This window comes from Apteryx rowi, unplaced genomic scaffold, assembly GCF_003343035.1.
Source record: "Apteryx rowi isolate R43461 unplaced genomic scaffold, aptRow1 scaffold_264, whole genome shotgun sequence".
Lineage (NCBI taxonomy): Eukaryota > Metazoa > Chordata > Aves > Apterygiformes > Apterygidae > Apteryx > Apteryx rowi.
The window spans coordinates 912,384-981,115 of record NW_020449019.1 but is presented as its reverse complement, the minus strand read 5'-3'; the positions used below and the strand labels follow the sequence as shown (position 1 = coordinate 981,115).

The window sequence follows — 68,732 nt, the reverse complement described above, 5'->3', positions numbered from 1 at the left end:
GACAGGAGTCACTGGTGGTAACCAGCCTCTGAGATCAACTATTTTCCTTCCTGTCTGGCAAGCCACGAGGTGGACGGGACAGGGGAAGGCAGAAGGAAGGATGGAAAGGAGGAGTCGTGGCGTAGGAGGGGGAGAAGGGAAGAGGTGTTGGGAGCAAAGGAGTAGCCAGACGGGGAATCGCTTCCCCTGCCAGCAAAGCTTGGGTCCAGGCAGATGGGGAGGAAACATGGGGGTTTGCTCCAGCTCGGGGGTGGCTCTCCTGTGGGGAGTGGGTCAGGATCAACCCTGCAGCAGGTTTAACCTTCACCGTGAGCGTGGGCCCTGGAGGGGAGGTGGAGGACAAATCCCCCATCCTGGGGAGGCCGTGGGAAGCTTCTATCCTTGGGCAGAGCAGGGGGTGAGTGGCAGGGGAGGGGGCAAGAGCAGCTAGCTCCTGGCTCCATACTCCTGCACAGCCCCTGTGGGGTCTCTTGTGGGACCACTGGGATGCCTGCGGTGTTGGAGCCAGGGATCGGACGCAGACTTTGTGAGATGAGCCCTGCCCTAGGAAAGCTCCCAAGAGCTGGGGAGCAGGACAGAGCGACCCGGAATGAATGGCTGTCGATCCCATCATCTTTGGGAGAGTCCAGGCAAAGGGCATGGCAGATGTATGTTGGACAGTGGTATAATGTATGTTGGACGATGGCCCTCAGGTGTCTGAAGACAGTTGAAGGAAGCTTTTGAGCCCAGCAGTATCTCTGTGCTCACGGCACAGCTGTGCTGTGCCACAGAGCAGGTCCTCCCCCTGCCCAGTATCCTCGCCGTCAGGGTGCTGCAGGGCTCGGGGTGTGCTGTGTTAATGTGTCTGGAGTGGTTGCATCTTGGCTTGTCTTCCCTGCTGGCTTGGAAGCAGGTGGAGGGCACTGTATGGGCTGGGATGACAGTCATTGCTGTGCATGGGTGGCAGCCTGTTATTATATGAATAAAAGGATTTTTAAGGTCACAAGTTTTTCAAGAGACAGAATAAAGCTGGGGGAATCCATGTGTTTTGCGGGAGTTCTTGGATCTGTTTGTGCACCAGGCTGCTTTGCCCACGTTTGAATGCAGTTGTCTGTCCAGCATGAACAGCGGTCGCATCCTGTGCGTACTTGCTTCAGGCTTTCTCTGCTGCCTTTGCTGATGCTGGGTCCATCCGAATGAAGCTAACTGGGAGCTCACGGGCTGATGCTCCCCCGCATGTGCATGTTGTCTACTGTCTCTGACCTCCACCCGTGTGTCCTGCATGACCTCATGTGCCTACCTGGGAGGTGCTCTGTGATCCCTCACTGTGAGGGTGGCATCTGCATGGTGGTCCCTCCTGCCCTGCTCCATGAGTGGTGTGTGACCTGTGCCATCCTCTGTGCAGAACCGGCCTTCTGTGCTGCCTCTTGGGATGGGTATGTCCTTTGTGGGTCACTAACGCAGCAGCTCAGAGATGAAGTTATGGTATGGAGAAGGGACTCGGGTAATGGTCTGAACATCCTTTGCCTCCCTTACTGAATTCACATTATGAAGACTTGGCTCACAATCTGGCCTTGGGATTTGAGGTCCAGCTCGGTAATGGTTGTACTAGAAGGTCTTCCATAGGCCAAATGTGGACATCCTTTGTGCTGGGAGGATGCAGACCCATCACCTTTATGGAGTGATGCCTACAGAGTGCTGGTCCTGACCTGGGAAGGTGTATGTTGGCCTTGTCCCTAGAATTGATGGCGGAAAAAGGAAATGCTGTCTTCTGACTTTCCAGGTAGGATGTGCTTCCCCACCTTGCCTCTCCCAGCTCAGAGAGATGAGAGCTGGAAAAGGGCTTAGATCATTGGCTGTATCTCTTATTGAAGGCATGATATAATTCTTCAGCGAGAGCACGTTGTAGGTAATAAGTGGGCCCTGCACTGTGTTGTAAGATATAGAGTTTTTCTCTTCTGAGTCATTGGATCAGGTTCATCCCAAGGGCCTGATCCTCAGCTTCGCAGCACCGTATCCTGCAGGCATAAGAACCCTGACTTCAGGAAGCAGCTCCACGCCTGCTCCCTGGCTGGATCAGAGCTAACCCCAGGTGACAGTGCTGAAAGACCATTTCTCTCCAACCCTTGGCTGATGGCCTCTGAAATCTCAAGCAGCTTGGCTTAAACTAACTTCAGGGCCCTCAGAAGTGAGAAATTGCTAGTGTACCTGCAAGGCACTCTCTGCGTTCCTGAAATGCCTTGGTGGCAGGTGTAGGAAAGGGTGCTGTGGATCCAGCTCTGCTGCTGGGATAAATCTGAGTGATTCCATTGAGTGCTGGATCATGGGTGCAACTGGGAGGAGTGTGGCCCTATGACTTTGAGATGCAGCTGACCCTAGCATAAGTTTACTTAGCACTTATGGTTTCTAGGGATGGTCCAGGCCTGAGCAAGGTTTGGATTTGTGCTGTGGTGTGATGGGATTGAGCATGTTCACTTCCAGCTTCCTTTGCCTGTGCTGTTCCTGGTCATCTCTTGGTTTCCTGGTGGTCGCCTGCTGTTTGAAGGCAGCCCTGGGCTAGCTCGTGACCACGACTTGTTGGATGTTTCATTTTTGCCTTTGCAATCCCACCTTGAGTTCTTGTCTCCACTCCAACTCTCGATAGAGATATCTGAGCCACATCTACCTCCCAGAGTCGTCTTCATGAGAGTCTTCCTCTGTGCCCAAAGAGGCAACACTGCTCCATCTATTCTGATCCCAGATGGTTCCCAGAGTCCTCAGGGTCCTGGGATCGCTGCTTCTCCTGTATTTTTGCTTGGGCCTGCCCTTGTGGCTTGTGCACTTCTTTCTCTCTCTCAGAGGCTTGATGAGAAAAACTATTTGTGGTCTGGATCCAGGTCCAAGGTCTGTCATTTCAATGTCTTGAAGGCTGTGCCTCTGGATGATCCTAAATGTTTGCAGTTACAGGTGTTCCCAGCTCTAATTCTCCACTGCTCCTGGGGGGCTGAGTTTCCCTTTGGTTTCCTCTGTGCTCTGTAGACTCTTCTGCTGCACCCACGTGTTGTTGATTAGAGGCATTGCTGGCTGGTCCTTGCTGTCCAGCATCTGCAGCTGGCTTAGAGCTAGAACATGGCTGCGAGGGGGCATTTGTGCCCAAGGAGCTCTGATTTCTCAAGGATGGCTCAAGACCCTCAGGCACAGGTGCTAAGAATGGAGCAAACCTTTGGGAAAAGGTGAAACAGCACTCTTCCTTCAGCTTTGCAGAAGTCTTTTTTTATGCACCAGAGGAAGATTTGAGCTCATGTCAAGAGAGAAAGAATTGTGCCCTCAAATGTTGCTTGGAGGTTGTGCGTGGTCTTGTCTCCTTTTGGCAGGTCTAGACCTCATCTGGGCTGCATATAGGCAAGGGATCTGAGGTGGCCTTGTGGCTCAGGGGTGGCAGCAGGCCCGGGGACAGCGAGAGTGAATGAGCACCAGGCTGAGCGCCTCTGCTTGGAGAGTTTGAATGCTGGGCTGGACCATTCTGCCCCACCGCTTTCCCCCCACTTGCAGTATTTCAGCATCCTTGCTCGAATAACAGCAGTGCGGTCTGTCCTGTAGGTGCTGGGGGCCCTCCACTCTCGCTGACCCTCTTCCTGGCTTAAATGGCTATGCTCTGATATGGCCCCCCGCCACGCAGAGCCCTGGGCCCTCTTTCTTGGGCCAGGCTGTCCTATGGCACTCGGATACCCCATCCTTCCTTGGCTGTGCTGAACTATATCTCCTGCCAGCTGGGACGTGGCACAATGGCGGTACCCGCCGACTTCACTTCTTTGTGCCAGGAGAGAGCTGCCGCTGGGTTCCCGCGCCCACTCCTGGCCCCGCCGCCCGTCTGGAGCCGGTGCCTGACCTTGGGCCGCCCGTCCGTGTGGCCCCTCTCGGAGCCTGGCTCTCTGTGCGGCGCTGCCAGAGACTTTTCCCCTAGTTCCTGTAACCTTTGCGAGCGAGTGGCTGAGGATCGCTGACTCCGGGGAGTGCTCGCCTTGCCCTCTGCTTTACCTTCTTCATCTCACTAATCTGATGACCGGAGGTATGCGAAGCATTTCAAATATGGCCTCGTTAGCTGGCTCCGGACAGAGCACGCAAGAAGCGTTTCTTCACACTCTTATTCCAGCCTGCTGTTTCTGTTCCCTCCTCCCACGGGGATCCCGCTGCGGTTTGCCCGGCTGCTGCAGTACGTGGGCCCGTCGGTTGGGAGCAGCGCGGCCGGTTGCCTGTGGGGCCCATCTTGCGTGCCTGGCTGCTGTGAAAGCCCGCAGGACGGATGCCTCCTTTGCAAGTGAGGTCTGGGGTGTGCTGGAGGCTGTAGGCAGATGCAGCCACGCGCACATGTCAGGTATTATGGTTGTTAGAGAGCATCATTTGTAGCGTGGGCGTGTGGCGAGTGTGTACTGATGATGGGGACTGGGACGTCCCTTCTGCCCACAGCCTTGGCATACGCCCAAGCCTCTTGCAGCCCTCGTTCCCAGTGCTGCGCTGCGGCGGAAAGGTCTGGAAGGACAGCACGGGGCAACGTGACTGCCGTCACACCCTCGCCAGTGGGGTGGCCTGGGGAGATGTCCTAGGGACAGCCACGGGAGGGGGGGGCCTGTCTGGAAGGCACCGTATCAGCCTCAGGTGGGACTGAGCGGTCACATCTCCAGCACAGCCCCGTTCCCCTGCCCAGCCTCCGGGCTCGGTGTGTGCCTGATGCGGTCACCAAGCTGAGACTTAAAGCGGAAAGTTTGGGCACACTGAGGAAGGGGTGTTCGTGGCGGCCCAGCGTCTGTCTGCGCGGGGCGCAGGGCTCGGTGGCACGGGGGAAGCAGTGACAGCGGGCGCCTGGGCTGCTGGCCGGCCCTGTGGGACGATCTGTCCCAGGCAGTTTATCTCCAGGTGGGAATAGGCTGGTGCGGCGCTGGGAGCAGGGGAAGGGCGGCCCGGAGATAAACAGCTGGCTCGGCGCTATCCAAGGAGACTGCGGAGCCAGGCACCCGGCTCCGGTCTGCTCTCCGGTGCTTTTATCGCGAGCTGTCCTACCAAGGGCACAGTCAACCCTGGAGCTGGGGCCGGAGCCGCCACGGTGCCCGGCATGCTGGGGGCTCGGTGCGACGTCCTCCCCCCCAGCCCCCACCTGCCACCGCGTCCTCTCCTGCCCAGTGGCTCTGCCTTTCGGCACCCCGGCGTGAATCGCTGAGCCGGCGTGCTCGGGCTCTGCTCTGGCCTCCTGCCATGGCGCTGCGTCCCTCCTGCCGCCTTGCCGTGCCGCGCTCCCGGCCCGGCGCCCGCGGCGGCCCTCGCGCTGGCGGCGGTGCCGCGCTGCCGCCTCGCCTGCTGCCTTCCCGAGCCATTAGCGCGCGCGAGGAGCCGCCGCTCGCGATTCCCCCCGCCAGCCGCCGCGGCCGCTCGAGCAGCGCGCTCGCGGCTGCAGGCTCCCTGACCTTGCGGATGAGCCCTTTGTGCGGAGCCGAGGCGAAATGCTTTCGCCCGTGGCCGCGGGCCTGCGGAAGAGCTGTTGGTGCTCCGCCGGTCGGGAGGGAGGAGGGGGCCGTGGGGCAGGGGAAACGCCTGGCGCGGGGCCCGGCAGCTGGGCAGCGAGACGCCCCCCGGGGGCAGCTGGGCGGGGGGGGCCGAGGGGCCCCGCGGGGAGCGTCGTCCAGCCGTAAAATCCAGGTGGGGTCTTGCTCGCTGGGGAGGTCCTGCGGAGGCCGGGTGTCGTGCGGAGGCCGGAGGTGCCGGTGGCGCGCCCTGGGGCACCACGACATGGGAGGAGATGCTGGCAAAAGCTGGCAGGACGAGGGGATTATTAAGGGCAGGAGGGATCAGCAGGACCAGGGCGGGGGCGTTTGTATCCTCCCCAGGCCCCCAAACCGTGCGGGGGCACCGGGAGGCTGAGAGGGGCGGCACAGGGGGCCGAGGGGTGGCGGGACGCTTGGGTGCCCCGGGAGGCTGGAGGGGAATCCCGAAGCAATTCCCCCAGCAGCTGCTGCTTTCCATTAAAGGCTGGAGGAGCGAGAGGGGCCGTGAATCTTTTCCGGATGCCGGTTCCCCGGTTTGGAGCCTGCTGATGCTAATGCTGCCGGGGCAGCCGTCAGCCCCCGTGGCCCGGCCGGGGGCTCCGCGGGGCGGTGAGTGCCGGGGTGCCTGGCAGCCCCTGCCGGCACCTCGGAGCTGTGCTTTGCCGCAGGAGGGAGGGAGGCAGTGGGAGTCTGTCAGCGCTTCCCAGCTCCGCTGAAGGAGCTATTTAAAGCTGGGGGAGGAAAAATAAAAATATAAGCCAAAGGGAGCGGGGAGGTTTGGGGAGCGCTGGCGCTCTGCTTGCCCCCGCAGCCCCCGCGCGCGCGAGACCACCGGGGCCCGCGGCAAGCTGCAGCGCCGGCAGGTCCACGGGGCGGCTGCGAGGGGTGGGAGAGCGTCGTCCCCGTGGGAGGGGGGCTGGCGCGGCCCCCCGCCGCCGCCGCGGCAGGTCTGGGAGYGAGGCACGAGGCGTTTGCGCTTTAATGCGTCAGGACAGCTTGCAAATTCCGGCACGGCGCGGTGAGGTGCTGGCGGTGGCCGAGCGTGCGCTGTCTCGCGTCTGAGCGGGGCCCGCTGACAGAACAAGTTAGACCGCGGGCCGCCGGCGGGGCACGCTGGCCTGTGGGGGGGCCGCGGCCGGGGCACGGGGCGGCTCGCGGGCTGCGGCCACGGCCCGCAGGGAAGGCGCCGTGCGGGGAGGGGGCCCGCCAGGCCGCCACTGCCATTTGGCGCCGTTGAGGGGCTCGGCGGGCTGGAGCGGGGGCCCAGGTGGCCCCCAGCCTGCTGGCCCTGTGCGCGGTGCGGCGGTACCGAGGGATTGGCCTGAGAGGGCAGGTCACCAAAGACCCGCTTACCTCCCCTCATGCCGAGCCTGGAGGTGATTCCCAGGCTTGAATCCCTTCCTGGCAGATTAGTTAAGAGCCTGGAGGCCGTTCAGGGGCCTACCTGGGCCGTCTGAATCTGCCCGCTGAGCCCCCCGGGGCAGGAGGGGAGAGCTGCCATCCCTTGCGCTTGGGGAAACCAAGGCACAGAATGGCCGCGCTGCTCGGAGGTGGCCCCGGTGCCGTCCCGGTTCAGTCGGCCCTCCCTGGGCCGCGGCTGGTGACATTGCTGCAGGCGAATGCGACGGTCGGGCCGCGTGTCTGCAGAGAGCACGCTCCCCCCCGGCTTCCCCGGCCATCGCGGGTCCCTCAGCGCTCGGGGCAGGGGCACGCAGGACCGTGTCCAGCCTGAACCCTTCCCAAAATCGCAGCACAGGCTGGCCTTTGGTGGTGGGGAGAGGCGCACGCCACCTTTAAGGCACTAGGCTGGGAACAGGCAACACGAATTCAGTTCCCCATCGCTGCCGAACGGGTAACATCTGCCTCCCGTTTCCTGCGTCGCTCCTGGTTTCCCCTCCTAACACAGAGCATGTGGCTTGCTGTGCTGCTCGGTAAGTGTTTGCAGAGCACCTAATCTTGGGGCGCTTTGGTCCCCAGCAGGACTTTTCTAGTGCAGCGTGTGATGCCAGACTGACACAATTTGGCTCGGGAAAGCTGTGTGTTCACACATGGGCGCTTCCAAAGCGAGCAGCTGGGTATGTGTGCGGAGGAGGAAGGAAGGAAGGGGAAAGCCAGCCGTCAGGGCGTTTCTATTGATGAGTTTGTTTTATCACGTAGGTGTCGAAATACTTTGCAAAGAGAGCAACTAAGCAATGTTTGGGCCTGGCCTTTAGCAGAGGCGTGATGGGAGGGAAGGGGCTGGATCCGGGCTGAGCAGTGGCCTGGGGAAAGCACAAAGCAGGGCCTGGGCTGTTTAAGGCGTAAAGGAGGGATAGCTGCACCCCGGAGGGGAAGAGGAGAGAAAGGAAAAGACATCTTCGCTGGAGCGTTGCGGGGAGGCCGTCTTCACAGAGCGGTGCCCGGCACGGTGCCGTGGGACAGATGTGCTCACGAGCGCGGCTGCGGTTGGGGAGCGCCTGGCAGGCAGGTTGCCCTGGGGCTCTCTGGGCGTCTCTCCCACGAGGAATGCAAGCTTGCAGTGGATGGCTTTTCCCCAAATCCTTTCTAAGAGGCAGTTTATCATCCTTTTTCTAAATATTTGAGGATATGAGCTCCCAACAGTTGAGATGAGAGCTGTAGAGGTTTCCTCCATCAGTTGCTGCGTCCAGATCTTCCTAAAGCTGCTTTAATTCCCTTCTTCCCGCCTTTAGATTTTGTTCCCCTAAATAAAGAGCCTTTAACAATGCTTATTAACCATCTTAATGGGAAAATTGGAGTCACCTTGAATAGTAAACCAGCAGTGCTGAGAGGCCTTAGCCTCTTTGCACGAATTTGCTGGGCTGTGGCTTTAGCATGTTGTCTCCCCTCCCTGCCGAACTTCCCGAGCCCAGTGCAGCGAGCGGTCTCTGCCTGGCACTGCCTGCTGCGGGAAGCCTGAGCTCTCAGCCCCTCTCCGAGGCGCTCAGCCCCGCAGAGGAACGGGCCTTTTTATTTGTGAAGGCGTTGGAGGATTAGCGAGAGGATTAGTAAATATGACCCCAGGTAAAATTAAGACAAAAAAAAAAAAAAAAAAAGCTGTTTTTTCCCCATGCTGATGCACCATGAAGATTAAAATGGGATGAATTCACACAGCCAGCAGTTAGTTTATTGTTGGAGGGGGTGCTTTTGACAGGGAGGGATGGAAGGAGATGAGAGCGTCGGGACCAGGAGGGTGAGGAGCGGGAGCGGATGCCGGGCTGGCAGATGGCTGGCTCTCCCACCTGCCACGCGGGTCCGTAGGTGTCGTGCGCTCCCCGCCAGAGCCCGGCGTGCACGGCGGGATGGGGCCAGGCCGGAGGCTCAGCTCCTTCCCAGTGAAGGGCGGCGCAGAGGAGGTTGACCATGCATGGCACAGGCCGATGCAGGTCAGGATCCCACACTGCCGCTCCAGCGAGTCCCCGCTGCGGGGCTGCCGGGTCCCCTGCCGGCAGCGGCAGCCTCCCGGGCGGCAGATGGGTTACCGCCCTGGGGTACTGCTGTCCTGCGAGCTCTGGGAGTGATCACCAAGCTTCCTGCGGTGTCTGGAGGGCGCTTGGCAGCACAGAGAGAGGCAGCGGATGGGCTTGGACCCATTTGGGCCATTGGAAAGTCTCCTGTTGCCTTGCCAGACTGTTAAATCCATCGCTTTGCAGCGTCCCGCGTGGGCTCAGCTGTGCCACGTCTGCTGCAACCCGCTCATGGGGGCATGTTTTATTTCAAGTAATACTTGGCTTTTCCCTCTCCTCCTGCTGCAAGAATAGACCTGCTGGGGGTGCAGGGAGCGGGCAGAGCCAGTGCTGTTGGGAGTGGGGCTGGAGGGTAGGAAAGCAGGGGGATTTTGAGGGCAGGGGGAGAGGTAGGGAAGCGGTTCAGCTGTCGTCCCTTCACCTGCACCCGTGCTCAATGTCTCAGTAATTGCAACCAGCCTAATCCTGGAAATAACTGACGCTCAGCTGCAAGGCCACGGCTTCAGCAGCTAATCTGAAAGGACGTTAACTCAACAGAGAAGGCTGGAAAACACTTAGAGCAGCCGGGAAGGCAGAGGCAAATAAGTCCCTCTCTTTGCAGCTCTTCCCTGCCCTTGCGAGGAACGGCCTCTGTTATCTGTGATATGTGGTCTTTTCCATTTTGAGCTCCTCTGATCCTCTATCCCGCAAACCGTCCTGAGATTCCCCACGGAGTAGCGATCTTTAAGGATTAGCTGGGGACCTGGAATTTCAGCTGCACATTGAATATTCATCAGATAAAGCTCTTCTCTTTTGGCTGGGCCCCTCTCCCTCGGTTTACTCCGGTGCTGGGCTGGAGGGTGTGCGTGTGGCTCCATGACAGGCTGCCTGCAGAGCCAGTGGGCCCGCATGTGCTGCAGGGAAAGGAGAGAGCTCCCAAAGGCCACCAGGGTTCCTGTGCCTTCCCTGGAGGTGATGCACGTCAGGGTGAAGCCCTGGACTGGGAGGTGGTAGCATGAGAAAACCCCTTTGGGAAATGCAGGGTTCGCCTCTCAGCCGTGGGGCGCCAGAGCCAGTGGCGTCACCCTGATGCCGGCCACGTGCTGGGGACGCTTGTCAGTGGTGGGGACTTGGGGTGGTGTGGTGCTTACACCCACCGGGGTGCAGGCAGGGGCGCTGGGCCATGGGGCCGCGGAGCAGCCGCGGCTGGGCAGGGGCTACGTGGCTCTGCACTGCTCTCCACGGCCAAGCTGCCTTCCTCCGCAGACTTCATTAGAGTCTCTCCTGATTTACGCCAGTGCGCGCGGAGAGGCGCCGGGGGCCGGGAGGCGCTTGGTTTCGCTCTGCTTCAGGCTTTAAATTTTGTCACCGCATAAATCTCTCGCAGCACATTGCTAATGAGAAGAGGGGGCTGGCGTGCCCTGCGCCGCCCCGGGGGGACTGGGTGCTCAGCACGCTGCTCCCGGGCACGAAATACAATCCGCCCGAGCCGCCTTGCCCAGGCTTGCCCCAGCACGGCTGCTGGTCGCAGCCCTTTGGAAGGTCGCGGGGGACTTCCAAGAAGAGAGATACCTGTCCTGCTCAGGACACGTCCTCTCCTGGAGTGGGGTGGCTGCTGGGAAGGGGCCGGCTTCCCTCGCTTGGAGCTTGTGCGTCTCTTTGGCTATGAAGAGGGAAGAAAGGAGGGGAAATGAAGGAGAAATCCCTGGGCTTTACTGACCTTCTGGAGGACCTAAAGACATGTGCTGTGAGGGAGGGATAGGGCTGTGCCTAGTATATTTTGGGATGAAACTGGAGGAGCCATCTCTGGGGAGACCGGCAGAGGATGGGAAGCTGTGACTGCTCTGAGCTGCGCCTGGAGCAGTAAAGGGGCCCGGGCTGCATCTCCAGAGCATCATTGTCTTCGTTTCTTCTTCTCCCATTGCACATATGCGTTTCTGGCTTGGGGCTGCCTGCTCACCCAGGGGCAATCTTCTGGGAGCTGAGACCTAGCTCCTGTGTTCACGGTGTGCTCCAGGAGTGAAACGGGGCTGTCCCCCACCTCGGGGAGGGGTCTGCATGTCCTGGTGGCATTTGCCCCTCCGAACGGGCTGAGCCAGGCTGGAGGGAGGACCCCAAGGACTTGTTTTGCAGACAGCGGATGGGTGGATATGCCTGTCCCAGTTCGGCCTGGAGCTGGTACTGTCTGGTCCTGTCTAGAAGCACTCAGTGGGCAAATGCTCTTGTCCCCAAAGGCACCACTGCAATGGGCTAGACAAGTTCCTGGGAAGCTGTCTCAGGCGGGAAAGAACAAGGAGAGAGGCAAGCGAGGGAGGCTGTGGCAAGGCAGGGGCATGGGGCTGAGTAGGTTGGGAGGCCCCGTGCACCCCTGGCCGCTCTCGTGGAGAGTCCTTCCCTTGCAAAGGTTGCGTTTCGTCAGTGTGCTTGTGTCACGGGTGCTGTGAGAGCAGACAGTCGCTCTCGGGGGGGGTGCAGACCCCCAGGAAACACCTTGCAGCAAGTACTGCCTCCTGCTAACTCTCCCATCCCACACTGAAAAGTCAAGCCATGCTGGGGAAATGTGCATCCAACATGCCAGCCCCTATCCATGGCGCTGGGCAGAACTGTGTCGGCTCCAGGGGCTGAGCACTGGCTCCAGGGGCTGAATGCCGGTTCTGGGCTGCAAGAGTGGCTATCGCTGCGGAGGTGGCGTGGGCATGTCCGGCAACCGCTTGCCTGGGAATTTTACAGGCTGTGGGGTTGGGTCAATGTGACGGTGCGTTGTTGAAGGCCAAGTGGCAGCCCACGGGTCAGATCCAGCCTGTGAGTCAGCTTTTTCTGGTGCTGGGGGCATCGTGCTGGCATGGGTTGTGCTCTTCACATTGGCCTCCGCGCCAGGAGGGTGGGAGCTGGTGGTGCCTGGGTTACTGCGGGTGCAACGTTGCTGCCCAAGGCGTTTGGTAGCCAGGCTACGTGGCTGCCCGGCTGGAGCGGCGGGGCCAATCTGCCTCAGGACAGGGCACGAGCCAGGCGCTGCTTGTGACACTGTGCTCCCCATTTCCCTGAGCCCCAGGATTGCTCTGTGGCAGTTTGCATTTCTGCTTTGGACTGTGCTATTTTCCTGCTACCTCTTCTCTCTCTGTCCCCCCATGCACACACTTATACCCGGGCTGCGGGGATGGCCGCGTGATGAGAGTAGCAGGAAGAGCTGAAACCTCCAAGCTCTGATTCCCTGTCTGATGCTAAGTGCACGGCCATGTCCCAGACCTTCCCTGCCTCAGTTTCCCTCTGGCAGCACAGCAGTAATGAGGCTGGCTGGCCATCCTCACCAGCCTTGCCTCCTGCTGCGTGCTTTCTGAGGGAGCACCAGGCTCTTGCAGGGGAGATAGAGGTGCTCAGAGGTATCACTAACCATCTCCTGCTGATCCCCCCATGGGTTCGGTTATCTCTGCCCTCACTGCTCTCCCTCAGGGCTGCCATAGGGATGCCCTGCCCCAGACAGGGAGGGTTGGGAGACCTCAGCCTGGACCCCCACAGCCGGAAGGCTGGTGCCTGGAGAGATGCTGGCTGTGTCCGTGGGCTGGGGCACCAGGACGGCCCGAAGCATCCCTTTAAGCATCACCCCGGGAGCTTTGGTGAGGCAGCATGCGCCGGCGAGTCCTCACCAGGCCAGTCCCGCTTGGCTCTGTGCTGCTCTTCCGGCTGTGTTTGCTGCGGCAGCCGGCGTGCCGGGCAGTCCTTGGCCGGGCGCTGGCGCTGCCTCCCAGCCCGCGGGGATGGGGAGCGCGGCGGGCTCTGCGCGGAGCATGCCGGGTAGGAGCGGCCTGGCGAGGGGCTGACAAGAACTAATGACCCTGCAGCCGTCGCCTGGCTAGGAACTGAATCCGCCAGGAGTTTCTCTTTCACGCCGTGGCCGGCACTCTAATTAGTGCTGGGGAGACCTGAGGACGCTGCAGAGAGGAGGAGAATTGCTCCCACCCCTGAAGGCTTTGGCTGCTGAGCTCATCAGGAGAGCGCATTGAGTCTGGGGTTTTGCATTGCGTGGAGGGGGGGGTATGGCCTTGCTGCACCCTCCCCTCTGCCATCCGCGGTGCAAATGGGGGGCTTTTACTCTGGTGAGGTGCAGAGATGCCCTTCAAACTGCTACCCATCCCCTTCGATGGGGGGGGGAGGGCCTTCGATGAGCCAGCTGTCATTAAACCCCTGCTACCTTTTCCCCCCACCAACCAGCCAGTGAGCTAATGTTGCCTCGGGTGAGGTCATGGGTGCTGGGTGAGCTTGCCCAGTGCTGCATCTGTGTGTGACAAGGTGCATGGGTGTCGTGGGTCCCCACTGTCCCCTTCGAGCTAAGCTGCTCCCATCAGAGGGGAAAGACACGTGGTCCCGGTCTCCGGAGGTGAGGCCCTTCTCTGCTGAGAGCGTTTCCCCCGCCTGTTTGCCAGCTGGGAGTGGAACAGGCGTTGCTGCAGAGAAGTGGAAAGTTAGAGAGGCTAAAGAGCAACTGTTTCCCCTCTCGCAGCCATGCTGCAGGAGAGGCCTCATCATTTGCCCGTTGTCTGTGGAGACCTCCAGGTACAAGGCAGCAGGAGGGACCCTGCTTTCGAATGCAAACAGCTTTAAAGAAGAGCCCGGCGTGTTCCCCAGCCCCATGGAAATGAAGGGCCCAAGCCCACTTTTTGCTTTGCAGGTCACCTTTAATCCTGCCGGTCAAGGCTGTCCTAGAGACCCATCTGTCGCCCTGCTTCTCAAGACAGCTCGTGGGATCAGAGCAGCTGAACCTTTCCCTGCTGCCCCGGGGGGAAATAAGAGGACGGGGGTAGGATTTTTTCCTGGTGCCAGGGCCGTGCGGTGTCCTGCAGCTTGGTGTCTGCGGGCCTGGCTCACTGGGGCCGTCTCACTCTTTTGCCTTGACCGTGTGGGCTGTACTGTGCCACCGTCTTGCAGCAGCACCTTCCCCGGTAACACGGTTGGGCTCCTTGCAGCATTTCCTTTATTCCTGTATTAATTGTGTGGAGCGCGTTGCGGGTGGCTGGGAGCGGTGGGGCCGGCAGCCGGGGAGCAGAGCCCTTTGTTCAGCCGAGTACGAGGCAAGTCCCACTCAGCCGCGGCCCCGCTGGCTGCTGTGCTCTCCCGCAGCAGGATAGGCATCGTAGAAGGGAGAGCGCTCTGCCCTGGGCCCTCTAGCTCACCTGGTGCCAGGGTGACTTTGCACCATCCGGCTTGTCGTGTCGGATGCAACCCTCCTCCTTGGAGATGCTCCCTTTCTTCTTGCGGAGCGCTCATTGTAAGGGGATAGATCTGGGTCCACTGAAAGAATCCCGTGCTGATCCATTGCCTGGCATCCACATCATGCCCTATGCCGTGGGGCTGGGCTCTTGAAGGTGTTCCGGCTCTGCCCCGTATCCCTCTGAAGCGGACTCTGCGTGTGCTGTGTCCTTGCAAGCTGCTGGCTGCCTGCAGCCCTTCTGGGACGTGGCGCTGCTGAAAGCCAGGCTTTGTGTCTTGATGACGAACAGAGGTGTCTCGTGTTAGGCACTGAGGTGGGAGATGCTGGCACAAACTCTTGGGGTACTCTCCTCTGCCTGCTTGCAGATCTTAGTTGTGTCCTGTCTCCAGGTGTAGGTGGCATTGATCGTTTGCTGTAATCTGTGAGGGGATTGGGCATCTCTTGCCCTAGTGCAGGCAGCTGCCCTCCAGCAATAATAGAAAGCTCCCCCTCGTACGGGAGGGAGGAATACAGCCCTCAAGGGATACTGGTTCCAGTCTTGCCAAGTCCAGTTTGGAGGGTGAAATCCTGATGTTTCCCTCCGATGCTTTTTCATCAGCTCTGCTCTTGTGCTGATTTGGCTCTGCAGCGCTGCTGCGTTCGGTGGCTGCGTTTCCGTGCTGAACCCCTGAATGCCGACACAAGGGCTGGGGTGTGGGAGGTGAGTGACGCTGCTTGGCTCTTGCTGCATCTCTGCCTGCCCAGCGGATGGGGCCGTAGTAACTTGCCAGGGCCTGGATGTGCCGGGGGGGGCTCTGCGAGGAGCAGGAGCCCTGCTCTGCTGGAGCAGGGATCAGCCTGTTCCTCCCCCACTTTTCCCGGCTTGGCTAGCAAGCAGATGTGGATCTCAACAGCTGGCCACATCCACCCCGCTGCTAGCCCATCTGCAGCAGGCAGGGCCCACTGAGCTCTGTGCGGCTGGGGCTGGGGAGGAGCCCGCGTGGAGAGGGGATGGAGGGGCTGCCTGCGGGCATGGCGGTGACAGTGCTTTTATAAGCCAGTCATGGCATCTGCCTCAAAGCTCGCCTGATGTCCGGGCTGGGCAGAACAAGCCGCCTCACCCTCCTCTCGAAATTGGTGAAGTCATCCTCTGGCCTTCCTTGTGGGGTCAGAGGCTGATTTGAGGGGGACTGGTTTCACGGGCACATGAAGGTGGTGGCGTGCCCTCTTCCTCTGGTGGCTTACTCAGTCTTGGCCTGTTCAGCACCTGGCGGTCCCCTGCCGTCCATTTGGCTTCATCCCTCACCCAAGGAGGTCACCGCTGATTCACCACTGTTGCTAGCTCCTGCGGTAGCCAGAGCTGCCGCCATGGGTTGAGTCAGCCTGTCTGCATTCACTTGGCCCTTCGGGGGCTGTCTTTCCTCAGCGCTCTCCGGTCCCATCCCGCTTCTTCTTTGCATTGATCCTGAGCCTGTCTTGAGAGGCCCCATCTTCAGAGTTCGGATCGGAGGCCTTCAAAGGGGAAAAACAGCCTCATTAGGCACAGTTTCTCCCTCGGGAACGGGGCGCTTCCCTGCCCTGACCCCGCTGCGTCAGCCCGGCTGTCTGCTGCAGCCGCCTGCTTTGTCGCCTCGGTGAAGGCTCTGCCAGGCAAGGAAGCGCCTTCCCCAGCCGCAGCCTTGTCCTGAAGCGCCACAGGCACCATGAATCATTTATGAGGCAGAAATGAAAGCAATTAAGGACAAACTTGGAAGTACCATCTCAAAGAAGGGCCCGCTGCTGCCCTTGGAGTTTGAGGTGCTGACAAGTAGTTTGGGGTCTGCATCTTGACCTACGTAAAGGATGATCTGATCAGAAATCTGCCGGGGACTGTGATTACAGTGCATTGAACCGTCTCTCGGTTTCTGGAGATAAGGTCGCCAGACATCTAGATGTGGGAGGAGAGGCAAAGCTGAGGTTCTGGCTCACAGGGCCGGTTGTACCCTTTGGGAGCTATATTCTGCCTTTCTCCATCTTGCTCGTGCTGGGACCGGCATCCAGGTGTTGAGTGCTGAGCGATGTCCTGATCCCACCCCAGAACTGGCTGCATGGTAGTGCTGGGTGACACAGATCTCATGGGCGAGAGCACGGGCAGGCACTTTATGGTGCAGCCATCGCTGATGCTGGACACACAAAAACCCTGTGCTTCTTCTGCATGTCCTGGTCCATGCCACAGCAGTAATTAAGCATCAGTGCTATTTCCAGGGTTGCAGAGGTGCTTTACCTGTGTCCATGCATGAATTTTGCCTGCAGCAGGGAGGGCCTGGGTCTCCAGTGCTCAGCTGAACCACAGAGATGGGGTGGGGACCTGGCTTTGCTCGGGTTTGGGAAGAAATTCTCCCCACAGCTGTTGAGACAAGGAGGAGAAAGAGGCTTGAATTTTGTCAGCAGAAGCTTTAGCTGATGAGAAAGTCAGTGCAGAGGTCTAAATGCAGCTTAATGGCTTTAAACAAAACTTCCTGACCACTTCAACTCCCTTTCCCTGCCATTGGGGATGCAGTAAGGTTTGACCTTAGGTATGTGACCGCTGGCACCGCTGTCAGAAGCAGAAGCGCTATGCAGAGGAAGGCCTACAGATGCAAAATACATTAAATTCCTGCAGCTTTGGGGCTGAGAATGCCCCAAACTCATGTCACTGGTGAGAACAGCCATCCCTACTCTGTGGTGAGGTTGATGCATGGCCTTCTTAACTCTGTCCTTCAGCTAGAGCAAAAGCCTTGGAGATGTCCCCGGTGTCTCTGGGTTGGGTGTTCACGGGATGGTTCCCTCCCTGCTCTAATCTGGAGTTGCTCCTCTAGCCCGGCTGCCATGAAGCATGTGGAGATGTCGGGCTTTGGCGTGGTGCATTCACTTCTCCCACCTGCTGCCCAGGTTGGGTTTTGAGCTGATCAGGCTGTGCCTCAGCCAGGGAGAGGTGGTATTTGGAACGAGAGCTGTGACTCGTAGGAAATCACGTGGCTCTGAGACCTGGGGCTTTACGGGAAGAGAGATTAGAAAAGAGAGGGAGAGGGGGTGAGCTGTGGAGGGGACTCCTGCCTGGGGCTGCAGCCTGCCGTGGGGAGCTCGGCCTCCCACTACTCGCTCCAAGCACACGCAGCTCCCTTCGCGGCTGGAGGAGTTTGGTCCCCGTTAAGCAGGAGTAAGGCCCTTGGGATTCGGCCCTGCTTCTTCCCTAAATCTCTCCCCGTGCACAAGCTGCTGGCTGATGCTTCCCGGCAGGCGCGGGGAGGCGCTTGGAGAGGTCGCGGGGCGAAGGGCAGGTGGGCAATCAGTCCTCCCTCCCGAAAGCAGATGGTCCCTCCGAAGCAAGCTGCCCCTTCCGCATCGATTACCCGGGCTGGATGTTTAACGATTGCTTTCCAGGGTTAATTAAACTCTCCTCGTCAGGGTTGCTGTGCCGTGGGGGAGGAGCGTTCCCTACCTGTGTTTGTGCTGCCTCCGACTGCAGCCCCGTCGGCCCCTGGGAGGGAGCGAGTCCGTGGCTGGAGCTGGGATTTGCTTCCAGGCCAACACTCACCCTTAATATAAATCTAGGAGCATGGCAGTTGTGCAGGGAGGATCTCCGTGATGGTCTGTTCTTCTCTCTAGGGCATCCGAAGCACAGCGTTTGTCAAGGTCAGCTACAGAGTCGAGAGTTAACCAGCTCACCATGCGGCCTTGAATATCAGAGAAGAGGCTGGCTGGTGCCTTCTCCCCCGTCTGTCGTTATTTTTTTTTGAAGCCAGCCTGGTCCCTCCTCCCGCTACCTTGTTCCCATACGTTTAGGCTGCAAACACGTCTCTATTTCCAATTATTTTTAAAGCCATCAAATATTTGGCAGCTGGACAGTCATTGTAAAGTAGCGTGTTTTGCAGAGCGGGTCACCAGCCATGCAATTGTTCGGAGTTTCTGATTCTTGCATATATAAATATGCCCTTTCATCGGAAGCTCTCAGTCGAAACCGCCATCTTTTGCCTCGTTGTCAAAATCGGCGAGGTTACGCATCGTTTGCTGACTCACAGCCTCCTGCTCTAATTACTCAGCTAAACTCCCTCCTCAGAGCGGGGAAGTGAATCCAGGCCCCTTATTTTCCCTTACCCTGCTCTAGCTGCCAGGCTGCGCTCCTCTGCTGGAGATGGGAGATGATGCCTCCTCCGGGCTGCCTCCCATCACTAGCTGGGTACAAAATCCCACCTTCCACCCTTGGCCTCTGCCCGTTGGATTAGACCAGCCAAGAGGTTGCCGCCAAGCCGCAGGCGATTTGTGGGTACATCCGCGCGGGCCCAGCTCTCGTGCAGGTGCGTAACCCGAGTTTCCAGCGGTGGTGGGAGGCCGTCACTCCCAATGCCGGTGTTTCTGGTCGCCCCGTACTGGTGGGCTGTAGCGCTCCTGCAGAGCTCTGGGCAGCCTCTGGAGCATTCTCATTTTCGGAGGTGCACGGCTGCCTCCTGCGGTTCCTGCCCGTGGGAAGGTTTCGGTGCGGGGCTGGAGGCGTTGCGAGGGCTGGCTGTTCCCGCAGGCAGCCTGCCTTCCTCCCGTGGCCCGGGTGTCGTGTTTCCCAGAGACCAGGCGGTATTGCTCTGCCGCCCGGGCAAGATGTTGTAGGGACTTTGGACTGAGCCCTGGCAGACCAGAGGGTCCCGCGTTTGCTGCCAGTAGGTGCGCGGGTCCTGGTGAAGCGGCCGGCTCCCTTTGCCCCGTCGGCAGAGGCCTCGCTGGCTTGCCATATGCCCCAGGCATCGCTTTGCTGAGGCACGCTCGCCCGTGTGCTGGCAGGAGCCGGCTCCTGCGTAGCAGCTGCTTAGCTTTCGCGCTGCCGAGCACCTGGCGCACTGGGACCCCGGCGAGGGGTGCGACCGTGGCTTGTGCCGGGGTAACCCGGCCGAGACCCTCGGGGTAAGCCTGGAGCCTGGTCTCCTTCCTCTGCAGCAGCACCAACTCAGACAAGCTGTGCCCTAAACCTGTTAGCTTATCCTCTTTTATCCCAGTCTGATATGATCATCCGCACTGTAAGCTTTCATCCAGGCCCAGCGTGATTTCCAGCGTTGGAGTGATTTGAACAGACGCCGCAATTACTGCAGGGTCAGTCTCACCCCACTCCTCCGCACTGGCTCGGGCTCTTCTGGAGGGGTCCTGTCCATGTGTAGGAGCCCAGAAACAAAGCTGCAGAGGAAGACACGGGCTCTGACATTTAATTAGTACTATTATTTTTTTAAATGTCCCCAATCCCAGGCTTGCCGATGTTATGTTGTGCCAGCATTGCCAACAGGGGAAGATCCTGCTTTCTGTGCGCTGCTCTGACACAGATCTCCATCCTTAGAGGGCTGCGCCTTCCCTCTTTCCAAGGGGGGAACCCACACCCACCCAATTCCCCCCTCTGAGCCCCCGTCCAGTCCCAGTAAGCCTGGCCAGATTTGTGCAGGGCCCGAGTTGGATTTAATGTGCTCTTTTTATCTTCCCATGTGTTCGGTGGTAATATTGCAGTGGAAACAATGCCCCTGCAAATCCATCTTGCTAGCAGAGGTGAAACCTAGCCTCGTAATCCAGTGGTAACGACAGCGTGCCGAGCCCAGTAATGCAGTAGTGCTTGCTTTGGAAGAACAGATATTTTATTTATTTATATACGTGAAAAAACATATATGTATTTGCACGGGCTTCTGTCTGTCACAGAATGGTACAACCACGCATCTTATCTTGTAAAGCCATATTTTGGCCCTTTTTTCAAAAGAAAGTGAATTTTAAGCACAGGAGACAGTGATGGTTTCTTTGGAGCTGTTACGATCTGCCATGTACAATAAATCCGTCTTAGTTTGTGGATTATTGGCCCAATAGACCGTAACAGCTCTGTCAGCCCCTCCTGGCATGCTGTGTCCAGCTAGCTCAATGCTGTGTGGGTTTTTCTTTTTTTTCCACAGAAATTTCCTAAGGATTTTTCCATGCCGTGTGCATGTACAGCAGCTGATATGGAAATCACAGGAGCTCAGTCGTATGCCCAGTTTTTTTTTTTTTTTTAATTTCCCCTCTCAAAATACCCAAAGGAACAAATCTACATTACGGAATCCAAGCCCCAAAAATATTTTAAAGCATAAAGGCACAGCCGTTGTTTTTTGGGAGAGCGGCGGGATAGCAAGCGACTGCGTTTGAAGTGCGCGGCGGTGTCTTAAGGGATAGTTTCGCTGCTGCTCTTGAGCAAGGTTTTCCTTGAACAAAACCCCCAGTCACAGCCTCAGCCCGGCACCCCTCCTGCCGGGAGAAGTTGTTCCGGGTTCACCGCGTGGCTGCGGCGTTTCCTGCCAGCGCGCTTGAGATCCAAGCCTAGAAAAATAGCATTTCTAAAGAAAGCGCCGCCGCGACGGCGCGCGATAGCCGCGCGGCCCGGCTGTCTCCGGCGCGCTGCGTGTCGCCAGGCCAAGCCCCCTCCCTGCGCCCGCCCTGGCCCAAGGCCGCCAGGCGGGCTGCCGCGGGGCTGATGTGCGGCTGCTCCCCCCAGGGCGGATTTCGGAGCAGGCTTCACAGCCCCTCAGGGCCCAACGGGCCGTGCTGTTTGCCGAGGGCCCCGGAGCGGGGAGCGGGCGCCGGGTGCGAGTGACCCTTCGGGTGCCCACTGCCCCCCTCCCGGCACCCAAAACCTTGACGCTCGCTGCCCTCCCTCCCCCTCGGCTCTCGGCCGCGGAGAGCAGATAAGCGCTGACCCGGAGGTCGCCCGCGCCAGGCGGCGCGGGGGCAAAGGTGGCCACACGGGGGGCAGGGCCCCCAGCTCCGCGGGCCTCCCTGCCCCGGCCCCTCTGCCCCGTGAGCAGCCTGGGCAGGCTGGAGGGGCACGCAGCCGAGGGGCGCGTGGCCGGAGGGGCGTGCGGGCTGGAGCGGGCCTTCTGGCACGGTGGCGCCGACCCCACTCGCGCCCTCCGCTGCGGAGAGGGCCACGTCTCGCCTTCCTCCCTGCTCTTTATCTCGGCCCTTCCTCCCTTTCCTCTCCTGATACCTATCGCCCTCCCTCTGTTCCTTCCCTCCGCCTGCGGCTTTGCTCTCCCCTTCCTGTGTTTGCCTGCGCCGGGAGGCCGGGCGGGCGCCAACGGCCGGGCCGCGGCGAGCCAGCCGGCCCCCGAGCCTTGGCTTCGCCTCCCGCCCGCGTGGGGAGAGCCCAGCGGCCAGGCCCCAGCGTGCGAAAGCGGCCGCCGGCTGCCGTCCACCCCGTCTGGCGGTGCCCGTCTCCCTGTGGCTCAGTGTGGAGCGCAGTTGGTGCGACTGGCCCCGCGTGCGGCCCGGTGCTGGGTCCCTCGGTCCCCGCGCGCCCGCGCTGTGGTTTGGCTGGTCTGCCGGCACTGCCGCAGGGCTGCGCCCGCTCGGTGGCTCTGCCCGCGGTGCAGGCAGGGGGCTGCCTGCCACTCCCCGCCTCGCTTCAGCGTGTGCCCAGTGCACGTGGCCCCGGCACCAGCGGGCCGCAAGGGCTGCCGGGGAGCGGGGGCTCGGGGGAGGCGGGCAGGGGGGTCTCCGGCACGGTGGTCAGCCAGGCAGCCAGTGCAGGAAGCGCTTTCATCTCCCCCGCTCTGCAGATGAATGCGTTGCCTCAAAGCTGGCTGCGGCGCTCCGAAGTCCAGCTGTGCTGGGCCGGCCCATCCATGCGGGCAGGCGCTCCCCCCGCCCCAGCCCCGGCCGCGGCCCCGCGCGGGCATTGTCGCCGGCCCTGCCGCCTGCCTGTGCCACGGCCTGCTCCCAAGGTCAGTGAGGGGGACGGGGACGGAGGAGAGCGAGGGTAAAATCGTTAGTGGTTTTGCAAGGGAGCAGCCACCCGGTCGCGGGGCTTTGTGCGACGGGAGCCGTGTGTCTCTCCGGCTCTGCCCCAGGCTCTGCGCAGGGACCACGGCCATGGAGGGCTAGAGCCACCGCAAGGGACAGGGCCAAGGAGCTGCGGGGGGGATGGTCCCCGTCTTTGTGCTTGAGGCCAAGCGTAGTCTAGGGGGGTGTTTAGGGCGTCTGGCTGGAGAGGGGTCCGGTGCCATGGTGGGGCAGGCGTGTAATTCGGAGTGGGCCTGGGGCGGGCTGAGAGCTCAGCGCTGTCGGTGGCAGTGACAACCCAGGCCGTGGCAGTAACGGTGACGGCCTGGGCTGGGCCGTCACGCGAGGGGTCTGGCGCAGGGCTGCTGGCCGGCGGTGTCTCTAAGGCCCCCTGCCCCTCCTGCTGAGGGAGCTGGTTGGAGCAGGTCCATAAGCCCATTAAGAGCTCAGCGAGCCTTACGCCTCAGGGGTCTGCAGGAGGGACTTGTACTAGTTTGACTTAAACCTCTTGAGTCAAAACAGGGCTGCCTGCTGCGTGGACACGAGGACGCGGGCAGGCGGTTGCATGCGACTGTGTTAGCACCTCTGGCTGGCGCCCCCCCTTGCCGGTGCCCGCCGTCAGTTGGAAATCCCAGCCGCGAGGCGCTAGTGGCATGCTTGTCCCTAATCCCTCGCAGATGCACGGTTGGATGGGCTTGCTGCAACCTTGGTGAGTTAGAGCTCAAATCCCAGCAAAGGCGGTTGAAGTGAAGCATCTTCACTAGCTCTGGGGGCACCATGGTGCATGTCTATAGGCGGTTACAGTGGCTCAGCTGACAGGTGGTAACGCGGGAGCCTGCCAGACCTTAGCCCATGCCTCATGCAGTCCGGGAGTTGGACCCAGGCTTCTCTGACCACTGTGTTAACTGCCAGGCTCTTTGTTCTGCCAAAAGAGAAGGTGAAGTCTGCAGCCCTGAGAACGTCATAGCTCAGTTTTTTGGCTTCAATACATCATTAAAATGCAGCATCAGGGGAAAAAAAAGTGTGTCCTGTTTTTCCCAATACCTCTTTCACTGCAAATCCTGAAGCAGCATTTTCCCCCTCCCTGTGCTGCAGTTCACCTTTACGTCATGTAGAAGAAAGGTGCTGGAAGGGCACGTGGGTCCATCCAAGGTGCCCTAGGATGGGGCAATGACCTCGATGGAGGAGAATCTGGGTGATATGACTGTGTTAATATGTAAAGCAGGAGGAGCTGCTTGGATCTGTAGGGGGAGAGGACCTTCCAGATAAAGGGAGGAGCAGTGGGATCTCACAGTGGTCCCACTGTTGTACTCTAACACATGGATGACCCATCAGAGAGTCCCCAGAGGTACCAGAATGATACAGGATAATAGGAGGTGCTGGGGAGCTTTCTCTACCCTTAGCCTGGATGTGCCATGTATCAAATGTGTCAAAAACTAACAAAGGAGGAAAAATATCAGGATGGGTCTTTGTGAAACCCTTGGGATGGAAATGCTCCTTCCACTCTTTTGTGTGCACAGCATTCTTCACAAAGCTTTCCTTACTCATGTCTTGGATTTACTGAGAAACTACCGGAAGATCGAGAAAGATATCACAGACATTCTCTAAACTGCCAGTGGCTCATCCTAACTGTGCTGTTTTTTTTTTTTTTTAATAGTTCCCACCCCTCCCCTAATTCAAGACTAAATTCCCTCAGTGCTCCTGCTCTCTGCGAGCTGGAGCTGCTGGGGCTGTCTGCCTGCCTTGCTGCGCTCTGCCCTGTGGCACATCTTCCCCAGGGCTTTGCTGCCACGGAGYGAGAGTCATCGGGGAGGTGAGGTGTGACAGCTTCTGCACTCCTGTCTCCTCGGCCCCATCCCCTTGTTCCCCTCGCTCCCGAGGCATGAGGAGTCTGTGACGTGGCTCTTCCCTGACACCATGTACCTGCTCAGTGAAGAAGACGGAGGAGGACGAAAGGAAGCAGCAGGCCAGGGAAGGCAGCAGATGGAGTAGGATGTCTGTCATGCAAGCCGAGAGCGGGCACTGAGGATGGCAGCATCTCGGCAGGAGCTGGAGCTCCCAGCCTAGCTTGTCCAGCCCTATCCATGGAAGGATTCAGAAACCCTCCAACACAGGTACCTTCTGCCCGTTGCTGCCTGATGCGAACTGCTCTGTTCCTCAGACCTTCACTTGTGTCCTCTGGAGCTCCCCTTGCAGGGAAAAGCGGGTGCTGGTAATTTGCCTTTTGTGCAGAAGATCCAGTGCTCTTTGCCTGGACCAGTCCCTCCTTGGTAGCCTGCCGTTCCTTGCCTTGCTCCTAGCTCTCCATAGGGATTCCTTTCCTTTCTGTAGCATAGCTATTCTGTACCATTCTGGTACCTCTAGGGACTCTCTGATGGGTGATCCATATGTTAGGAAGGACAACAGTGGGACCATGGGAGTCAGACTGGGCAGGAATGGAAGGATGTTGGCTCCCCTGCCTGCATTAGGAGCTGTTTTCAGCCTCTGTGGGCTGGGCTGTCTTGTCAATCTCCTCCTTTTTCTGCATCTCCCTTCCCAGCTCTCCTGCCTGCCTGGAGGAAGGTCTTTAAGTGGCACAAGGGGAAGAGCTTGCCTGTCTCCTAGAGTTGCAATAGTGTGGAGATGGCCAGCAGGGCTAGAGCCTGGCCAGAGAGGCTCTTCTAGGGCAGTGTCCCACCATGTCAGGTGCGTGTCCTCAGGCCTGGTGGGCTGCTTCTGAGAGCAGAACCTGATTTATCCCTCAGCAGCAGGGCTGATATGCTCCCAGCTGTGACCCTTTGGGTTGGTGCCCTGTCCTCTAGAGGGTGTGTTCCTCCCTCCTCTGGGGCTTCCAGTCACTGCGGCAGGAGGATCAATGTGGAGATGGGCTGCTCTGTGATTGAGTCATTGGTTGGCCACCTTGTCCCAGTGTGCTGAGCTCTTTTTAATATACCTTCATAAATCAGCTTCTGGCACTCCCAGCCACTCAGCTGCTTTTGCTCTGAGTTCCCTCCAACTTCTCTGCTTCACTGTGGTACGAGGTAACCCAGGATGGAGCACTGCATCCCCCATGGGTCATTGTCACTCCATGTGGGATGCATGAGCATACCATTACCAAACAAAATTACCTCTTTCCTGTTTGGCCTGTTTCTTTCCCATCACATTTCTGTCTTGTCTAGCCTGTTCTAAGGGTCTGGCTTGCTGGGTCAGCCCTACTCATCTTTTCTCAGACATTTGATTCAAGGAGTTTTGCTTCTGATGACTTGTCTCATAAGGTAACCAAAGAGCCCGTTGGAGTACATGGTGCGTGTGGATGTTTTGTTTCAGGAACGCATGGGATCATCCCCTTCTTAAGAGTGAAGAAACATGTTCTCTTGCAGGGGCCATCAGCCTAGCAGGCAGGTCCCTGGGAGGAGGCTGGGGGCTCTGAACCCCTCCTGGGTTGGCTGGGGAAGAGGTGAACAGCAATGCAGTATGTACTGGCTGTGATAACCACGTCCGACTGCCTCCTTGTTCCTCAGATGGCAGGGAAGCGAGAAAAGGCAGAACATTTATGGCTGCCTCTAGTTTGAGTTGTACACACTTGGAGTTTAGGGACAAAAAGGACCAGCTGGTTAGCTTGCCTGATTGCCTTTATAAGTGGATGAAGATCCCGAGATACCCTCATGCTGAGTAAGGTCACTCAGGCAGTGACTGGTGTGCTGCTGTAGCTCCTATCCTAGAGAGGCATCCCCTCGGGACCCGAAGTCTTTGCTTCCTTGGGAGTGTATTCCAGGGGTGGATTGTCTGTGCTGTTAAAAACGTCTGCCTTATTTTGCTTTTGTGTTTGTCTGGCCCCAGGTTCCAGCCACCCGCTTCTGTCAGGCCTTGCTCCTTCAGATAAAGAGCTGTTTAGGGTCTGGTGCTTTCTCTCCGTAAGGGTACTTACACTCTGTAATCAAGTCTCCTCAAATCCCATCTCCTGTTCAATAAGCTAACCACATCAAGCCCTTTCCATCTCTCACCTTGTGTTGTTTCCTTCATGCTAAGGGATCAGATCTACGGCTCTTCTATTTTGCAACCTCCTGTGAAACTGGGACTACTCCTGGTCTCCCTGATACCATACATAGAGCTTAACCCTCCCCCTTGGTTATTGTGCATCCCGCTGCTCTTTCTTCTGAGGATCCCCCCATCCTGATTCATTGAATGCCTTGATTCTGGTGGTGGCACCTTCCCTCCTCATTCGCTGGGCCCCAGCACTGCTTTCTGCCTGTATTAGGGCTGTTTCTTTGTGATCTGCCAGTTCTTAATCTGTCTCACTTGTGCCCTATTGCTATGGCACAATGGTGATTTTTTTTTAAACTAGGATGGCTTGTGGCTGTAGGCAAGACATCCAGTGAAAATCTATGTGTTATAGTGGTGCAATTGCTTTTTTCAGCCAAACCTGTAATCTTATCAAAGATAGCAATCGGGGGTTGTTGGTACAACCTCTCCCCACCTTGCCGCTGTATTGATGAAGGATGAGTTCTTGTCCCATTCTTCACTGGGAACTGTTTTCCCAATGACTCTTAACATCATCTTGCCCAGACTGCTGTTTTTCCATCCTGCTCCATCATGCTATATAGAAGGAAGAAATCCGTTCTCTTGGCTTAATTCTTGAATAAGCATCAAGAACCCAAAGAACTGTTAGAAATCCCCTCCAGAGGAGAGCTTGGCAGGAAGGAGGTGTATCACCTGTGCTCTTCTGGCCTCAGATGCGACAGCTCACCTCTGGCTTGCTGAGGGAGCTCAGTGTTCAAGCATCCGAGAGCGTGGCATGGATTTGGTGCAGGTTTCCTTCGAGGTCTTGAGCAGTCCCACAGCAATTGTGGCACTGGTGCTTGAGAGGGCCCAGCAGGGTGCCTGGAGATAGAGAGGGAAGGTTTTTCTGACTGGAGATACCACCTGGAGTTATACTGTGGAGGCAGAGTCTCTCCTCTGCCCAGAGCCACACTGAAGGCAGAATTTCCCATTCACGACATCACAGTAGGTCGCTGTCGAAACCAATGTCACAGCTGCGATGTCTCCGCTCTCCCTCCGCATCGTCTCTCCACAGCTGTCRCCAAACCCTAGATGCAGGCAGCCAGGAACAGGCTGTTCTCGCTCGTGAGCCTTTGCATTTCCAAGTGCCAGGATTTGTTGATCTCCAGGACGTGGTGCAAAACCTCTCTGTGCTCAGTTCTCCCAGAGGTAAGGAGCTGGTTGCTCTGTGGTCTCCAGCAGGTACGAAGGGATGAGGGCCTTACGAATATTATATTTCCTTGCTATTTATACTGTGATGCTCCAGCTAGCCCACTATGTCAGGCGCTGTACGGACATGTTTTTGTGGACTTCCCTTGCCTGCAGTGAGTGTGTAGGTGTCCAGACAGCTTTGGAGATCTGGGTCTACTACCAGCAAGGGTCCATGCTGTAGAGAAGCCAAAGGGGAGAAGGGGGACAGAGGGAGTCTCAGGAGACCTGAGGACCTGTGAAAACAGTGTCTGCAGCTCCCCAGAGTGAACAGAAGTGACAGAGGGTGTGCAGAAAACCATGGGTCCTGGAGGTGTTGGGAGCAAGTGTCCCCATCCTCTCTTCCTGACTGGACTTTGGAGGCAACGTTTCCTCTGCTGTTAGCACCAGACTGCTCATACGACGAGATCTCCCAGCCCATCCTTGTACACAGCATCTTCCAAAGGGGCCAAGCCCAGCTCATGCTGCTGGGGCAGAAGATGAGAGGCAGGGCCCTGAGCTTTGAGGTGCTGCGGCAGAGATGAGCAGGAACAGGGATGCATGGGGCTCGGCTACTGGCTCTGGACTGCCAGCAAACAAGACCTTCTTGCCAGAAGGCAGTAGCATAAGCTGCTCTCCCCTGTGTGTCTCTCCACAGGAAGACAGCAGATCTGGTGGTGTGCAGAGCAGGGCTCATCCTGTTTCCCTACAGTACCTGGTGGTGTACTGATTTTGTGGCAGTGGTGCTGCCCTGCTCTGGGGGCCGGTCTCTGGGGAGCCTCAGGTTTCTGTGCATGTATTTTTTGCATTCTAGGACCATCATAGAAGGTGATGATATGTTTAGTATAAGCAGAAACCTCAGCTCCTTATTTACCTTCTTAACAGAAGTCTGAGCCTACCTTCACAGCCTTTCCTGGCCCCAATTCTGATGGCATATTAGAGGGCAGCTCTTAAATGTACATATAATTGGTGGCAAGGGCACATATTCACTGCTTGAGTCAAGCATACACGTATGTGTTTTCTTCAATTGGGCTTTCCAGTTTTAGTCACTGCTGACTTCAGCAGGATCTTGCTCAGCCCCGTAAACTTGCCCTGATGAGGGATTGAGTGGGATGTTCTTGCTGCGTACAGCAGTGGGCTTGAAAGATCAATTTGTGTCTGAACTAGAGCGTCAGGGTTTGATCTGTATTATTCTAGATCTAAAAAATGTGATTGCTTTTTCCCGTTTTTTGTATTTCCTGAGAGCAGTCTAGTTTCTAGCTTATCTTCAGACAGCCTCGAGGGTATTCTCTAGGAGTTTGGGAGTTTAATCAGGCATTGCTGGGGCATGTGAACTCTGCATATAGTTGCTGTTCCCATGGAGGGGAGAGCTTCTTTCAGATATTTAGGTTGGCGTGCCTGTGCTGGGGGCTGGGCCTGGCTGGGAACAAGCTGCTCCTTTTCCTGGGGACGGAATTGGGAACGCTGGTGGTGAAGACCCACTTTGCCGGGGGCAGTTCTTGGACAAGGCACTGGCAGCAGTGACGGGCACGGCTGGCTTTCTGAGGGCTGCCCCCCTGCAGCAGGACTTGCACCAGGGAACAGCTGGATTTGGTTTTATTTGATGTTTTTGCAGCAGAGGGAGGGAGCTCCATTCCCTCCAGCCCTGGCTCAGCCACCTGCGTCCTTTTTCCCAGCCGCTGAATTTTTGTTGTAGCATCCTGGGTGGGGCCTGCCATCCCCCGCCAGCAATCCCAACCCAGTGCTGTGCCCATCGCCCTCCTCCTGCTCCTCCTGCCAGCCCCGGGCAGCTCCGTCCCCTGCAGCCCTGACCTAACTTCGCTGCTCTTTTTGTTTCGGGAGATTTTTAATTCCACTGCTAAGCGCGGACAATCAGGACCTCCGTGGAAATGACCGATAGGCGAGATGCTGGGCTCTGGTTTGCTGGTGAAATTGAGGGCTTTTGTTGCTGGCTGTTTAGCAGGCAGTATTTCTTTTTGGGCTGGATATATTCCTGGCAAGAAAAATGATGGATGCTCTGTTTCGTTTCCAGTGGCAGTGTTTCAGATTCCTTGCTCCAGGGCAGAAGCTGAGCTAACTCCGATTCCGGAACAGCTCTGGTACCTTGGCAGCTTAAAGGCCACGGGGTTGCTTGAATGACAAGTGGCACTGAGCACAGGGAAAGCTCGGGAGAATCGTTTTTGTGTGGCGTGCCCTCGATCTCTCGCAGGAAGCAGGGCGGGAGGACTGAAAGCCCACTGAGCGGGGAGGGAGCCTTTCATTGTCTTAGTGCTTTGCAGGCAGAACGTGTGGCGTTAGTAAGCGAGCCCAACGCACAAAGGAGCAGAGTGCCGTGCCTTCCCGGCGAGCGGGGAGTCTCTCCAAGTCTGCCTGTGGTGGCTGGGTAGACGGTGGGAAGCACAAAGTCTCAGGGTGTGATTGTAATTTTTCATTCCTAGGAGCTCTTATACTCTTCTTATCCCCTTTTGTGCCCTGGCCTCCCGTTATACCTGGCTTGGAGGGCCGAGTGTGGATGCCGGCAGCTGTGCTCTGAGAACAGCATCCTGTAACATCGGAAAGCCTGTGAGCATCGGGGAGCGCTGGACCTGCTGCCTCTGAGCCTGGTGCAGCGGGAAGCCACAGTGCTGGGGACAACACCTGAGGGATGGGTGCTAGGCTTGCGGGGGGCATGGGGCAGGTTTGCGACCATTAGGCTCTCCCAGCCTCTCTGTGCCTGTGTGAATGGACCTGAGGAGCTTGCGGGTCTGGAGGCAGAGCCCAGGGCTCGGTGCTCACGATGGAGCAGGGCCTGGCTGTCCTTGCCAGAGCTCTCCTGCTCCTTGTCTTGTGATGAGAAAGCACCTCTGGAGACGTCCCCGACTCTGGTCCCTGTCTGGGAGGGCACTGGCAGCTGGGCAGCAAGAGTTTTTACCCTGTGAAACCCTTCTGGTTCCACTGGGGTTGTTGGAGGCCTGGGGCAATTCCTCTGGATACCAAGTGAGACACTGATGCAGTGTGGGAGGACACCTGGGCGAGCTGCTTCCCTTGGCCACACGATGCCCTCGCTGCTGGCCAGGCTGGCCCCGTCTGTACTGCAAGCTCAGGTTGTACCCAGAGAAGCTGCAGGGCTGGGAAGAGGCTGATCTGTGTTTCCTGAGCATTGTCAGGTGCAGGGAGCACTGCTGCCCCATCACAAAGTAGGGCCGGTATCCTTCGCCCCAGCTCTGGCCATTCAATCTTCCTCCTCTTTCTTTCCTTTCTTTCTGTATTCCTTATGCAAGTGAGGCCAAGTAAAATGCAGTGCTGACCAAAGATAACAACCACAAGCAGATCCAGACAATGGATAAGCCCCCGGCGAGGGCAAGGGCAACCCAAATCCTCCCGGAGGAAGACAGGATTATTTTGCGTCCTATTAGACATCTGTCAATAGCTGCCATTTCTGGACCCTGACGCCTTTCCAATCGCGCAGCCACCTTCCTAATGTTAAAGCAACTCCTTCCTCAGCAGCCCTCTGCACATGGAAAAGGGGCTGTGTTTGGGAGCCAGTGCTTTCGGGGATGTGGGGGTGATTGCATGTGTTAATCCTGCAAGTGCAGAAGCAGTGTGGGCCCAGCCCTCAGGGGTTTTTCTGGTGCACAGCCTAGGTGTGAGTGGCTGAGATGTTACTGAGTCCTTTTGGATGCTAATGTCCTCTCCTGCCTGCAAAGGGGTAACTAGTTGGTCATCTAGGTCCTYGCTGCACCCTTGCTTTCATGGTTCCTTCTGACCTGCTCCCTTGTGCTCAGTCATTACCTCTGGGCACCAAGTCTTTAGCCCTGGCCTGCCTGTCTTTGAGCCACCAACCGTGTCACTAAGGACCACGAGGTTTGTTGCCACGCATTAATGACAAAATGCAAATCTGCTGAATCGGCCCAGGTGCTCTCAAGTGTTCGTTCCTGCTGCTGGCTGCTTTTCTTGCTAGACTGTCTGACAGCAATGGCGAGACAGCTACCAAAGGTGCCATGAATAAAACACCCATGAATTCCCGGCCCTTCCCATTGCCAACTTTTCTGGGATCCCAGGGATCCCACTGGTTTATGGTGGGTTGTTGCGTGGCCGCTTAATGTGTTGTGGAATGAGCCAGTTTTGAGAAAGGTGGGAATGAGAGGGGATTTCTCTGTGCCAGGGTGGCTCCTGGAGGTGGCACTGGTGGATTTGGGCCTCTTAATCTACAAATGTTCCCATGCTGGTGTGCCTAAACTTTTTTTTTTTTTTTTTAATTAACTTCTAGGAGCTCTTCTGCTGCTGATCAGTCTCACTGTGACCTGGTTATCAGTTATACCCCAAGTAATTTATGCTTTAATCGGCCCATCTGTTAACTGTAGTGATTCACACGTCTTAGCTTGGCCTCGTAGGTCTGCAGGGCTGCGTGTGCATCTCCCCTGGCTGCGCGGGTCCCTTGGAACACTCTGCTGCAGCTCTCGTGGGTCCTTCGGGACGCTTGGGGCGGCCCAGCAGCCCCGGAGCCTGCCATGCAGGGAAGTGCAGTGGGAGTGCTCTCTGCAGCACTCCTGGCTTCCAGGAAAACTGGATACCTTTACAAAAAGCTCTTTCAGTTCCCTCCTGTGTTCACTTCCAGTTGGAGGAGTTCAAGTGGTTTCCTTTGTGACACTTTCTGCCCAAAATCCAGTTTTCCTCACCTCTTGAGTGAGGGGAGTACTTGGAAATGGGCAAATTGACGTCAGACTGTGTGTTGGTGCAGTGAACTGAACTGCTGGGATCCACCTCTGTGCAGTACTCACAGATGGCTGGCTGTGGGGCAAGAAGTGGCTGGAGCATCCTTCAGGCAGGGTGCATGGTCCATTCAGTCTGGTCTCTCAGATCTTGCAGCCCTGAAATATCATCAGTCGCTTCCCTTGGTGGTGTGTGTAGAGAGACACCAGGGACTGGCTGGGCTAGAGAGGCTCAGCTGTTCCCTCTGTGCTGGAAAAAATCCCTCCAAGAAGGTTTGGGAAGGCTTTGCAGAGGGAAGGTGGTTCTGCTGGGGCTGGACTAGGACTGATGTCTCATCTTCAGGGCTTTCCCCACAAACCACACGCTGGCTTGCAAAGTCTCTGGAAAGGACAGCACCTTGCTGACTTACTTTGCATTTCCCAGGTTTACATGTTTGTTCTTAGCCACAGATTCAAAGTCGTATCTCCTCCACTGACCCCAGGAGGAGGACAGCATTAGGAAGGCGATGCCAGGCTAGGAGAGGTGGGCGAGAATGGAAATGTTCCCCAGCGGAGAGCCGTGCCACAGCGCGTGAATGTCAGATGCTGCTTGGCTGTGAGATCGGCTCTTGCAAACACAGATCTGTTCAATCCCATTTGGAGGGAGGTGGGGGGGGGGAGAAAAAAGAAAGAAAGAAAGGGGGGAGGACTTTCTGAGTCTCAATCTGGTAGGTTTTAGTTACAGTCGTTTTAGGATTTGGGCAGCGAATGGCACAGCTTTGGCAAGGGGGGTGGATGAGCCGTGGAATGAAAGCACTGGGGGAGGTGAGGCTGCCAAGCCTCTGTTATACCCCGAATGGAGGGGGGGCTCGCGGGTGGGGGCACAGCCCCCTGGCTTGCCCTGGGGCTGGAGGAGGCTGAGCGAGACCAGGCTCTCCTTCGCCTGGGTCTCTGGGCAGCAGCTGCATGAGCGAAGAAGGGGGAGGAGGTGCCTGGAGTTGTCCACAGGGCAAATGGAGTCCTGAAATACTCGGATGGACGTTTCAAATCGCGTTATCTCCATAACCGCCCTGGTCTGGCCGTTCCAAGTGGCAGCGGAGATAAGTGGATTTCGAGGGAGCGCCTGGTCGTCTGACATTTAAGACTCTCTAATCCATAACTACCACCCCTCAAAGGCAGGATGGAGCCATGTTTCCAAGCTGGGCGGCATGGCGTAGCCCACAGGCATGCGTGGGCTGCCTGAGCGGATGGGGATACCTGCAGGGGTGGCTCACCTGTCTCGGTGCTGTGGCTCAGCTGGGGCAGGTTAGTGTCCCTGTGTGCATGGGGACCAGCTTGGGACCAGCAGCTCCCTGGAGTCCCACCGTTGCTGGGGCAGCTGGGTTGAGGTGCCACAGGGAGGAGACTGGACCAGAGTGGTGCGGGTGCTGGAGAGGCTGTAACAGCCCTGCTCAAGGATGAATCTCCCTGTTTCCCTTCTGACCATGGAGGTGATGGTGGTGTTGGTGACATCCGCCTCTGTTCAGCACGTGCTATCGTAACCTCTTTGGAAGGCCAGGGGACTTTGCTGTCGATGCCATCCTTGCTTGGTTGTGCTTGCCTGAGTTGGGAGATGGGAGCGGTGCATGGATGTGCGGTTGCAGCCTGGTTAGCCTGTGGGTTGGGAAGCGCAGGAGGGTGTTCAGCTGAGCTCTGTGTGCAGCAGCAGCTGTTGTGCAGATAGCAGGCATGGTTACGCGGGGAAACTCTGCCAGCTGCAAACAGAGGCCTTGGTCTGGACCCCTGGCCTGGGGAGCCTACCTTTCTGGTGGGGAGGTGTTGTCACCTTCTGCCTGCTCAGCAGGGCATCTGTGAGAAGTCAGTGTGGACTCACTGTGCCATCCCTGGTGGATGCACCGAGCTGTGGTTAATGTGGCAGGGTGGTGACTGCCCACTGAGGTCACCTATATTTCTGGCACTGGCTGGCTAGGCTGTGCGCATCAGGAGCAGTTCTTGCAAGACATCACCAGAGAAGAGTGGCTTTCTGCAGAGGAGGCTGGTGAAAGCCACTCTGTGCACCATGATGATTTGCCATCTGCTTTCAGGGCTAATTCCAGATGCTGGATTTAATCTTCCATAGCCTTTTTAATTCAGGAGTTGGCTTCTTAATGTCCCTCAGTGCCACCTCAGTAGCAGAGATGAGCAGAGCGGCTGCCACGACCAGCCCTTCGAAGGACATTCTGGAGGACTGGAGATGAACTGTCTCCATGAAAGATGTCCATTTGGCGACCTGTGAGACCTCCGCCTAGTTAACCTGCAAATGCCTGGTGTGAGGCTTAGTATTTGCAACACAGCCCAACAAAACCCAAACCTCTGTGTCCTCTCTTGATGTCTTGGGAAAATGGAATGGGTGATGGTAACTTTCTTGGTGCTTCTGGAAGCTGATCTTCTGCCTGGACCAGTTGTTGGGAAGATGAATGTGAAAAGCAGAGCTTGTGGGGGAATCTAAGCTGTTGGGTTGACAGCGCTGACGACTTGCAAACAAAGTGGGTGAAGGATGTCCTTGTCTTTGTCTAATGGTACCTCTTCACATTTAGCAGGCACCATGTTCTGGCTGAATGGATGTCCTGCAGGAGCACTCAAGCCTTGGGAGATGTCGGTTTGATTTCTCCCTTCCTCCCTTGGTTCACCTTGTTGCACTGTGTCTTTGGCAGAAAAAGCAGCCCAATGGTGACTGTGGCAGCGGTCTCTGCTCTCCCGGCAGTCTCTATGTCTGACTGTTGCCTGGTTGAGTCCCCTGCAGCTAAAGACTTAGTGGCGGTTCCCTGTGATGCCAGACTGTCAGTCTCACTTGAATGCGTCTGGAGAGGTCCAGGAGCCTTTTGGTCTATCGCCTTCTGCCGAACCTCTTGTTGATTGGGCTGTGATTAGAAGTCACTGCTAGCTTTCAGTTGACCTCTGTCACCTGGCGAGGGGAGCAGCAGAGCAATGTCGTCATTCTGGCGCTGATTCTGCTGTGGAAGCTGGGTATTTGGGAGCTGAGTTGGGTGCTGCTGCGCTGAGATTGGAGCTGCCTGAATCTCGCTCTGGTTCTGCTTGTTCTCGTGAGCCTTTCCTTCCTTGTTTTGCTTCTGGACCTTCTGACTAGCAATGGTGCAACAGAGTGGTGGTCCCATCAAACCTTCTAGCTTTTCTCTGCTGTGAGGAAGAGAGGATGGTGTGAAACACAGTGGCCAGCATGCATCGAGGGTGTCACGCACGCCACCCACAGCCCTCCTCTCCTGGCTGCAGAGATGCCATGTCCTCGTCTGCCAGCCAGGATGGTGCAGCAGCTCAGATGTCCTGTGAGAGCCCATGGCTGACCATCGCCTTAGGGTATGTGGAGTGTCAGAGCAGGGGAAAAGCTGTGGCACAGCACTACTGGGGGATGAAACCCAGGCCTTGCATGGGTGTCATGAGACAAGAGCCAGCTCTGTAGTTCTCTTGCTCAATACATGCTGCTTGACAGGTCCATTTAACATCCCTTTGCCACCGTGGAGTGTCTGTGGCCAAGGCCGTGCCTGAGACAGGGACCGTTTTTCTGTAGACCAAGAAAAACAAGCTACTGATCTACCAAGACTCGTACAGCTGCTAAGGCAATGATGGCTTGCAGAGGCCAGACTCCCCTTCTCCAGAGCTGCAAAGGCTTTTAGCTAGGAAGGCACCTCCAGCTTCGGCCCTGGTGGCCAGCAATAACACACTGCCTCCCTGTATCTAACTCTTTCCAGGGATGCCTTGGAAAGAGAGAAACCCTGGGGATGGGTGCCGAGGGTAGTGGCGATGCTGCTCCTTGTTGGGACCAGCCACGGTGCGGCTGAGTCTCTCACCAGCACTTTGCAAAGGAGGTGGAAGGCTGCGCTGGGCGGCTGGCTGCTGCCTTGGCTGGCTGGGGAGGGGGTGAAGGGGGGAGGAAGCGGGGACAAAAATCCTGCAGTGTACACAATTACCGCCACTTAGTGCCTCCTTTTTTGAGGCTGAAAAGACGCCGGTTTCCCTTCCGTCGTACGTCTGCTCCACCTCTGCCGGCCAGACAATGCCGTGGCCCCAGCGCCCACCAAGCAGCGCACAATGGGGGAGAGCGCGGCGCTGAAAGAATTTAAAAAGCAGAACTTTTATTTTCTCTCTTTGTCTCTCGAGCCTGGGAGCACCTCGGCTTCGGCTTTTCTTCTTTTTTTCCTCTCTTTACAGTCGTGTCTGTGCATGGCTGAACGAACAGTGGCTGTTACGGGAGGAGATTGATTTATTTAAAATTAAAGGAAAGCAGAAGTTATTTTTAAAGACAAGAGATTTTACATCTGAAGGAGCTGATTACTTTCCAGTAATGTTGGGCAGCGGACAGTGAAATAATACAGGGGGGTTGGAAATCGCAATCTGTCATTTTTACAAGAAGCAAAGCTCCTCTCTCCTGCTCCCCTCTTATGATAAATGGTTCCTGCAATCAGGGAGACTCTTAGTCCGTCAGTTGATGACTGTTTCTCCAGGTGCTGGGGCATTTGAGATCTTTTTGCAACCTTTTTTTGAGTTGTTAGCATTATCATAACATCGTGCTGTAACGAGAGCCCCTGGCTGGGCTGTGGTGATGAGGACCAGAGCTCTCCCATCTGAGCAGAGGCAGGCAGCACACCGAACTTCTGCATACCCCACCTCTGAGCAAAACCAGGGACCCCGTGGGGAAACCCAGATCTGAGCCCTGGCTGAGAGCAGAGAAGGGGAGAAATGAGGTGGCTTAGGTTTGAGATACGTCAAGTTGAGCTCTTGGGTGAACCCCAGGGAAAAGGAGAGGCCTGGTGCGGGGCCAGGCTGCCTTTCTTCCTCGCTTGGGATGTGGGAGAAGGATACTGGCTTGCCCCGCTGAGGCATCCCAGGCTGGCGGTCACAGTTGCTGGGGTGGGGAGTCCGCTGGGCAGAGCTGCCTTCTCTGGGCGCAGCTCCAGGCAAGCTCTTGGGGCTCCCGAGTCCCTTCTGTGGACATAGGCCTTTCTCTGGGAACGGGGAAGGACAAGTGGGAGCGTCCAAGTTACCGTGGGTCAGCTGCAGCAGCAGCCTTCTCCTGGCAATGAGCAAAGCCTGGGTCAGTGCGGTAAGTCGCTGGTCACGTGAAGCCCCGGGGCTTTCAGAGACTTTCTGCAGCTCTCAACAGCCACGGGCTCAGTGCATGCCTGGGACCTCTCTGGAGAACTGGGTTTTGGAGAGGAGCCCGTGAGGATAATGCTTTGGTCTTTGCAAGGTGTCAGCGCGTTTGCTGGGGGTAGTGGGTAGTAGGAGGCCCCAGCGAGGAGCAGAGTCTCATCTTGCAGCCCCCCTGCTGTCTTTGCAGGGTGCATGGCCCTGGTGGCACCCCCTTGCTGCACACCGTGACGCATGAGACAAGGTCGCTGTGCCTCTCTGCCCCGAGCTGGGTGCTGAGCCTCAGCCACTATGGCAGGGCTCCTCTGCAGCATGCTGTCCTGTCCTGTCGCCAAGTGGCATGACCTGGACTCGTGGCATCCGTGCCTGGCCACATGCTGGGGCTCACCAGGGCTCTACTTCCCCCTGCTTGTGGCCACTGCCCCAGGTGAAAGCTGTGGTGCTGGGTGCACGGGGACATTCTCAGTGCGGTCCCAGGCTTGGCGCATCGTCTCCTTTGGTCCCTCTTGCCACGGGCCTGCAGCCACTGGCGTGGCTCGCTTCCCCACACCACGGCATGCTGGGTTCTGAAACATCTCTCCGACGGGGGACACAGCGGGGACAGGGCCAGTGGCCCAGCACCTCTCCAGGCCACCCTCCAGAACTGTCTGGACCTTTTGCAAAGGGCTGGCGGCCCGTTGGGTCTGATTTTGGACCTCCTGACCTTGACAGCATCCCCTTGAACCCTGGCATCTCTCCAGCCTGCTAAGCTGCTCGGTGTAAAGACCTGAATGAATGGGTGCATCACATGGTCCTTAATGCTGTGTCTGAAACTAAGCACCTTCTGATGGACCCAGATGACACTGCCCGGTGCATTCTCTGGGGGCTTGGGGGCTGGAAAAGGGGCAGGAACGGAAGGGGGGGTGTCTGTCTGCCTTTACTCAGGTCAGTCATAAAGAGGGGATTAAGATAATTAATCCCCCTGCACCCCCCAGCAATTAGCAGCCTGGCTGGGCAGAGGGTGGTAATGAGTAGCTGGGATGTGCCGGGTTGTTCACGCTGTTGGGGCTGTGTGGTCCCAGTGGGTGGGCAGGGGGTCCCTGTGCACGTGGGTCGGCTGGACACCCTATAGCTGGTCTGCAGGCAAGTCCTGGGGGCTCCACGTGATGGCGTGGGGATGGGCACGTCCTGCCCACACACCGCCCTGTGCCTCCTCGGCACAGTAAAATGGGCACATCATAGGCAATTCAGCAAGCTCTTTCCCTCGGAAATCTGCTGCTGGTGTTTGCAAGAGGCTTTCTCTCCCTGCTGGCTCTGTGAGGCTCTTGGGCTCCTGGGTCCAGCATGGGAGCAAGGTGCTGTGACTGGCATCCTTGCCTGGTGTATGCTGCCATGGAGGAGGAGCAGCCTGAGCCCCACGGGACCGCGGAATGAGCGCAGCTGGGCTGCGCAGGAGCTGAAGACGCAGCGAGGGGCAACGCCAGGCGGTTCCAGATGGCAGGAGCTGGAGGGGCCGAAGCAGCAGTCCGGACAATGGTGGGATTGTGCGGTGATGGGGCCGCTCAGCTTGGCTGCCCCTTCTGAACCACCAGCTGGGCACTTTCTAGAGCGAGGGCATGCAAGCCCTGGGTGTGAATGCTGGCAGCATGCTGGCCTGCCGGCTTGGGCTGAGGTGGTACCTGTCTGACGGGGCCCAGGATCCCTTGACCTAAAGGGTGGCAGTGGAAGGAGCTGTGCTGGATGGGCTGTGGTGGCCTTGTCCCACTGGTGCACTGTCACCTGCTGCTGCAGGAGGACCCAGGGAGACCTCCAGTCCCAGCCCAGGCTGCCACAGAGGTATTCATGGCGAGGCTGGCTGCTGGCTGGAGATAGTCAGTCCTGTGCCGGTATCATGACCTGATGGCAAGAGGGTGGGGGAGAAACAAGAAGCAGGACCTTGCACCTTCCTCTGAACTCGCAGCAGCTCAGGAGTGAGGAATCCCTCTTGGTCCCCATCGGCCTTGGGGAAAGCCATTTATGATCAGCATATAAAATCCTTCCCCTTTTTTCATGCTCTGTAATGATCGGTTCCTGTTAGAGGAGGCTGTGGGATGGTCTCGAACCTGATGTTTGTGTACACCCGGCTGGTGGGGGCTCAGAGCTGCTGGGCCTGATTTATGCAGTGGGGTGGGAGCGCAGAGTAGTTCCCTGATAGAGCCAGCTGGAGAAGGCTGGCCGTTACGGCCGACCGTGGGGGAAGATGTGCCCTTGGAAATAACTGATGGAGATGGAGACTGCAGCGCGTGGCTGTGCAGAGAAGTGCGGAGGTGCAAGGCTGCCAGGAGCAGAGCTGGGGAGGGAGCCAAACGTGAGGGACTTTGCTGTTGACGTTACGCAGCGATGAGTTGCGATAGTGACAAGCTCTTGCTGGGTCCAGCTGGTGACCGACGTCCTGGAGCCAGTGTCTTTCCTGGTTTGGTGCTCAGACCGTGTCGCCCGGTGAGTGGGGCTGGGAACAGGGCCCTGCGGTGTGGAGAGCCGGCCCCTTGCAGCTCTGCATGGCGGAGAGCCCCTTGCAGACACGCTTCGAGGTCTCCTCTGAGGAGCAAGGTGGACTTTTGCTGCCCCTCTTGCTGCTGCTCTTGTTTTTGGCCAGAGGCCCCTTCTCTGGGATTAATGCCGGCGCTCCGATGCTGCCGAGCCACTGAAGCATCAAGGCTGGAGACACGTGTTTGAGGTTTTAAGAAGGGAACACAGCAAAGAGCCCCAAAAGGTGTCTGAGCAATATCAGCTGCAGCTTAAACTCCACAAGATTACAGACAGGCCAGAAATGTGAGCTCAGCAGGCTGGTAAATCCGGGATTGATCCAGCGTGGTGCTTGGGCCTTGCAGATCCCAGCTCAGCAGCAGGGCTTGGCCAGGAGCCCGCTGCCTGGGCACGGTGGGGCCGAGGCTGGGGCAGCGGCGGCGCCACCATTCCTGCCGCTGCCGGCACCAGCTCAGTGTGGAGCAGCCCCCGGCGTGTTGCTGCGGCATCGGGAGGCCGGGTGCTGGTGTGGCATTCACCGCGGGAGCCGTGCTGCCGTGCTGTGCCGCCTCACCTACCGGCATCCACCCTGCAGCCAGGACCTGCAGAGGAGAGGCTGCTTAATTAGAGCAGCCTGCTGGCCACCCCGCTACCCCAATTACAGCTCCTTCCTCATCAGCTGAAGGCATCCCACAGCGGTGCTCAGCAGGGGCTTGTAGCCACGGGCTTGCAAGAGCGCTGGAGGTGTCTGTGCCGTGGCCTCTTTCTGCAAAGTGCAGAGAGCCAGCTGAGCCAGGCCCGCTGTAGCGCGGCGAGCGGAGGCAAACCAATTTCATATGCAGCGGGCGCTTCTGTCTCCCCCTCCAGCCGCAGCGGGAAAGGGCCGGTCGTTCAGCACCAAGCGATGCAAGGGAATAACCAAGCTTCCGCTGCCGCGGCATGGGGAGCCCGGGAACCTGGCGCCTCTGGCCCTTCCTCCCCCTTCCGGATGGATGCAAGGCGCCGCGCGAAGCGCCTGCCGTGCTCGCGTCGCCCGCTGGAGGGGGGCGAGGCCGGCTCCAGTCTTGCACGCCAGACCTGCAAGCCCTGAGCAGCTCCCGCCCGGCGCGGGCACCCTCGCCCCGGCGGCATCCTCCTTTGCTGGCCTGCTGTGGCAGTCCCTGCTGTGAAGCGGGGCGGCGCGGCGGCCCGAGGAGCGGCGAGGCAGGGGTGCGCTGCCCGCCGTGGAGGGGAGCGGGACTGCTGCGCCGAGGGGCGGAAGAGGAGAAGGGCCGCAGGAAAGGCAGTCGCAGGAGGGCGTGAGATAAAGCCGCCGAGCGGCTTTATCTCACATCCTCCCGTTAGATGCTTTTCCTGCCGCGCTCCCCTTCTGGCCCCAGCACCGGCAGCTTTTGTCATTAAGGTGTGACCCGTCCTAACGCTGCTGGAACGAGCCTGGGCTGGGCCCCGCTGCTCCCTTGGCAGCGGCTGGGCCAGTCCCGCGGCCGTGCGGCAGCACGGCTGCTCGCCGGCACGCCCTCCGGCACCCTGCGGCTCCCGGGCAGGAGGCGCGTCCCAAATGCGCCGCGGTCCTCGCTGGCGACCTTTCCCGCGCCCGGGGCTGGGGCGCTGTGCTCCCCACGTGGCCGGGGGCTGGGGAAGGGCAGGCTGTCCTGCTGCGGCCCCCTCCCTCCCCACGGGAATTTGAGAGCTCTGGGCTGGAACCCGAGTCCTGCATCGATCCACGCTGCGTCTTAAATCCCACAGCAGCTGAAGCAAGCGGTTTCAGCGCGAGGGTGGGGGTGTTTTTCTCTGCAGGCGAGCCGTCTCCTCTATCGGGGTGAGATGGGCTGGCTTCCTGTTCCAGTAATGTGGTGTTTGGCTCGGGCTTCTTGCCCCCGTAAGCGTTTAATGGCAGAGCGGCGCGGCGGGGCGCATGCAGCCTTGCGCTCCCCGCCGTGTCTCCGTCCCTCAGAGGGGTGCGCGCGCCATCGGGCTTGCCGTGGGGCCGCGCTGGGATGAGGCAACGGCGGAGGGAGGGCGCGTGGGCAGCCGCAGAGCGCCCCAGGGCTGCTCCATGCTCTGCGCGCGCCGCTCCCGGGCAGGGTGCCGCGAGTCCCGGCGGCGCTCTCCTGGCCTGGCTTTGTCCCCGCAGTCATCCGGGGGCAGAGCCCCGGCACGGCGAGGATACGGGACTGCCAGGAGGACCCGCGGGAGTGCTGGGAGCAGGGCAACGCTGCCTGCGCGCCGGGGCAGCAGGGGCAACCCTTCCTGGGGGCAGCGGAGGGAAGAGGAGGCCTCCCACCGCAGCGCCCTCCCCCAGCTACTGCTGGGTGGGGATGTGGGTTCCCGCTCCGCTAAGCCCTGGAGCTTTTCTCCTCTAAAGCCTGATTACTCCGGTGGTGCCTGTGCGTGCGTGCGTACGTGCTTGGGAGGGGAGGAGGAGGAATTTCACAACAACAAGTGTTTGCAGCCACGCTGGGCCCAGCTGCCCCAGACCTGCCCGAGGGTCCCGCGGCATTGCCTCCCGCGCCGGGGAAGCCGCGCCAAGAGGGGGGGGTGCGCTTCTGCACCATCTAGTCCCTTCCTGCTCCGGCACAATGGGGCAAATGCTGCGGCTGTGCGAGCAGGGTGGCCATCGGGGGGAAGGTGCGGGTGGGTGGGTAGTGGGCTGTTCTGTTTTTTTTGGCTGGAGGGGGTCAGAGCTGGGCCTAGGAGGTGGACAGTGTAGCTCTCGCCTTAGCTCTCCAGTGTGCTTGTGCGAGTGGACAGGTTGGGGGTCTTCACTGCAAGAAGCAGTCAGGCCTGTCTAAATTTTCTGTTTCTCCACCTTAGAGCAGAGAGGAGGGGTCTCTGTCACACTTGCTCCTTAATATTTCTGTGTTCATGAGACCAGAAAATAAAAATCAGCAGGTGGCTGTAGTTCCTGCTTGGCCTCGGGGCGCTGGGTGGGTTTCATCGCCTGGGCAGACTGATGGTCCATCCCTCCCTCTCCTGGAAGGGTGGGTGCAGTGCTTGCAGGCTGGACGCCCTGCTCGAAGAGCTCGGAGAGCAGGGGGATGAGGACCTCGGAGCGAGGAGGAGGACGGAGGCAATGCTGGCCTGAGCTGGGAGAGAGCAGCTTCAACAGAGAGGTCCCGGGAGCCCGCGGTCCCTCCGGGTGCTCTGTCAGGTCCTGTACCCGGCTTCCTGGCTGCTGTGCCTGCCTCGGTGGGCAGGAGGGGGGCACACGGGCTGGAATGTGAGGGCCAGGCGGCCATGGGCTGGGGGTCTGGGATGGCCTGCGAGTGCCTGCAGCCCCTTCCAGCATCGGGGCCGCCCGCCGCTGGAGTGGAGCAGAGGAGCCCCGTGACTTCCCTGGGATTTCAGTCCTCAGGGGGAGGAGAGCTGGGCACAGAGAGTCTTTAAACAGCAGAGTGACATTGCTCCCAGGCCAGGACTTCCTTTGTAACCCCCCGATTTCTCTCTGGATGGCGACCCTTTTAAGGAGCAGCGGAACGGATCTCCACTGAGGTCCGTTCCCTGGAGTTTCTTTGTTCGTGGCACTGAGACTTTCATTGCAGGGGGAGGAAGAGCTGCTTTGAAAAGCCTGTTTGCTCTTGCCAGTACTAACTCTCTTTTATTTTCTACTTCCAGAGCCGTATGTTTTGTATCAGAGCCGCAGACTATGTCTTTACACTGAAATTGTACTGAAGACCTTTGCAGCCGACCTTGGAGGATACGCCCCGTTCATGAGCGTTCCTATTTAAGCTTTCTCCGGTGGTTGGTGTGTTGGTGCTGCAAGAGGGGCTTTGGGGGTCTTTTGCTTTGGTTTTTGGGGTTTTTTTTTTTTGGTTTGATATTGCTGTTTTGCTCTGTGCACCATGTCGAATTCGGGCTCCCATCAAGACACTGGGAACAAGCCAGACACGTTGGAAAAAAATAACCAAGATGACTCTCAACCCCCTGTCAACTCCGAGAGGAGGAACAAAAGTGGAATAATAAGTGAACCTTTGAACAAAAGTCTTAAGAAGTCCCGTCCACTCTCCCACTATTCCACCTTTGGTAGCAGCAGCTCGGTAAGCGAACATTCAGAGAAAGGCACGTCCTTAACTAATGGCAATGAAGCAACTGTGGATAAAAGTAATTCTACCTCAAAGCACAAAAACATCTCTAGTATGCTGAGCAAATTAGACAGGGTGTCAGAAATCTCCTCAGAAGGACAGAACGCCCTACAACAGTTTGCTCAGTCGACAGAAATGCTCAAAAGAGTGGTACAGGAGCATATTCCTCTAGCAAGCGACCATGGGACTGGTATCTCTGATATGGAGGCGGTCTCAGCTGCAGAGACAATGAACAGCCCCTCTGATTTTCCTTACCTGGGGGCTTTTCCCATCAACCCAGGCCTTTTCATTATGACCCCCGCTGGCGTGTTTCTGGCAGAGAGCGCGCTCCATATGGCTGGCTTGGCAGAGTATCCAATGCAGAATGAATTGGCATCTGCCATCAATTCGGGGAAAAAGAAACGGAAAAGATGTGGCATGTGCCCGCCCTGCCGAAGACGGATAAACTGCGAGCAGTGCAGCAGTTGTAGGAATCGCAAAACTGGCCACCAGATTTGCAAATTCCGAAAATGTGAAGAACTCAAAAAGAAGCCTTCTGCAGCACTGGAGGTAACCGGCCCCTGTCAGGCACCCTAACCCTTCTCTTGGGCTGCTCTCCTGGGTTTGGATCTTGCCCTAGATAATAAAACACCTGGTACTTCTTACTTTTTTTTCTTTTCCCTTAACAGTTCTCACCATAAGTTATCTGCTTTGCCCAGCGCCCCCAGTCCCCAACCCTCCCTTACATACTGGGGTTGTTCTGGTTAGGGATGAGGGCTGGAGTCTCTCCCCAGGTTGCTGGTGGCCCTATACATGCTGAGGTTTGGTGTCCCTTTTGTAGGCATCTGTAGCAGAGAGTTTCTGCTGCTGAACTCCAGCTTGAGTTTCACTGCCTGTGTCCCTTCTACTAAAGGGACTGCAGCTATCCACTGTCCCTAGCTAGGGAGCAGTTTCTAACCTGGTAAGGGAGTCAAAGGATGGAAAGACGGAAGGCTTTTTAGGGTAGAGCTCGTGAGTAGTTGGTGGTGGCTGTGAAATTAATGTTTGTGGTGCACCTGGATCCCCGTCCCTTAGCTCACTCTTTGTTGTAAATGGGAGAGAAGAGGCCCTTGGTTTTGGGGTGGGAAATGGTTGCAGAATGCGCCCTTGGATGCTGTCAAAGATGAAGCAATAGCTGGTACCCTGGGTAACATTTCTGTGCTAAGGCAAAATGAGTTCTCCCAGGGCCAGGGTCTGATCGTGGCTCTATTGGTATGAATTCATGAGGGGATTCGTTGGATTTCCTTTGGGAAATCCAAATGCATTGTGTACATCCTTGGAGATGCCAGGAGCTCCCCTGCTCCTGCTGAATTCACTGAGCACAGAGGCTGCTCTGCTCTCAGCAGAGTGAGGCCTTGTGGTGGTACTCGGGCTGTAACTCTGAGGTCCACGGGGACCGTGTCAACACAAGGTTGTTGGGTTTGGCCTTGGAAGCTGCTGCAAATTCTCCTGCCGGGTTAGGGTGCTGACTTGCTAAAAATGCCAGGGAAGGTACATTATTAATGTGGGAACCACAGGCAAGGTCAGGTGAATTGAGTCATCAGATAGGACTGAAATTCAACCGGGGCCTTGCAGGTCTGGCAGGAATATGGTTGTTCCCATCAGTGTGGTGTGAGTGAGAGCTTGGTGCCTTGGGAGTGCTGGAGACACGCTGCAGTGTGTTAGGGGTAGTGTGTGGGCGCGCTTCCCTCTGGCAGTGACTGCTTCGTGCTGCAGATGAGTGGCTGCTCTGGGCCAACACCTCTCTGTAGAGTCCGCTATGCATTGTGCTTAATCTGGGTTTGATTTTCTTGGGAGCTAATCTAGCCATCAGCTGCATGTGTATACCTTTTTGTCCTCTTCCTGCTGGTGAGTGTACCCACAAAGCTGGCAAAGGTTAAAAAAAATCACCCTGACATCAGCTGGAACTCACATACTGGTGCGAGGGCATCGTCCATCCTCTGATGTCTTCCCGAAGAGATAACCCACTGTTTTCTTAACCACGTTCTACGTTTTCAATTAGCATCAGCTCTGAATGAATAGTGAAGGGAAAAAAAAATCTATTTGGGCGGTGGGGATGAGGAGAGTGGGACTGTGTCTTTCAAAAACCGCTGTATTGCTAAATTATATTCTTGTTCTAATTTGCTGAGTCAGTGATCTGGAAAAAGGGAGAAAGGAAAAAAAAAAAAGTTCATCTCTTTCGAAGAGTCCTAAAACAGGTCAATAGAATCACAGCTCGCATCAGCCTGAGGAGCCGCTCCTTTCTCCCCAGCATTACGCGAGTTATGGGGACGTTAAATAGCACGGGGAACCCATGAAACGATCACCCCGTTGATTTGTTTCCCCATTCCATGGCTGGCTGAGAAATTGGAGCCACTGAAATTGGGCTTTTAATTTGATAGCATTCGGGGACCCTGTAGAGGACGGGTCACTTTGCTCTCTGAGGGGATCTGCAAGAATGTTTAAGCTGAGGAGAGCTGGTGCTCCAGGAGGAATCAGACGCCTGGGCAGACACAGATCGCCTTGGGACGTCACAGACTCTTCCATCAGAATAGATACTCAAAGGCTGTGTATTTTGGGCTGCTATTTTACGATATCACCTCGTGCTGTGTGTTGACCTAGGTAAAGTTGAACTACATTGTGACCATACATAGAGGTGCTTGAAGAGGGACACACTGGGACCCCCTTGATGTCGCAAGGACATTTGTGTTTCTGACCAGGCCGTTAGGTCTCACCCCACATCATCTTCCAGTCTTGGCAACGCATTGCTTTTGGCCAACCTTAGAGCAGCCGTCAGAGCCACTGCTACCTGCCTTGCTGTGGAAACACCGTCTAGAGGTGGCAGCGGCCTGGGGAGTAGAGGTGCTGGCTGCGTAGGGCAGTTGGCTCGGCAGCTTCAAGGGCTGCTGGTCATGGCAGCACATCAGCCATGTGTTAGCATTAATGTCAGAGTAAGGGACCATTTGATGGCCATTTATACGTGGCTGCAAAATTCACTGTGCTTTCTTTGAAGCATTGTCCGCCTTGGTGGGGCCCTGTGTCAGAGCTGACCAGGAGAAGAGCACCCCACAGTGAATCCTGCCAGGCCGTGTCAGTCTGCCGGCCATGTGTGTTGAGAGGAGCGTCCTCAGAGAGCCAGGGCAGGGGCCGCAGCTGTGATTAAACATTGATCTAAAATCAAGCAGTAAAAAAAATAGAATTAAACCTTTATGGCAGCATAAAAAACAGGCTAAATCCCAATACCGCCGTTAGGCTTTATCTGCCCATCTAAAGAGCCTGAAGAACCGGTCGCCACTGGTGTCCTGGTGCAGCGGCTGCTGGCTGAGGCACTGAGGCTGGAGAGGCAGCTCAGACTCTTCAAACAGGCAGCAGCGCGTCCCTGCACCAACCGGGCTCCTCTGGGCTCTACCAGCCCCGGCAGCTCTAGGAAATGTTGCATGGTCTGCCATCCAGCCCTGGACTGGTAGCCCTGGGCTTATCTCCAGAGCGGAAGGCCACATGAAGGCCATGAGTACTGGGGATTTTACTCGACAGAGAGGTCCTCCATCTGGAGTAGACCTGGTGAAGTGCCTACTGCTGGCCAGGATGCCCCTGCTAATAGTGATGTAAGGGTTGTTGCTACATTGTGTGGACAAAGTGGAATCCAGCCTGAGCATCCTCATGAGCTAGTTGTCCATCTTCCCTTATTAATGAAGAGAGAGAGAGCTGTTTAAGATGACTATTTCAGGTGTCTACTTTCAGGCCTCTTAGAAGCTCCCTCGCATCTCATTCCTCTCTCTTACTCAGATGTGGACATCTACATTTGGGTAGATGGCTCTTGCCTGTGAATCTGCGGCTCTCTCTCCCTGTGGGTTGCCTGTTTGGGCTTTTTTGAGGGATCTAGACTGGAACAGCATGGAAGGGTGAGCCATGCCATAGCTCCTTGTCCCAACACCACTGTTTGCCAGGAACACTTGTATCTTTCCCAGATATTAGGTTACAAATGCAGAGATCGTTGGGAAACTGTGATTCCTGCAGCTCTCTACTCATTGGCTTCCCCAGCTCAATTTTGCTCTGTAAATCAGACATGCATTGGGAGTAGGAGAAAGTCTGATCTACCTTACCTGGGCACCACCCTCTACCTCCTGTTATCTCCCTTCCACTCCCTCCCTGTGCCCAAACCCCAAATCTGGGTGCCCGTGGAGGTAGGCACTTTGGGGTACCTTCTGCAGGAGTGTAGGGGAAGGAGTCACTGTCCTGGTTACTCAGATGTCTTGCAGACGTCTTAACCCAAGAGAAGGACCAAAGGAGAGCCCAGCTGGCTCCTGAGGGGGCTTAATGACCTTAATGTGGCCTGTTTCTGGGCTTTAGGGCAGTACATGAATCTCCATGGGGAAGAGGGGAAGGTTTTCACAAATGGCCTTAGTTCTGGCATGATGTCCCATCTGATGGCATGTCCTGTTGGTGATTGTGTGGCCCTTGGGATCACTTTGCCTTCCCTGGAGACTCTTGGCGTCTAGAAACATCATGGTCCTTGCACAGGCAGCACTTAGTCCTGTAAATGTTGCTCTGGCTTTCCATCTCTATTCAGCTGGGAAAACATCCCACCTCCTCTTTCTGGGTAGTCATATCCTCCTACCAGAGTAGGACAGAGCATCTCTCTTTTGGGGCCTTTGGCTCACACGAGTTCTCTTGTCCTCTCTCCTGTACTGGAGGTGGCTTCAAAGAGGTGTTCTTCGATATCAGGCGCTTAGTCACATGCAAGATTGAGCCTGATCAGAGTCTGGAGCATGTTACTGTCCATCTTCATCCCTCTTTCCTCTGTGCAGTGAGATGCTGAGGGGTCCACAGTGGTGCCCAGAGTTTCTCTGCAGGGGAGAGGAGTGTTTGTCAGGGTTCCTGGTCAGGCTGTAGGCATCTGTCCCTGTGTCCTGCTAGGACAGGAGTGGCTTAGAGTCTATGTGTCCTTACAGATTTCAGTGTGGGACCATGCGGTCCCACCAGCGCACAGCCCGCCGATAGGTTAGCAACTCCACGGGGTCCGGTTGCGAGCAGCTGAGCCCTGGCCTGTTCCCAGGCGGAGGACACCGTTGACTTCCCTTGGACCAGGGGAAGGTGTTTGGGCAAGACAGCTGTGTCGCAGGATGCATCCTGGTGCCTTGCGTTTCTCTTGTTCCTGCATGCTGGGTGGGGTCTTTCCATTTTTCCCCCTGTGGCTGAATTGCCGGAGTCCCAGCCCAACTCACGTGTGCGCTCCTTAGCATTTTTTTGACGTCCTCAAGCACAGGGGAGGTCCGGGCTGGGCTGCCGGCACTGAGAGTGAGGGAGGTCACCTTGCCGTGCCAGGCTCCGCTGGAAAGGCCATGCCCTGCCGCTGCGGTGGCTGCTTGCTGCAGCCTGGCCATTGTGCTCGCTATCGGCCGGAGGGGAAGTCAGAGGCTGTGCCATTGTGTCTGGAGCAGCGAGGGGACAGCGGGAACAATTGCAGAGCTGTTTTTCCAGATGCCCTTTCAGGAGCGAGTGTTCCCACTGCCTCCTTGTTGTCGCTGTGTTATAACTTCGGTGAAATCCTTCAGCGGTAGACCGCTGCTGCAGGGCAGTCCCAGGTCAGCGAGGCCCCTGGTGGCACGAGTTTGTTTGGTCTCGTCTCAACCCTAAACAGACTCTTGCTCATCTCACACCTAGCCAAAGGTCTTTGCCCAGCAGAAAAGCTGGGTCAGGGACTAGGAGCTCTTGTCCTGAGCATTTGGCTGCCTCTGCAGGTGGCTGGCGGAGGGGGCAGCCGGGGAGGGGGGGCCTGCCTAGTGGCCCATGCCTCGTCCGGGGAGAGGAAGACAGGGTGCTCGCGACGTGCTTGCTTCCCCCTGTTTTGGCTGGGCTGCAGGAAGGGTCGTGCTTCACCCATTCCTTGTGCACATGGAATAAAAGCAGCTCGGAGCGTGTTCTCCTGCCTGCCCCCATCGTGGGTGGGTGGGAACCCTCCGAGGCACAGTATTGCAGCCGCTTGCTGTTGTGTGCGCAAGCCCTCTGAGATGAGGATTTTTCTGCCGCTGGAAGGCATCCTTTCATTTGAAAAGCACCTGTAGGAAGACGGGTCTCTGTGGGGTGGTGGTAGGCAGCAGGCAGGACCGCTGAAGCAGCGGCGGCAGGATCAAAGAGGGTGTCAACACCCAGGTGTGGGCCAGGTTGCCACCCCCAGGGTGTCCTGCCGAGCAGGGAACCAGGAGATGCTCCACGCTGCCTGGGCGATGGCCTGGCACCCAGCCCGCCGGCCAGGAGAACGGTGCTGAGCCGCTCTCCCTCGCCCTGATCCTGCTCTCCCCAGCCGGCCCCTGGAGGGAGAGGCGTGAAGGCTGAGGTCTGTGGGATGCATCAGCTCCTTGCACCCAGGACAGCCCCAGGGGCTCGGCACGCGCGAGCCTGAGCTCCCTTCCGAAGATGTTGAGCACCCGGGGTCCCCGCAGGCTCCAAGCCTGCCTGGCTGCACCGAGCACCTTTGACGGGGTAGGGATAGGAGCTCTTCATTTGCTGCAGGTTGGAAACGCGGTGCAGAGCCTTGCGTGGGGACGGGGGGTGCTGAGCCTGGCATGGACCGGGCCCAAGGCCGGCAGCTTACGTGTCAGGCAAGGCCACGTGCTTGCCTTCCTCGCGCCGGCTTTGTCCGACGGCGCCAGGAGCGCCGGGGCTGGCTATAACGCCGAGTGCCAAGCGGTCCAGCGCCGGGGCAGGGCGGCCGGGCGCGCCGGGCCGTGGTACGGCGCGGCACCGCGAGCTCCTTAGCGGGGTGGATCCCTTTGTGCCGTGGCCAGCGGGCGGACAAAGGGGCGGCTTAGGGAGCGGGGTGAGCTCACGGCCGCCGTGCGCGGGGGCCGGCACCCTCCGGCGGGAGCCGCCCGCCAAGAATACGGCATTGTGCTCCCGGGGCACGTGATGTGCCGCGCCGGCGGCTCTCATCCCGGGGATTACAGCCTGTCTTGCCCTCCTCGGAGTTGACGGCTTCTCCCCGAGCCCGGGGTAGATTTTGCCTTTTCCGACGTGGGCTCTTCCCGTCCTTCCCTCCCCGGCGAGGACAAAGCCTGCTGCGCCGCTGCCGAGCCCGAGCCCGAGCCCTCGACGTGAGGGACGGGGCAGGCCCGGCCCGGGCTCTCCGCGTGGTTGCCTGCTGCTTTTACTTAGCTGCCTTTAATCAACTTAGTGCTGATGATATTAGCGGCGCTGCCTGCTAATACCTGTTTGACGAGGCTCCTTCAAGTAAACAAGGCCGTCCTGGGGGCTCGTTAGCTGTGACCACAAAAGCACCGGCCCCAACCCCCCCCCCCCAACCTGAGCTGGCCCTGGGGAGCAGCCAGGAAGGAGCCCCCCGGAGCAGCTGCTGTGGGAGCGGGCCGCGGCGCGGAGCGGGGCTCGTGCCCGCAACCCAACTTAACGCCTTGTCCCTTCTCTGTTTTGTTCTTCTCCCCCTTCCCCTGTCTCTCTTCTTTTCCAGAAGGTGATGCTTCCTACAGGAGCTGCGTTCAGATGGTTTCAGTAGGAACAGGAATCCCAAAGCTCTGTCATCCAAGTGCAATGTCACTGCTTGCTTGTGTTGTCTCAGGCAAGGGATTTTTGGCTGAAATGAATGGATGCACCTGTGTCTCTTTAGAACCAAAAATATTTTCTCGCAAAATTTCATTCCTGTTTTTATAATTTTTTTTTTGCGTTTGTTTAACATCTTCAAGTCCTAGTCAGACATTTAACTGCTTTTCAAATAAAATAATTAAAAGAAAAAAACAATGGATCTGTAAAGTACCAAGACTTAATAGACAGAGTATGGACAATCAGTTTCTTTCTGTGTTTTGGTGTTGATGTTGTTTATGTGTGAAAGATGCAGTACTTGTGTAGGGAATGTAAATTTACAGTAACCTTTTAAAATCTAGTTACTAATAAGCACTACTGTAATTTAGCACAGTTGTTTAATTGCACCCTCATTTATACTTTTTATTTGATTATTTCCCATCATACAATAGAGTGGATAGTTTCTAGAATGCCTCAACTTCATGTTTATAAATGAGAATATGTTTAAAGCGATGTAGTATCCCTTTTCCTAGCCATTCACGTATGTAAGTTTAACCAGCAAGAGGTTTGGTATAAAAGATGAAAGAAAACAATTGCTACAAAAACGGCGATCCTTGAAAAAGGAAAAAAAGAAGAAAAAAAAAAAGAAAAACATGTCATTGTTAGTTTATTAATATAGAACAAGAAATACTGCATACAGAAAAAACTCCTAATTGCAATGGTTTACTTCTAGAAGTCATTTTTGTAAACTTACTGAAGTTAAAATCAAAATAAAAATAATATTGCAGGACCTGTGCTGAAGCAGTTACGAAAAGTGATATTTCTCTTCTGTTCAAATCCCCGTCTCTCCAGCTCTCTCTACATCATTAAATTGAAATGCTGTTTGTAATGTTTTAGCGATCCAGGCTGTTTTTGTGAATAAAATGAATGCATGTTTTGTGTCATGATTTACAGCTTTGTTATTTCTCTCCATCCCCGTCTCAAGCAGTTCGGCCCCCCCCACGACGCCGCCAGCAGCCGAGCCAGCCCCCCGCGCCGTCAGCGACGCGGCCGGTGCCCCGCGGCCCCTCCGCCTGCCCGGCGCCCTGCGGGGGCCGCGGGCGCGCTCCGGGGTCTCGCTGCCTCTCCTTTCCCCGCCGACTTTGCTCGCCGCTCCCCGGCGCAGGCAGAGCTGCCCCTGCGCTGGGGCGAGGGGAGGGGGCTGCCGCTGGGTGCTGCGCGGGGTGACGACGGCGGGGCAGGGTGGCAGCCCCAGCTCGGCCGCGGCCCCGGCTCTCCGGTCCCGGCAGGGGTGCGCACCGGGAGCAGAGCAGCCCTGCGCGCGGGGCACGGGCAAGAGCCCCCTCTTGGTGCCAGCCCGGGGCTGGCTGGCGGCGGTGGGGCACGGCCGCCCTGGGGACTTGCCCCCACCGCAAACGTGCTGGGAGCGGGGGATGCTGCAGCTCGGAAAGGGCCATCACACCGCATAACCCACAGCTCCTGAGCCGGCTGCTTTCCGCTTCCTGTCTTGCTGGGGCAGCGTGAGTGCTCCTGGCTCCACAATTCTGCCCGTGCATGTGGACGCCGTTGGGATCCCTCCAGCCAGCCCCGGCATCCCAGCAAGGGGAACTCGGCCACCTGACAAAATAATGACCTAGGAACAGCGTCGCCAGCTAAATCTGCGCATGTTTAATCCTCGTGGTAGCTGGGTTAAGCCAGCCTTGTGTCTCCTCCCAGGAATATTTCACAGCTCGACCTGCCTGGAGTTTTACCGTGTTGCACACGCCATTTGTTTTTGTAAAAGAAAATAATTAACGTGCCACAGATAACTGCACTGAGAGTTGTTTTGTCAGGACAAGTAGAAAATGAAAATGTAGAGAAAGAAACTCTTCAAGGTGAGTAAGTTTAGGTGACTGAATATTTGGTGAGACCACAGGTCTGTTTTTCTAGGCTGTTTTTTCTGCAGGTGTTTTTCCACCAGGGCCCAGCACTGGGTCAGCGCGAGCTGTTCAGGGCAGAGGGCTGCTGGAGGTAGTGCTGGGCCTGGCCGTAGGATGGCGGCTGCTGGGATCGCTGCCAAGGCCGTGGGGTGTCGTGACATGCTCTCCATCATCATGGTCGTTTGGGAGGAGGACGGTGCCGTGCTTCAAGCCAGCCCTTCCCGAAAGCAGATGGTGTCATGTGCGCAGCCCTTGGCGAGCGGAGACAAGGCTGTGGGTGGCGTCAGCTGCGTCCCACCTGCCCGCGCCTGCAGGAAGCCCTGCACCGGCCCGCCTTGTCCCAAGAAGGTCCCAGGGTCTCCTGGGCCACGTGGGAGCGAGATCGGGCCCCATCGCAGCCAGGGCAAGAGGCAGATGTGACGTGACGTGGCAGACCTGGCTCCTACCTCACTGGGAGGAGGTAGCCAGAGGTCTTTGTCCCTGGCTCCAGCCAACTTTTGGGCCGGGCGGGTGCCCGGAGCCGAGCATCTGTTCAACAGATGTGCAGCCCAGCAGGAGGGGAAGGCAGGGAGGCGATGGAGGTACGTGGACTTCACGCAGCTCTGCTCCCTCCCTGCCAGGCATGGACCTGCCAAGCCCCAGAGAAGGCAGAAATCACAGAGGAGCCCTTTGAAAGTCCTTAAGGAAAACTTCCACAAACTTCCATCTCCGCCAGCTTTCGACTCAGGCCACCCTGCCACATTCATCGCCACCAGGCTTGTGCCGAGGGACAGGAATTTTGTGTGGGAACCCTGCCCCCTGCCCTGGAGCGGCTGGGTCATGCTGTTGGCTGTGCCCAGGGGTGCAAGCTGGGCAGCCTGGAGCCCGCGATGGATGGAGCTGAGCCAGGGTGGCAAGGGACAGAGCCACAATGTCTGCAGGGACAACAGAGCCTGCGTGCCACCGCTCACGCCGAGGAACGTTGTGCTGCATGGCGTACCCGGGGTGCGTGCATGCCCCGCACCAACCAGTTTGGCACTGGTAAGTGTCTGCAGGGAGCTGGTTCCCTGTTTGCACTGCTCGGGCAACAGCCGAAATCACTTAGCAGGAATGTGTGTGAGGGGGTGGTGTTTAAGGTGGAAAACAGGAGTCCGACTGATTTTTATGACTGTGGCTAACATTTGGGATGGTGTGAATGGGCAGTGCTGGCACCTGGGGGGACTGGCCCCTGCCACATGCTGGGAGGCTGTCCTGGAGGGTGGTGGGAAGGGGAAATGGCATGCAGACCCTCGCATGGGGCTTTCCAGCCCCGACCCCCATGTTGGGCGGAGGTGCTGCTATTTCATCCTCGGCAGCAGCCACAGCTGGGGCTGCCCTATGAGGCCATGCCCAGGCAGCCCCCAGTCATGGGATGCTTTTGCCCACTGTCCCCAGCTGACTGGTGTGAGCCCACCCATCGTCCGCTGTTGCTGCCATGGCTGGCAGCACAGCAGGGCTGAGGGCTGCCTGGCCCCAGCAGGGTGAGGGATCTCCCAGCCATGTCTCCCTGGCAGGTCTGCGCTTGGTGCTGTACGTACAGCCGCGGGGGCTGCCATCAGCACAGGCTGCAGGGTGGGGAAATGCCCCCAGGCCAGTTGCAGATGGGGCAAACCCCAGGCTTACTCCCCACTGTGGAGCCGTAATGCCCCCAGCCCTGCTTTCCCCCAGGGAAATCCCCACACTTTCACCAGACAGGAAACTGAGGCGCGGAGTGTGTCCCCCCCCAAAACCCTGATAGGCATCACTCAGGCATGGCACACTGTGGCAGCCCAAATGCTCCAGCGAGCACCTTGCCAAGCCCTGGGGAGGTGCAGGGGAAGGCACCCAGGGCAGCACACTTTGGACACAGAGTACAGGGGGGAGAGCATCTCCGATTGGGAGCCAGGCCCCCTCCCAGCCACTCTGCCTGGCTGCGAGGCAGCTGGCACAGGCCATGCCCTGCAGGCGGTGCAGCTGCTGTGCCTGGAGCTGGCACCCATGCAGGTGTGTGATTTTGGAGCGGCTTGCAGGCCCGAGTGTGGGCGGGAGGGGGGACGGTGCCTGTGCAGCAGGAACGGCCTCTGCCCATGCCTGTCTTTGCACTGATAGTCCTCTTGCCCCTTGCATGGGGTCTGGAGCTGGGAAGCAGTGACTGGCACCACTCCCCATGTCGCAGTAGCCTCCCCAGCCCCCTGAAGACCCCCAGCCTTGCTGTCATGCCAATTACTGGCACCCCCAGCAGCTGCATGCTCCTCGGCTTATGTGGGCACCGACACTGCTCCTGGCCTCCAGGCACCGTGCTTGCACTGGGGTGGGTCCCAGTGCCCTGGGGCCAGAGGTAGCATTATCAGGGGCTGTGGGTGCTGACAGGGGATGTGGACATTAACAAAGGACGTGGGCATCAGCAAGGGATGTTGGCATTGGCAGGGGACATGGATGATACCAGGGGATGTGAGCATTGGCAGGGGATATGGGCAATAGCAGAGGAGATGAGCATTCACAGGGCACATGGGCATTTGCAGGGACTGCGTGCATTGGCAGGAAACACGGATGTTAGCTGGGGGACATGGGTGTTAGCAGGGCCTTCCCCAGGATGGACAAGGAAAAAACAGTTTGTGAGATAAAATGGAGCTGGAGAGAAGATGGGATTCAAACCCTCCCTGTGAGTGGGCCTGGGGTGGTGGGGCTGTGAGGAGGTGGGAGATGGGGTAGCCCCTCCACACCACTGCTTGCTCACCCCCATACTTGGCTGCATCTCTACCTCTGTGGCTCCTGGGGTGGTGGATGGCCCTCTGCTTGCAAACAAGCTCCAGTCCAGGCAAGCATGGTGCAGGGACCTTAGGCATCCCTGCAGACCAAGCCCATTTTCTGCACCACATGCAGCCATGATGTTGCTGCTGGCCACAAACCATGCGCTGTGCTATGCCTCCAGCCCGCCCAAGCTGCTGGGGGGGGAATCCCACAGGCTGCCATCCCCCAGGTCCAGGAGGGCTGGGTGCCGGGGCTGGGACCGGCTGCTGGGCGGCACCAGGAGGGTGAAACAGTGATAATGAGCTCTGCACAGTGTTGAGGGAGCTGCTTAAGCGGTACCACAAGGGCTGGCATGGGGGGGGGGGTCACTCTTAATTAACATCCTCATTAACACTTGGAAGAGGAGTCAACACAACCTGCTGCCAGTTGCTGCCAGTTCTACTGTGTGCCGACACAGAGGGCATGACTGGGTTCAAGCCCTCCTTCCCGCTTGACCTTGGTGGCTCAGCCTCTGCGTAGGAGGACAGAAGCAGATGATGCTGTGAGGCTCTGGTGCCCAACACAGAGCTTGGGCGGGGGCTGGCAGGGATGCGTGGCCACGGGCATGACGGCAGCACAAGCAGGGGTTTGAACAAAGAGCTGGCTCAGCCAGACTGGGGGGAGGATGATCCCTGGAGCCCTTGGTGCAGGGAGAGCTGCACCAGAGCCGGCAGCAGGAGCTGTGACCGCCGTGCTGATGACGGAGCTGCACACAGGCACCTCTCAGATGGTGACTCAGGCTGGGCGAGTGAGGCTGGCCTGCCACGAGAGCACCCCCAGCAACTGCAAGTGGCTTTGCATGCCTCAGGGGTGCTCACACAGCCCGCTCTGGAGTGGGATGGATGCTTTCCAGGCTGCGCAGTGTGCTGATAGCCCCCTGCCCCTCGCCTTGCCACCTTGCCACCCACCGGAGCCACCGTTGGCCTCTCTGGCCTACCGTCCTTCCTGCCACTGTTTTGGGCTGGTGGTCACGGTTGTGGCCCGGTGGGCTGATGGCGTCCTCCAGGCCTGCCATGCTCTTGGATGCAATTAGCAGCCTGACCTCGCACTGACCCACGCGTCCCCCTCTTCCCTCCCTTCCTCCCTCCTTCCCTCCCGGCACAGGGAATGTGAGCAGGATGCAGGAAACGCCGAACAAAATGTGCTTCAGCTGAGCCGGATGGCGGGCTTGCTGCGAGCGCCACGGGCTGAGTGTGACCTCCCCGGGCAGGCTGGGGCAGGCCGCGGGCAGCGTCGCTCCCACCGCTTTGCTGCAGCTCGGCCGTGACGGCGGGGCGGGCAAAGCTGCAGCAGAGGCGCTTGCTGCCACGCTCGGTTAATGTTCAACGGGGAAGTTCAAGGCGCTTCCTTTGTGTCTCAAAGGCAGGGTGGGACGTGCAACCCCCCCTTCCACCCCCAACCAGCCTGGCGGCCCTTCCTGCGACACAGCTGCAGCTGGGGAAAGCATGGTAGTGGCTATCCCTGGAGATAGCCAGCTCCCCAGCTCCGCAGGGCCCCCATGGTGCAGGGTGGCCACTGACCAGGGTGCCCGGTCGTGCCTGGGCCCTGCATGGCCCTGGAGGGGTGGTGCCATGCTGCTTGCAGGTTGGAGCCTGGCCCAGGAGCATCTGGCAAAGGGTTCCCGTTGCAGAGGCTGAGGTGGCCAGCCATGCTGGTCACCATGGGAAGGTCTCAGAGGCACGGGCACCGCTGCTCTCGTGCCCTCTCCAGCTCCAGTCAGGGCTCAGGAGCTGCAGGGAAGCAGGCGGTGAGCTGAGGAGGGCGAGTGGGAGCTGTAAACTTGGGTGGCACTGGCAGCTCTGCAAAGATGGGATGGGGTTGGCCATGAACAAGGAGGCCTGGGAGCTGCTGGGTGACTCTGCTTCAACCCAAGGGCGAGAGGGCGGCAAGAGGTCCCAGCAGGGACCGGTGGGCTGGGGAGAAGCGTGGGTGCACCACGTAGGAACGCTGCACAGCCAGGGGAGTTCAGTGGGGCCAAGACACGGTCCGGCCAGCCTCCATGCCAGGCAGAGAGGTGGTTGGCATCTCCTGCAGGGCCAGGCCATCTGTGGCTGCTTCCCTGTGTGTCCTGGCACGTGGGCTGAGCTGATGCCACTGCAGAGTGAGGCAGCTGCTGCTCTTGCATCGGGGGGCTTGGCAACCCTGGCCTCTATCTCAGCTGGATATGACCTGTGCAGACAGCATCACTGGCCTGGGACATGCTGCTCTGGTGCCAATTGCCAGTGGGGCTACCGGGACAGGTTTAGCCCAGGGAGGTTGTCAGTGGGTTGCCACCCCTCACTGGTAATGGGGAGCCATAGGGAATCCTGGCCACCACGCTGCCTGCTTTTTTGGGGCTGTTATGGACTGTTATGAGCTTTCTGATCATCTTCTAGTCTGGAACCTTAGGCTGTGCCTGTCAGCTGCTGGGTCAGCTCACACAGCAATATCAATCTAAATAAATCTCTCTCCATTCAGTTCTCCCTGGCTGGCAGGTGAACTCTCCCCTGTGTCACAAAGCTCCTGTGAACTTTTCAGCCCAATTTTCAGCCCTGGCTGAAGTTCTTCTCAACATTGTGCATTTTGCAAATTCAGACTAAAAATCTCCCCTCTTTTGTAGCTTATTCACCAGGAACAAGTACTGAATTGGTTTCTTTCCCCAGATGGTGCCCATGCTGAGGTGTGTGATGGGGGCAGCAGGAAGATCCTGCCAGGACAGGAAAAACTTCTTCACTGTGAGGGTGACAGAGCACTGGAAGGTTGCCCAGAGAGGTTGTGGAGTCTCCTTCTCTAGAGATTTTTCAAAACCCGCCTGGATGCGATCCTGGGCAACATGTTCTAGGTGACCCTGCTTGAGCAGGGGGCTTGGACTAGATGATCTCCAGAGGTGCCTTCCAACCTCAACCATTCTGTGATTCTGTGATTCTGTGACACTGGATCAAAGAGCTGATGGCATTGTTGTCTCTGTTCTGGAGCAAGCCTGAAGAGAATCTATAGGCTTTTCTCAGGGAAGATGAACCCTGGGAGATCCTTCATCACTTCAGTGCATCTCTGGGGCTTTCAAACTCCCTGACCTACCACCACACACCAAGGTCTCCCTGTGCCTGGGAGCCATGTGAGGCGGATGTATATGCAGCAGAGCCCCTGGAAAGTGGGCTGTAGGTGGGAGATGACACCCACTCCTGTGTCCAACCATTCTGAGATGAGCTGGGTCCCAGGTGAGGCAGAGCTGTGGCCCTAGCTGGCCCAGATCCTCAGACTGGCCATCACAGCGTGGCTCTATGGGATGCCAAGGACTTTGCTGCAGGAGTCACAGGTGTTTTTTTCTAGTTGGGGATGTGCAGAAATTCCCCAAGGTCCTCCTGCCCTGAGGACCTGTGTACCACAGGACCTGACACCCTGCCTGGAGCTCAGCTTTCTACTCAGCAGGGCCGCCTCCTGCCTTGTCCTGGCTGGGAGGAAGCATCCTTGGTTAGCAGGGAGCTGGGGTCTCTGCTCCCATCCCTGTGCCCTGTAGAGTTTGTGAGAACTTGGGCAGTGACAATGTCTCCTGCATGGAGGGGGACATCTCTCTCCTCCCTGGCCCCTTGTCATCACCCCACCTCCTTCAGCATCTGCAGCATGCCCCATTCTCCAGCATACCCCACTGCGAGGAAGACCCTGTGGGCAACAAGGAGCATGTGCTCTGGCTGAGCAACGGTGTCTTTCCTTTTAATCAAGGATGAGGCCTGACTATTCTTGGTGCACACGTAGGTGCCCCCAGATTCAAACCAGGCAACATTTGCTCGCTGCAAAGTTCACACCAATCCGCTGTGGCTCCTGCTTAATCGGGGACTTGTTGCTGTGCCAAGACCAGTTTCAGCACTGCGTCAAGATGTTTTAAGGCCAGAGCAGTCAGGATTTGTGAGAAATAGGTCGGCCCGTGACAGCAGAAGGAGGCTACTAAATACGAGATGCTATGTTATCGGGGGGAAAAAAACTGCTGAGGCCTTTGCATTGCAGGAAGGGGAGGGAGTGACTGGTGTGGCTGCAGCCCCAGCATTAATATTCAGCCTTTGGATGATGACTTGTGAATAACAGCAGCTGAACAGGGGCTTAGCAGAGGCAACAGGTACCAGCCCAGGCCGGCGGGTTTGCAGCCTGGATCAGCTGGGGCTGCCTCACCTTGCCTGGACACTGGCACTGACAGGCATCATGAATCCTCTGTCCTGGGGGGTTATGCCCCCCCCTTCCCCTCCCCCCGACACATTGTGAGTGGATGTAGTACTCATGATGCCAGCCAGGTGGTACCATGGGCAGCAGGGAGACAAGATCCGGCTGCCTTGCTGCTTGCCTCCAGCCTGCCCCACAGCCCTCTTGCTCTTCTGCTCCAGGGCTGGGTGTTGAGACCTTGCGAAGCAGGAAACGTTCCCTGCCATCTCCTGCTTTGTGTTTGAGATCTTTTGGCTTGCTCATCCTGCAAGTGGCCTGGCTGGATACTGTGTCCCAAGCCTGCAGCCCTCTCCCTAAGGCCAAGCAAGCCTGGCAGGCCTGCTGGGGCCAGAGGAACTGCTAGCTTGTGTCGCACTGATTGGCAACAGGCAAACCTATGAGCCAGCAAGTGTTAAAAGAGGCTATACCAAACCCAGGAAGGGTATAGGAACAGGATAAGCATAGATGAAACCTCCCAAAGTATTCTGTCCCTTTTCCCAGATGTGCCAGTTAGTGCCACCTACTTTCTTGCCTTTCCTGTTCTCCTCTTCCTTGCCAAAGAGGGGTGGTGCCCAGGGTATTTCACAAGACCACCTTCTGTGGTCAGGGTTTCTCTGGGACAGGAAACAAGACAGTAAGAGCATCTCCCCCTTTCTTTCCTGGATGTGCCAAAATGTAGCATCATTTTACCCTGACAGGGCCCTGGATTTCTGCCTCTTCTCACCTGCCCTTGCTATTGCTGAGAAAACTTATGTTATCTTCAGGGATGTGAGGTCTGGGCAGGTGGGCAATACCAGTGCCCATTGCTCTTCCAGCCCTGCAGGCCAAGGACAGCAGCACTCGAAGTCATCTGAGCCCACTTCCTCCAAGTTGATCAGTGGGAGCCAAGGATCAGGGCCTCAAGGAGTACATCCTGCTTGACCTTTGCAGTCATTAATTTCTTCATTTTATCTCACTCGCTGGCCCTGTTCTTTTTAAAGCTCCATCTGCTGTAAGTAATGCTACCTCCAGCAGCAGCATGGTCATGAGCCTCCCCACTTCCAGTGGATTCAGTTTCCCAAGAGAGGGAGCAGACATGCCAGGAGATCAGAGCTTACAAAAGACTCATATGTCCTGCACCTTCCTCCTTCCTCTCCTGCAAAGCTGGACAGTGCTGAACCCCTGAGAGTGAGCAGGAGAGTTCAGCATGGCTCAGAAGCTCTCAGCTGTGACCCACTCATTGCTGCAATCTTCCAGAAGCTCCCACTCACGTGACAGTGGTGACACATTTCCTTTGACATCCTTCCACCTTGCCATCACAGGCACAGGTCTCCCTTCCAAAGCTGGGAACCAGAAGCTTTACAGAAGTACAAATTGCTGCATAATTCCCTGGAATTCCCCAGCCTAGCTCAGGCAAAGGGTGTGCCTGGGCAAGTTCAGGGAGTTCTTAATAGAGTTGATATTTTATTATGCTAGGTGCTGTCTAATTTTGTACCATGTTTGGGTAATGGTTTGCAAGTTCAGGAGTGCTGAAAAGCCATGGTAGCCCCAATGGTGTAAGTCTAACCATGGTAAGCAGATGCCTGGCACCACAGCAACCCTTAGCCAGATGTGCCTGGCACCCTATCCACTATGCCTATGACTGTCCTAGGGCCAAGCCACCTCGCATGCTTCCCAAGATGCACATGTGCAAGCAGGGCACACACTCTGCCCCCTCCACCTCCACAGCTCCAGAGAAAAGTATTCAGGTCAACACACGGCTGTTACCAGCAGCCGTTTGCCGGCGTGGCGTGCCGAGGCGACTGAAGCGTGCGGGAAGCAAGCCGCGGTGACATGTCCCTGCAAGCACAGTGCACTAATGAGCACTGACAGCTCCTCCTGCCACTGGGCGACGTGGGCACTGTCCCCAGTGGCAGATGCTCCCTGGAGAAGGGTGGGTGGCCATGCTCTGCACCCAATCTGACTCACACGTCAGCCTGCGTAAGCAAGACACACTCTTTGCCCTGTTGCCAGGCCAGGGCTTGGTTTGCTTCAGGAGTTGATCCTGCTTTGCACTGATGCTTGGTGACGTCCATAGGGCACAACTGCCATGCTAACACCTTCTGGACAGCCCTGCAAGCCTGGCCCTGCCTGGGAGGGAAGATTTGGTCTGCATGGTTGTTGGGGCAGAGGAGGGAAGAGAGCTGACGTGGTGGTGGTGGTGATGGAGGGGAGTACTGGGAGAAGAGACCCCAAGGGCATGAGACAGCTCAGCTCAGAGTACCAATCCAGAGAGTGCAGTCAGATCGCAGATGCACCAGGCCTTTTAACCCGGGGAGCACGAGATGAGGCTGGGCTGGGGCAGAGCCCACACTACATGCTTGCTGCTCCCCCTACATGCAGTGAGGCCATGGGTGCAGGAGCCAGGCTGAGTGGGGCAAGGACTTTGGCACTGAGCCATGGTCACCTCCTGCTCTGCATGGTCTGGAGGGTGTCCATGGGCAGGATGATTGTTGCCTTTTGTGGTAAGTCCAGACAAATTACCATTGAGACACCTGCAAGGGGAGGTTTAAATTGTCTTTGCTTGGAGGATATGTGTGTGTGTAATGGGGGTGCCACACACTGCTCCCTGAGCTCACTGGTAGCCCCTGCCTTATCTCCTGGCCCTGGTTCAGTCGTGGTCCCTTGCAGAGGAAACAGTTGTGGGAGGAAGGACCCCAGCACTCATCTGGGAGGCTAAGCTGCAGGGTTGCGGATATGGTGTTGCTACTCCTGGGGGGCTCAGAGCAGGGCTGAGTTGGGGGGTGTGGGCCAGTGCGGAACAGAAGTGTGAGAGGATTGGGGATTGCATGGGAGAGTCTGGAGAGGGGCAAGAGAAGGGAGAGCAGGAGAGAGAAAAACGTGTCCTTTGGGCAGAAGGAACAGACAAAAAGGCAGGGGAAGAGGGAGGAGTTGAGGGTGGAAAGGAGACACAGAGGAGATGGGAACTGCTGTAGAAAATACAATTTGCTGGGGAACAGGACAAGGTGGAGTCCTTGATGCCACCGTACTCTGTCCTGTCCCTTCAAGAGATAGTTCATTAGAAACCAAGGAAAGGCCAGAGGTGAATCCTGGCATAACATATTTTAACTCCAACCTGCAAGGAACTGGCAGCAAGACTTAGCTGGAGACTCCTGGGTGAAGCCATACAGTGTCTGCCAAGAGCTGAGATGTACATGGGCATGTTAGTAAGGCTCAGCTGATGGGTGGTGACCTGCCTGCACCCTCTGTCTTGGGACGGTCTGCCACCTGAACCAGCTCTTCAACACAGCATCTAGCTGCAGACTCTGTCCTCCCACCTCTGTTTTCTTGCATCTCCAGATAAAGTGGCCTTTTCCCCCTTTGATTTCAAGCTGTGTGCACAGCACTGTGCTCGCCCCTTTGGCTGGACACAGGGAAGAGGAGGAATGTAACCAGGCAGGTTTGTGCAAACACAGGCACTGCATGGTCTCCCTCAGTCTTTAGTCTGGTAAGCAAAATCAGCATCTAATCCAGATCAAACAGGACTTTAGCTCCTGTCAAAGGACTGATCCCCTATTCTGCCCAGGCTGTGGTATTTAAAGGGACATGGCCAGGTTAAGTACAACTGGAAACAGGGGGTCTGTAAAAAAAGAAACATAATAAAAATAACAACAACAACAAAAGCTGGGAAGGATTAGCTGGAAGAGAGTTTGTATGAAACATAGCTGCCAAAAAAACCTGTGGTTAATCAAGACATCTCCCTGGAGCATTTGAAACCTCAGGTAGTGGGAGGGGGAAAGAGAGAAGTGAAACCATGTAGAAACAACAGCAAAACAGACTAGCCTGTTCCTGAATCAGAGCAAGATCTCTGCTCTGCTCTGCTCTCCGCTCCGCTCCGCTCCTCTCCTCTTCTCTCTTCAGAATAATCCCAAGAAGGAGCTCAATTGAATGAATGATTTAATTATATCATTTTGAACCTGAAACACAGGCAGTTCACAGGTCTGCTCTAAATGGAATGGAAGAGTGCCCAGGTGGCATGGGGCAGCTCTGGGAGTGGTGGCAGTGCCTCAGAGCATTGCCCAAGTCTTAGCTGCCCGACTCCTACTGACCTTAATAACTGGCATTGACTTAACTGGGAGTTGGGTGGCTAAATCCCGTGTGAATCTGGAAGTGTAGGAGTCAGTGTCACAAACAATTTATTCCACACATCTCCCAGCCTCCTAAACTTGGGAAAGTCAGTTCTTAACAAAGATCCCAGTGCTGCCAGAGCCAGGGTTGGAGCAAATCTACAGCAGCGTCTCTTTATACCCAGTTTTCTCTATTTCGTCCCACTTCTCTTGCAGCTCAGACAAGCTGCTGGATCTCCCAGGCTGGAGACCAAAGCCCTTCTTGGTCCCCTCTCCCTCTCCAGGAACAGGCGTGCAGCATGCACCAGACCTGGGCAAAACCTCCTCTGCCCACAGCCCTGCTGAGCCTCCCTCCAGTCATGGGCAATTTGCAGACCCAGCTCTCTCCTCCCAACCCCTATGAGCCAGGCTTGGCTCTCACATGAGTGCTGTACATGGATGTAATGCAACCTGGGGACCTCATTCCTGCTCCAGGATGCCAAGAGCCAGGTATGGCTCTTCTGCTTCATCCCAAATTTCTGCCCTGATGTGTTGAGTGTAGAAGACCAGAAAAGACTCCTCAGTTGGGATCTGATGTGCCTAGACTGGGCACTAAGTCTAGGGTGGCAATACCAGTGCAAAGGGAGCCCAGGACTCGAACTTTGCCTGGGGTTTCTGGCCTATTCAGAGCCAGAGCAAAATGTTGGGGGCAGGTGGGGACCCCTGGACTGCAATTCCCTGGGCAGAACTGTCCCACATGACTCCAGCCCATGACTTCCCAGTACCGCCTCACTTGGGGGAGAAGCGAGGACCTACATGCCAAACAGCACCGCATCCTTGCAGCAGAGTGCCTGCCCTCCACTGAGATGATTTCTCACATCTGCATCTCTGGCTCTGCTTTCCATCATGACGTGTGTGGCTGCAACGCCCTGTACTTCTCATTATGAACGTGGGACCAAACCAAACCAAATGGCCTGGACCTCTCCCAGACACAACCACTCTTGGGCTACTCCCTTTCCTTCGGCATCTGCTTGGACAGCCTCTCTGCCAGCAACCTTCGATGTGTCACAACGCTGCTGAAAGGATCCTTGGCAATTCCCTCGTGTGCTAATCTCAGCTCTGAGGGTCATGTCATTCCTGCGGGAATGGAGGTGTGCACAGGTAGGAGAGAGGTTGGTCTGGCCAGTGCTTTGCAGGCAGGAGAGAAAGGGGGGGGCAGGCAGCAGGACTGTCGGGAAGCAGCCAGCATGGGCTCACCGATGGGCCAGTGGCTGAGGGCTGAGGCTAGAAGGAAGGTTTGGCAGCTGGGGGCTGGCAGTTATCCCTGCTGTCTGCAGTGCAGGACGGACCTTTGTGGCTAGAGAGTTCAGGCTGGGTTACAGCCGATGCTGCAGTCTGAACATCATATTCATATCCTAGTTGCATTTTTTTGGCATCTTTCCCCTCTTTAGACATGGCAGAGCTCCAGGAGGGGAGGGTAAAGAGGGAAATGAACCCAGCTTGCTTCCTCTCTGCTACTCCGACTGTCTCAGAGGTGTTTGCCAGTTGTCCTGAGTCGCGTCTGAGCTGAACTGAGCTGACGCCCTCAGTCAATTGTGGGCTGTCCTGTTTGGTGCCTGAGAGCCTCCCATTTAAGACCACTGAAGGGTAACAGGGTCACAGCCTGTCCTGCCTTGGCTATGTGGATGATGCTGGCCCAGGAAGGGGTGACCACAACTCCACTGCCCRACATGAGAAGGCTGTGAGCCCAGCAGCAGCTGCATGGAGCCGAAGACCTGCCCTGAGGTGTGGCTTCCAAGTCCAGCATGAAGGGCAGGCACAAGGCTGCCATGCCACATGCAGCGCCTCTGAGCCCTGCCTGCAGGCTCTCCTGGGCAGGCACCAGCAGAGGACCATTTGAGGATATTGCTGAGAAGATGTTTTGGCACATCAGACCTTCTGTTCAGCAGCAAACACAGCTGCATTAGGGCGCAAGCACTCAGAGTTAGACCATGCAGGAACCATCAAAGCTTAAAACTGTCTTGAATTTGATGACCATGTCCTGTCTATTCTGCAGGGTCCTGATTCATTTGTTCCCAACATAGCACAGCCATTGCTTTCCTTCACTGGGTAGCTCCTACCTCACTCTCCATGTGGTCTTTGAGCTTTGCTAGGGAATTAAATTCTTTTGAGCATGGCAGAAAATCCTGGGGGAAGTTGCCTTCTCCCCAGTACCCATGTGCTAAGAAGGGGCATAGTTATCTCAGTTTGCCCCTGAAAGGGAGGCCAAGAGGACTAACTGGAAGGCATATTTCAGGGGCTAAACATGAAGCTAGACACCCAGTGAGTTTGCATTAGGCTTCTAACTCTTCTGCCTATATACCTTTAAAACTTTGCACAGAGAGATTAGGGCAAAAAAAGCAAGAAAGAACAGAAGGCATAACACAACCCCCCCCAACTTCACTTTGGGAAGCCTTTGGGCCACATGGCATTGGCGTTGGGAATGTATCAAACATGCTTGTCCTGGTTGTGTGCCTTCCCCAGGTGTCTGCTGTTGGACACTGTCAGACCCAGACACAGTGCTGGTCAGACCTTCGGCTGGCGTGGCATGGCTGGCCCATCAGCCATCACACACTCCCTGCAGCATGCTCCATTTGAGAGACCTAGCAGTAGGTTTTCCAGAGGTTGAGCATATATTCTGTGGCATTTTCAGTCTGCAAACAAATCTGCAAACAACAGTTTCCAGAGGCTGATAATTTGGCTGAATATATGTGCAGCTCCTTGGGGAAAGGAGCAAGCATGTCTGGACCCAGCACAGCCATGGCCTGCCAGATTTCAGGCAAGGTGGTGGAAGATCTTCATAAGGAAATGGTCATGCTTAATGAGCAAACTGCATTCTCAGAAATGACCATTCAGTTTTTGCTTAAATTTTGGATAGAAAAACTTAGCCTGAATCATCCAGAAAGCATAGAAAATTTCAAGCAAGCAGTTGATGTGTGGCAAAAGTATACTTGGGATGTGAGAATAAGTAGGGTTTTTGTTTTGGCTTTTAAATCAAAAACTCAGGGGAAAGAAATCACTTTGGATCATCTCACAATGAACTGTTCTTGTTATTCTTTCTGAAAAAAAAAGCGTTGTTTGGACAGGAGGCACATGGTTTTAGCTACTACCAGTATTAACTAAATTTCTAGATGAATTACAAGTGAAAAGTTGGGAAGTTCCGTTATAAACATAAAAGTAAAAAGGAAACAATTTGATTGTTCTAAGATAACAAATGTCCGTTTTCATTCCAAATTGCACCCCAAATTCACAAATAATTATGGTCATTCTGAAACTGGAGATTTTGGTGGATAAACTGTTTGTGCAAACAATTCCTGCCTGGCTGCCCAAGTTGGAAGGCAGAGGACTGGAAGATGTCGCAAAGTCCATCCTGTCTCAAGGCAGGATCTGCTCTACCTACATTATCCCTGAGAAGATACAGAGTGCTGAATGACCCTTATTTTGTGTGCCGCTATGATCCCGCTGGGCTATGTTTGGTGGGAATGCCTGACGGTATGGCAAGAGTCCTCTGGCCTGACCTGAGAAGGGGCTGGCATGGAGGCATGACTGGCTTGCTTTGGGAAGTTCACCCTGCCTAATTTGCCTGTGAATCTGGTTTTGGAGCTCCAAAATAGAGGCAGGGTAGGTTATCGACTTGCAATATTGTCTGTGACTCTGACTGAGGGAAGTGAGGTTGCAGGCTGCTCTTTTTATGAATATGTTAGAGTACACAGTTCATGATATCACTGCATGTCCCACGTATAGCATGTTTCCATCATTCTTGTGGGTTGCTAGTGGCACAGATCACAGCAGAGTCACTCCATGCCTTTGCATGGCCTGTTCTCCCAGTCTCTCCTGTCAAGGTGGCCCGGGAACAAGGAGGATCCTTAGCAAGACACCAGTCCCAGTGGGTCACAAAGACTCAGTATCTTTCCAAGGTAGGCTTTTCAATCTGAATTTTGCGCCCATTTTGCCAGGGCACAGTTCTGCTTTCACACGGGCCAAAGTGAGTGCAGGATCTGGCCTCTCTGGGAGAAACTCCTGCTCTCCATCTTGTCCTTTCAGCCCAGTTTTCAGGCTTCTCTGATTGCCTCTCCTCCCAGAAGCCATTCAGGATGGTGTTTGGCCAGGGAAACCCATAAGTCCTTTTGGGTGTTTCCTCTTGTGCTTTCATAAGCAGGGACAGAGCACAGGTTGCAAGAGCTGCTTAGAGAGTCCTTTGCACTGGGACAGCAGCTTTCCCCAGCTCCCCAGCCCCAGGGACCTCTCCGAGGAGCCCCGGGCAGCAGCCCTGCCTTGTGCTCTGCCTCCTCCGCACTGGTTATGCAGGTTGGTTTGGAAGCAACACAAACTACAACAAGAAGAAATCATTGTACAGCTCTGGTGGGAAAAGATATTACCCTGCATTGCTAGTGAGATTGGCCATCTGCAGGTATGGCCTAGAGGAGAGCTATATTCCAGGATGATCGCTGATAAGATGCCGGGTCCTGCTCTGATGGCCTCAGGAGACGGAAGCGCTGCACTGTGAAGCTATGGAAACGGCAAGGCTAGGTACGAAGCTGTAATTGGGCCACTTCTCCTCACATCACAGCAGCGCAGGCAGGTATGCTTCGCTCTTTTGTGTGTGTGCGTGCATCGGAAATAGCAGGCTGCGGAAACGGCACCCTGCATTAGGCAGAACAAAGTTGCTCCATTTGGAGCGGGCCAAGCGGCACAGGCACCGCCAGCAGCTGTCCCCAGG

General features: G+C 57.0%; 1 protein-coding gene across 8 annotated transcripts; it reads left to right on the top strand.

Annotated features, from left to right (window-relative positions):
• The first annotated feature begins 24,010 nt into the window (after nucleotides 1-24,010).
• On the top strand, nucleotides 24,011-51,980 carry CXXC5 (CXXC finger protein 5). Of its 8 annotated transcripts, none has more exons than XM_026067899.1 (3): nucleotides 24,011-24,031; nucleotides 43,037-44,052; nucleotides 50,966-51,980. In XM_026067899.1, exons 2-3 carry the CDS (start codon nucleotides 43,264-43,266, stop codon nucleotides 51,008-51,010), a joined length of 834 nt encoding a protein of 277 aa, XP_025923684.1. In that variant the 5' UTR covers nucleotides 24,011-24,031; nucleotides 43,037-43,263; the 3' UTR covers nucleotides 51,011-51,980. The 8 variants fall into 8 exon arrangements, with proteins under 8 accessions (XP_025923684.1, XP_025923685.1, XP_025923678.1 ...); XM_026067900.1 differs by lacking the exon at nucleotides 24,011-24,031 and adding an exon at nucleotides 32,981-33,097 and having other exon boundaries at nucleotides 50,969-51,980; XM_026067893.1 differs by lacking the exon at nucleotides 24,011-24,031 and adding an exon at nucleotides 32,981-33,097.
• The last annotated feature ends 16,752 nt before the right edge of the window (nucleotides 51,981-68,732 follow it).

Bases quoted from the DNA above. Each gene is read 5' to 3' on its own strand.
- CXXC5 (XM_026067899.1), top strand. From the start codon at position 43,264: ATGTCGAATTCGGGCTCCCATCAAGACACTGGGAACAAGCCAGACACG. The intron at 44,053-50,965 runs GTAACCGGCCCC...CTTCTTTTCCAG, and splicing joins AGCCTTCTGCAGCACTGGAG to AAGGTGATGCTTCCTACAGG.